General features: G+C 35.5%; 8 protein-coding genes across 8 annotated transcripts; 3 read left to right on the top strand and 5 right to left on the bottom strand.

Annotated features, from left to right (window-relative positions):
- The first annotated feature begins 16,446 nt into the window (after positions 1–16,446).
- Positions 16,447–17,052, top strand: LOC130625742 (uncharacterized). Its single transcript, XM_057440845.1, has one exon. It carries the CDS (start codon positions 16,537–16,539, stop codon positions 16,795–16,797), a length of 261 nt encoding a protein of 86 aa, XP_057296828.1. The 5' UTR covers positions 16,447–16,536; the 3' UTR covers positions 16,798–17,052.
- Positions 17,053–28,187: 11,135 nt separating this feature from the next.
- LOC130625237 (piggyBac transposable element-derived protein 3-like) lies at positions 28,188–29,839 on the bottom strand. Its single transcript, XM_057440293.1, has 3 exons — positions 29,809–29,839; positions 29,411–29,485; positions 28,188–29,299 (listed from the first exon to the last, which is right to left on the bottom strand). Exons 1-3 carry the CDS (start codon positions 29,837–29,839, stop codon positions 28,188–28,190), a joined length of 1,218 nt encoding a protein of 405 aa, XP_057296276.1.
- A 5,797-nt stretch (positions 29,840–35,636) lies between these two features.
- Positions 35,637–45,758, top strand: LOC130625830 (uncharacterized). Its single transcript, XM_057440945.1, has 5 exons — positions 35,637–37,855; positions 38,036–38,686; positions 38,746–38,924; positions 39,106–39,365; positions 45,438–45,758. The coding sequence occupies exons 2-5, from the start codon at positions 38,387–38,389 to the stop codon at positions 45,716–45,718; spliced, it is 1,020 nt and encodes a 339-aa protein (XP_057296928.1). The 5' UTR covers positions 35,637–37,855; positions 38,036–38,386; the 3' UTR covers positions 45,719–45,758.
- Positions 45,759–49,979: 4,221 nt separating this feature from the next.
- LOC130625235 (integrase/recombinase xerD homolog) lies at positions 49,980–51,041 on the bottom strand. The gene has a single exon (XM_057440292.1). It carries the CDS (start codon positions 51,039–51,041, stop codon positions 49,980–49,982), a length of 1,062 nt encoding a protein of 353 aa, XP_057296275.1.
- A 45-nt stretch (positions 51,042–51,086) lies between these two features.
- On the bottom strand, positions 51,087–52,448 carry LOC130625234 (uncharacterized). Its single transcript, XM_057440291.1, has one exon. It carries the CDS (start codon positions 52,446–52,448, stop codon positions 51,087–51,089), a length of 1,362 nt encoding a protein of 453 aa, XP_057296274.1.
- A 414-nt stretch (positions 52,449–52,862) lies between these two features.
- On the top strand, positions 52,863–54,927 carry LOC130625233 (ATP-dependent DNA helicase RecQ-like). Its single transcript, XM_057440290.1, has 4 exons — positions 52,863–53,329; positions 53,646–54,288; positions 54,352–54,673; positions 54,752–54,927. Exons 1-4 carry the CDS (start codon positions 52,863–52,865, stop codon positions 54,925–54,927), a joined length of 1,608 nt encoding a protein of 535 aa, XP_057296273.1.
- Positions 54,928–55,125: 198 nt separating this feature from the next.
- Positions 55,126–56,283, bottom strand: LOC130625231 (uncharacterized). Its single transcript, XM_057440289.1, has 4 exons — positions 56,258–56,283; positions 55,958–56,173; positions 55,470–55,891; positions 55,126–55,379 (listed from the first exon to the last, which is right to left on the bottom strand). The coding sequence occupies exons 1-4, from the start codon at positions 56,281–56,283 to the stop codon at positions 55,126–55,128; spliced, it is 918 nt and encodes a 305-aa protein (XP_057296272.1).
- Positions 56,284–67,458: 11,175 nt separating this feature from the next.
- Positions 67,459–69,470, bottom strand: LOC130625624 (heme-binding protein 2-like). The gene is made up of 4 exons (XM_057440721.1): positions 69,329–69,470; positions 68,559–68,784; positions 67,917–68,137; positions 67,459–67,736 (listed from the first exon to the last, which is right to left on the bottom strand). Exons 2-4 carry the CDS (start codon positions 68,767–68,769, stop codon positions 67,521–67,523), a joined length of 648 nt encoding a protein of 215 aa, XP_057296704.1. The 5' UTR covers positions 68,770–68,784; positions 69,329–69,470; the 3' UTR covers positions 67,459–67,520.
- Positions 69,471–71,244: the final 1,774 nt, after the last annotated feature.

The following is a 71,244-nucleotide window of genomic DNA, read 5'->3' as shown; positions in this document are numbered from 1 at the left end:
TTCCTTGTGAAAAGGGAGAATTGTGCTTTTAGAGGCATTTTCTCTAGAGGAGTACAACCTCTAGCTTATTTCCAAAGACATAACAGGTTGAGTTCATCATTGTGGTGGCTTGCCACCTCTTTGTAAATTATTTTCTTATTTTATGCCTTTTCTTTCAAAAAGCTCCCATGATAAATTATTTTAGGATGGATTCCGAAGTCTGGTGTTCCAACAGAAAATATGTTGATAATTGTATGCCGAAATTACGACCAACTTCAAGAGCTTAAATCAAAGCATTTCGAAAGGGTTGATTTTAAAGATTTTTCCTTTTCGGGGTACAGGCATCACGAGCTTACGAACGAAATAAACGAATGGAGAGAATGTATTCGAAAATCCGACTTTCTCCTTAAGAAAGATTTTATTTCAATTGATGGAAAGCAACTCGTCCAAGAGTTGATTATATTTACTAAACTGGGTAAAATAAAACGATTTTACACGGTTATGAAAAACTTTTTGAAGGAAGAGATTCTTAATAACGAACAGTTGATGCACCCAGATTATATTACACCAGAGGAAAGAAGCGAACTCAACGACGTGAGAAGGAAGACAAAGGAAACAATAAAAGTGTACGTCTTTAATTGTTAAATCACAAAAAATGTTGGAAACTGTATTGTAAATCTAAGTCTGCGGCAAACTTTTTAAAAAATATAGAAAACAAATTACTAATATATATATATATATATATATATATATATCTATTGTAGGGCATATTACTTATGTATACTTTTTACAAGCTATTACTTATGTATACTTTTTAACTCTTATCCACAAAATTTGCCGCACTTTTAGACCCACTTTCTGTGATAGCTACGTTAAGAAGTGATATAATATTATTTTTTTCTACAAATTTCACAATAAAATTTCAAGTTTTTCAATGTTCTCTTTGCTCATTTTTTTTCTTCTTTGCGCAACCATCGCACGTCCATTTCCTACAAATGCAACACTCTATCCAGCGTTCGTCGTGCGCACGCTCCGACCATTTTTTTTACACAATGTGAAGCAGCAATCATTTTTTGTGATTTTTTTGGGGGGTAGGAATGACATGGAGGGTGGCCTCTTTTCGCCAACTTTTTTGGTTTTTCGCACATAAGTTCTTTTCGTTTTGATTGAAGGTTTTTTCGCAGGCTGTGATACCGCTTCCGCCACAGGCGAGAGTGTTCTCACGTTACTTGACCCTTGTTTCACTACAAAATCGGCGATTGAATTTTTCACAGCTTGTGCAGCACCAGGAATACTATGTCGTAGTTGTTCCGGAAGTTTATCTACAATGTGCGATGACACCGATTTTACTTCTGGCAGCTCTTTCGGTAATGATGATTTTTATCCACCCACTTGTGCACTAATTGCTGGCCTACTTCAACGAGTGGGTTTCCGTCCAATAACAGCTTTTCGAAGTCTGGTGACCCGTCATAATAATTTTGCTAAGCTTATCCCGGACGATTGTAACCACCGAAAGACCGGTATAAGCATGAAGCTCCATGGGTTTTTTTCATTAATGTGTTGGTTCGCTGACAACGTTTTTCTGCAAGCCTTTTGTGTTTCCGCTTCTCTGTGTCAACTTCAACAAACGCTACCGGGTTTGTGCAACGCGGTCATTTATAATCTGCTCCACCATTTTATTGACGCTTTTGCTGGCAATATCTTCATCAGGGTCAATATAATCATCACTCTCTTGTAAATTCTTTTACACCTTCCCAAGAAAGAAAATAATTTACAAAGAGGTGGCAAGCCACCGCAATGATGAACTCAACCTGTTAGGTCTATTGTGTATCCAACAACTGCATTTGGCAACTTTTAGGGAAACGTCGTTTGCAAACGTTACAAACATGGGACTTATCTTCCAAACTTTCCAACACAATACTTTCGCTGCTTGTTCTGATATGACCATCGTCACTGTTGTCGCCATCGTCTTTGATGGTAGAATTTTACAGTGGAGAAAAGTGAACAATGAACAAATAGAGATTGAAATTTCGAAGCATAGGTCTCCTACGTTGGAAAACGATACATTCATAATGCTGCGTCAAAAATCTATGATGAAAGGACAAACTAATAACGCAATTGTTATTCATAGAACTTTCTTCAAAAGATGATTAATAACTTAGGGAAATGCAATGAAAAGAATAAAAGTTACAACGTGCACGCACAATGATAAACTCGACCAGTTAGGTCTCAAAATTTAAATTCTACAGGTTTTGCTCCTCTAAAGAATATGCTCATATAAAGGAACACAATTCTTCCTTTTTCTAAGGAGTTAATTGGCACAAAAATTGAACAAACAAACAGACAGAGAGAGTAGGACAGGACTTCTGTAAAGGGTACAAGGGTTTCGACTCATATTCCTGAACCAAGGTACCCAAAATGTCTAGCTCAGTCACCTCAAAAGAGGTCTGCAAACAGTCTTCAGCAGGAACTAGACTTTCTTTCATCCATACCCTTTCATCTGTCCTACTCTGTACAATCTTGTGTGACTGGGGTAAGAAGTGGAGTCGTCACTCTCAAAAGACAAGACTACAAAAAAAATAAAAAAATATGAATAGTCAAACCCCCTTGCTGACATAAACAGGAAGTTGTGGTGCTGACTGCAATTTACCTAAGCTCTTCAAGGAACAGGATGTAAGGTTGTACACCATTTAGCATGCTTTGTTTGCAAGGGACCACTGCTCTGTCCTTCAATGAAGCCACTTACCATGCACTTGGTTATAAGCAACAGTAGTGTAATGGCCATTGTTCAAATTTCCAGAGTGGTTAATTACAGCCCTTAAGTTGTAGTGCTTGCCATAAGAGACTTCACTTTCTACAGTGATAGGTATAGAAACGGTGCCCGGGTAAGATGTCACAGGAGAACAAACCTTAGACACAAGACCTTTGTTATAAGCAAAGCGCTTTAATTGCAGAATCAAAATTGACCTGCACTCTGCGACCTCTTTTTCAACTGGTGCAGTTTGGTAACTATTGCAGTAGTGACAGAAGTACGAGTTAACGCCTGACAATTCTTCGCTCTCCAAAAATTTGTCTACTGAAGATTATACAGTCGATGTCAAGGGCAGTTGAACAAATGGACTTACTTGCTCAGAGGTGCTTATATTATTGCATCCGTTGCAAGTAGTGCAGATTTTCACACAAGTGTTGAATAATCTACCAAAGAAAGGAAAGGCTCAAGAAAACTCTGGTATGAGATACTCAAGAATCTCTAGGGCATCTTGCTGAGAGAATGGATTAAAAGCAGCGCCCCTTGCATTAGAAACATGGCCTTTCAATGCATTTAGAAATGAAGGGTTCACCGGAACCTTGGAGGAGGATAGTTTGCGTAGAATACTTACAAAACTTCTACCTACGCGGGTAACACATAAAAACATTGCAAAATGGAATTGATGTAACATGTGTTGCCCAAATTTAGCAAACCGCTGTTGCTGCTTAGTGATTCTTGTGCAGGCAAGGTAGTGGAGCTCTTTGTTTTGCCCTGGGGATTCGTGTCCTTAAAGCTAGTGGTCGAAGTTGCTTGTGACTTGGATGATTTCTTTGAAACAGTTGGTGTCAATTGAGCGGAGTCAATTCTTTTCCAAAATAGAGTCAATTTTTGGGAGTTCATCATTGGGAGTTCTCCGACGGGACAGTCAGTCTCCTGCAATACCATGATCTATGTTAGTCGGGATGTGAACTCATTATACCTTTCCTATGATACAATGCTGAACCTCGCCATATTTAATAGAGAATTCCCACAAGTTGGTATGTTTTCAAACCCACCAAAGGATGACAGGCATTGCTCAGGAGATACCAACACGACCAGGAAGAATTACGCTGGCATGATATGCGGTGCCACCAAAGAAGATGGAGGCATTTGTGATTCCCTAAGCGGACACTTGTACCTGCCCGACCTGACATTTGGAGCGATTTGTTCCACATCTCAAATCTTGGCTTATCACAGAAAGTTTTGGATTCCTTTCCTTGCATGGTTAAAATTCCATAACCGATTTTGTATTGGTCAAAAATCAATTTTGCATGGTATGGCACAACATAACCCACGGTCCAAACTGTACTTTGACCAACTCTTCAAAAATCATTTAAAACAAATTAAAGTACATGGTACATTCTTTTTTAATATCGTGTACATATGTACCAATGTACCAGGACTCGGTGAATCTGGCTGTAGCTTTCAACATGTGTTACGGGTACCTAACACTCAGCCTTACACAAATAGTTGTGGTGGGCCAGCCACAGGAGAGTACAAGCCTTTCCTAACAGGGGTGGTGTCCCAAAATGGTAGATCAAAGGACGGAGAGAGGAGATCGCAACCCAATAATGCTACTTAATGATTGATGATGAGGTGACAAAACAGCTAGCTGTAATGATATTTCTTGTCTAATGACAGCTGGTTCTACTATAGTTAGAGGTTGCAACCCTCTAGAGATTTTTCAAAAAAGCAAAATCCCCCTTTTTGCAAGGATTTCCTAAAAACATTGACCGTAAAAGGCAGAAAAATACAACAGCGACAGAACACAACACTAAAAAATAAATATTAAAGCAATTCAAAATGAATTGAATAGGTACAAATGAGATAAATAAAACTTATCATAACGTGAATATCCTTAAACGGATAAATTTAAAATTATTCTTTAGAGAATGTGTTTAAGAAGCAAACAACTATCTGCGCGCCAGGACTTGTGACCCTGGCTGTAGCTTTCCACATGTGTTATGGAGCTCCAACACTCAGCCTTACACAGATAATTGTTGCTGTGGACCTGCCTAATGACAGTACCAGCCTGTCATAACTGGGGTAATATACGTGGGCGTAACACCACAAAGACCAGATAAGAAAATGTAACCCCCTTGCAAAGCTTCTTCTATCCTGTAGACAAAGCGAGCAAATTATGCCTCCCTACTGAACTGGGGTAATAAGTGGGATCGTCAGCCCGAAAGACACACCAAATTGTCAAGCCCCTTTGCTATGCTTCTTACAGGTTCCCAAGAACGAGAGAGAAGTGAGCAAACTCCAAGATTTTGGTAAAGCTGACCGAACAAGGTTCAACTGGGGTAAATAGAATCCGCTAGGGAAAGATTTACTCCCCCATTTAATTCGTGGAGAGAAACAAGCTACCTTCTAGCAAAAAAAGTATTAAAGCTAAGGAATTGTTACGGTGGGAAGAACACACCTCGGAAATAGAGCAGTCGTCCCACTTAAGCCAGGTGTTTTGCTGGTTTTTGATAAATGCCCAGTAATGCTTGGCTTTTAATATACCAGAATGGTTGATAGTTGCAACTAAGTAGTAGTTGTTATTGAACGATAAGTTGTCATTGGTTGGGTGGGATGGGAACCCTTAAAACTTAATGTTTCATGGGAAGGCAGTAACTACCCTGTTGTCTGTGAATGTTGACCGTATTGGCCACGAGAAATGACTTCCGAAAGTACATTTTTTACACTTAAATATCTTTTACTAACGGCGTTGTTACGATTATATCCTTTTGTTTCGTTTTTCTTATAAAGACCATTGATCAACATCAACCCCAGGCACTCTTTGTTTTTTTACATAATATGGAGTCAGAGGTACCACAGAGTCTATCGTGTTTCAAAGTATATTCTGCAAATTACCTTCTTTGTAGTGCGACCTGTTAGGCTGTGTTGTGAGCAGTTCTTATGTAGCTATTTTTTAACGCTGATTGTATATGTTCCAAAAAACTCCTTTTGGCTAAAAACTGTCATAATCATCAAACAAGAGAAGCTTTAAAAAAACACGGAATTTGGCAAAAAAGCCTTACCATTTAGAGCTGCAAAAGTGTGGAATAATCTTCCAGACCAAGTGACTACATGCAAGCCGCCTTAGCATGTGAAAGAAATTAAAGAAGTTATATATTTAAAAAGTCGCCAACTTGCTGATAAAGGCACTTTTACTGTTGTGTTCTTACCTGAACATGTTTGTGGTGTTATTACTCGTAGGAAACGAAATCAGTTTCATCAACAGAAAGATCTTGTGTAGGTGAAGATCTAAAAGTATTTACATCAGCAATATGAGAAAAAAGTGCAAAAATATGGGTTAATCTAAGAAAAAAACAAATTAGAAAACTCACTTGTACAAATTTCTGTAGCCATTCTTTGATTTTTGAATATTATATAATTGTTTTGAGATATAAGGTAGCTAATGAGAAATTTTTTGCTAGAAAATATATTTGCTGCAGATGGAGAAGAGAATTAGCCAAATTCATAGGCCGGAAGAATGGGCGATAATGTTTTGCTTGTGGGGAAAAAAAAATCCATAAAATTTATCCCATTGTCTGCTTATGCTACATTTTATGATAAAATGTGCTTTGATCACTTAATATAATTATTTATCAATTACCTAAAAAGACTTGCATGATTGAGTAAACCAAAGTTTAAAAATATAAAAAAAATTCTATCCCCGTTAAAAAGCATCTAATGTTCCATTTATTTAAACATGCCAGTCATGGAAATATATAAAATATTCCTCAAAGAAATAAAAATCTGAAAATCATGGCGGGAGAAGCTGTGCAGATTTTGTGGTCAAAGGGTTTTAAAAACGAATTATTACTTAAAACAGGAAATTGCATCAAAACTAAAAGAAAACCAAGATATTGTTTCAAAAAGACCACCGAAGTTTTATTGCAGAAAAAGCATAATGACGTGAAGGAAATGAGTTGAGATAATGAAGAAATTAATGCAAATTGTAGCACTGGTGAGAGGTCAGAAGGAGAAAGTGATCTGTTGTTCTACTAAGTTAATTCACTGTCAGCAAGACCTTTCCTTGACATGCTTCATAGCTAGTTAGCTAGGTAAATTGATTTGTACTAACAGGCCAAACAAAGTCGAATAACTTTCGTGACGTATTGCAAACTTTTTCCGCAAATGCCAGACCCTAACAACCTCCTCTTTCCAGAAAAATTAGTTAGCTAGTTGTTAAAAAATGCCTGGGGTGTAAATTTTAAAGACTTATAGCGTACTGCAATTGACGACGCAAATACCAACGTCTTACCAAAGATTCTTGGTTTCACATGACAAATTTTTAATGATGTGATTTTTCTTTAAATTGAACATGAACTTACGTAAGTTTTGCTCATGGCCGTTCGTGTATGGGTGCAAATGTGATGACAAAACAAAAAATAAATTGCCAAAATTTTAACACAAGTGTGCTGATGTAAATTAGGCACATGACATTTCACATTGGCAGTTTTTTGTTAAAATAAAAATATAATTGAAAAGGCTCTACTAACTTATCTAAAAAATCTGTGGTTGCCAATTAGGAAAAATACTTAATTTTTCTATTTATATTTTAGACACGGGTGAAGTTGAAGGTCTTGAATTTGATGCAGAAGATTAGATCATTTTGATGACAGTGATAACATTAATGATTATCAGGTACAAGAAATCAAATCTAGCTATCTATGTTGATAAATATCCATTTTAGATATATTATTCAAGCAGAAGTAACTTTGATTTGTAAAAACAACATAAAATAATATGCACTACTTCACAAGAAATAAACTAGCGGGGGAAAGAGCTTTACAAAATTAGACATAGCCAGTAGGATTCCAAAAAATCCTCTTTTTCCTTTTTTACTTTACTATACGTAAAATTTTGTGTCTCTGTGAAATTGTCTAGTCAGCGAACCTACTTGCACCTTGTTGTATTCTTGTCGTGTCTTATGTGTTACATTATCAGTTTAATTTATGATTTATGTTTCTGTAGGAAAATGAACCAGAAGTTTGGGGTGATCCAAATGATAATCCAATTAAAGATTTCCAAATTCCTGTTGAGGAGGAGGAGCAAACACAGGGTGGTGTTGCAATATTGGTTTTGGTTTTACGTGTTATTTTGCTATTGCAAACTGCACAGTTTTTATCTGACTCTGCAACAGAGTCGTCATTGGTTGTTGTGCACAAGATAGTGTCCATTCTAAATGGTTTTATTCAATCAGAACGTATCTTCCAATTTATCGAGAAATTCCCTGTTACATAGAACTCAAATTGTTGAAAGTTTATTCCTGCAAAATTTCTACAAAAAAGAAGTTTCCAGTGATTATCTTTATCTGGACATTAATTAAATTAAGAAGTTTAATTCACAGGGGGATAATTGGGTAAGAAAGTGTAGAGACTGGAGAATTCCTGGGGCAAAGCCCAGTTGCAGACCAAGAAAGACTTGGCAGGAGGTTATAAAGACAGACTTGATAGAGAGGAAGTTGAGTTTAGATCTAACACAGTCTAGATCAGATTGGAATAAGCTCATTAATATACCCCGTCCAACCCATGCTAGCATGGAAAACGGACGTTAAGCCGGGAATGATGAATGATGATGTTGATAATTATTTTTATTTTCAGGCAAAATGATATCCAAAAATTGTTCCTATGTTGAATTTTCAAGTCACACACGGATTCGTTATCGTAAACCATGTGGTACAACTCTCATGAAAAGTGTTATTGGATTCAATGGAAATAAAAGTAGGTCCTACCCAATATGTGAGAGACATTTGAGGAGGGTTTTTGCACAGAATGCAACTTTTCTCTTTCTCAATTCCCCATCTCACAAGATTGGTTGGAGAGGGAAGGGTGTCGTAGATTGCCCCTATACAAAAGGAAGTTAGACATTGTGGCAGTGAAAGAATTGTTCTCCAAGATAGATCATTTTTCAGGTTGTTTATTATCTAGCCAGATAATAAACAACCTGATAATTTCTTTTATGCAATAAAACTACGAGTTACTTATTTTTTGTACGTGATCGCGTGATGTTTTGACAAATCAACTAATGCATAAACACTTGAGGCCAAAAACTTGGAAACAAGGTTGTGACGTTATTCATGTTTCATCGCGTGGGTAACTAGGAACCACTTGGGACCAAACTTGGTAATTATCCCTAACCTGATTCCCCAAATTCGCTGTGGAATAAACAGGTTTATGACATCATCAAAAATTATTGAACCACAATATTTCTGTAACAATTCCTCACAAGTACACGAACTTATACATTTTTCGATCAGCGTTTCAAGATCAATGCAACGAAGACAACGAAAAAAAAAATTTAATTGTGGCAGGGACTTTGCAGATGTCAGCAAAATTTTTAAGACTTTATATATTCTTAACAGTTCGTCAATAGCACATGATACTATACATTTTTCTTATCCGCGTTTTAAGCTCTGCATGCAACAGGAAACAGATAAACGAATTTTGCCTTTTGTTCATGCAGTGCTGACGTCAGCAAAACACCTAACACAACCCATTTTCCCATTATTCTTCTACCTAATTGGATTTTTCCATGGGCCTTATCGACTAGTTTTAACAATATTACATTTTGCATAAAAGAAATTAATAACATATGGTAGGCCAAGGACTAAGAGTTGAGCTGGCTTGTCTCACTAAATTATCAGCTGGAAACAGGGTTATACCTAGGCCCTGTATAATGTAGTTGGCCACATTCTGTATCAATTTAAAAAGGTGTAGGCCAAAATTTACTTGTGAAACAGTGTAATTCCAGAAAATAAGGTCCATGTTAAAATTGATGGAGGACCTGGAGGAAATAGTTTCAAAATGACATATCAAGTAGGCAATGTTCTAAATCAAGACATGAAGAAAACACAATACTGTTTAGCATTTGTAAGGTAAAGAACGATTACTGCAAATTAAAAATATGAAAGAAAAACACAAAGAGACTTGAGAGTCTGCCTTGAAAGGTCTTGACCACAAATAAAAATGCTGCAACAAGTCAAATACAATGAGTCATATTTTGTGTAGTTACGTACAGCAACTACAAAATTCTGTGTGCAACGCATGGTATAACTGGTGCATATTATTTTAGGTCTGGGCAGTTGCTAAATGATAATTAAAATAAATTAATTTTTACAGAACATTTTTTTGCGATTTTAAGTTGCTGTAGTTCAAGCATGGGTTTTTAGTACGCAGATATACAAAAAGCATAGATAAAAACTATGTTTATTTTTAACAACTTTCTTAAAAATATGCATACTTTAAAATTTGTGTTTAGTGCGTCACAACTGTTTGTTTTGCAACATTTCATTAAAACTAATGCGCAACCGTATTTTATTAAAAGAGATTAACGAAAAAGTCACTGACGACACTTGAAAAAAAATTGGCAGATTTTCGTGGAAGTGGTGGCGACCCTGAAAATGCAAAAGAATTCTATAAAGTTATTACCAACATATTTTTGACATAGCACCTGACAATTCTTTGCTCTCCAAAAGTTATCTACTGAAGATTGTACAGACGATGTCAAGGGCAGTTGAAGAAATGGACTAACTTGAGGTGAAAATATTATTGCAAGCGTTGCAAGTAGTGCAGATTTTTACACGAGTGTTGAATAATCTACCAAAGAAAGGAAAGGCTAAGGGCAACTCTGGTATGAGATACTCAATCTCTAGAGCATCTTGCTAACGGAACGGATTAAAAGCAGTGTCCCTTACATTAGAAACATGGACTTTAATGCATTTGAAAATAAAGAAGGGTTCACTGGAAATTTGGAGGAGGATAATTTGCGTAGAATACTTACAAAACTTCTACCTATCGACATATTGGAATCATTTGCAGAGATGGCTGTGGTGACTACTGGTAACACATAAAAACATTGCAAAATGGAATTGATGTAACATGTGTTGCCTAAATTTAGCAAACTGCTGGTGCTGCCTAGTGATTCTTGTGCAGGCAAGGTAGTGGAGCTCTTTGTTACGCCCTGGAGATTCTTGTCCTTTAAGGTAGTGGTCAAAGTTGCTTGTGACGGGGACGAACAGTTGGTATCCCTACCAGGATGAATCCAAGACAAAGAATCTCGAGATAGCCAGATGTAAAACAACGATCACAGAGATGACTCAGTAAGAGATTTCAGAGTAGAACGCACAGACGTGTTAGAAAAGCTGAGGCGACGGAGGCAGATTCTAACTGTTTCGGAACATAATCCCATAGCACCTACTCAACAGCAAAGAAATGCACAGACCAATTGTTTAATCTCATGACGGAACAAAGCGACGATTATTTATCAAACTTAACTCCATGCCAAGTCTCTATGTTCTCTTCGCACAGGCAAGTTAATTCCAGGATAATTACAGTTTTGGTCATGGCACAAGTTAAAAGTATGTCCGGACGAAATTGAGTTACAGCAAGATAAGTTGGTACTATTAAGGTTAAATATAAGTCTGACAATAATCTCCAATCAGAGGCCAGGTGAAGGATTCCTTGAATTTTTGGACGCTTTTTTGCGGGAAGACGTTAACCAGTTAGAACAAAGGATATTTTGTGATATCTAGAGGGTTTTGCTGGCCCTCAATCGGATAAGAAGTTCTGAATGGCTGTCACTAACACACATAGAACAGTATCGTGGCTGTATGTGAATCTACCTTGTGAAAGGGCTAAGTTACAAGCGCCTAAAATGTGGGACACATTACAAGAGGCTTTTTACATAGGGTGCAACTTTTGTCCTTTTGAATTCCCCACTTGACAAGATTTGTAGGAGGAAGCGTGTCATAAGGTTGCGCTGATGGAAAACGAAGATAAACTTTGCGGCAGAGACAGTGGGTTCTTCCAAGAAAGATCGTATTTAATAAACGAGCACCACTTACTCCAGTTACTTTGAACATGAAGCTGAACGGCTCAAACATAATATATGTCTTCCTGATTTTTCTGCACAACATCTGATGCAAGTTTGCGGTAAGAATGGGTACCAATTGGTGGGACACTCTTATGGCTTGCCAGTCTCAGGCCTGCTCTACCAAACTGGTGGAAATTAAGTATTTTCTTAAACTCCAGTTGACTCTCTGCTGATTTTAATGTCTGACCTTCCAGTGTCAAGCCTTTATATGTGGAAGAGAATTTGAGACTAGAGGATCAGCCGAATCTCGCAAGAAAAGATGAACACTAATCTTAGATTTTAGTACAGCGGATAGACTTTTTAAAGGTAGAGGGCATGGCGATAAAGCGGAATACAAACTTATGTTAAAAATAGAGTAATGGAGTCTCAGCCACTTCCTTATTAAGAAAGAAAACTTTTGTTTTAGTCAAACAATACGAGATATCAGAACTTCATAAATTAAAAAAGGCCATCGTATTCGGGGAATTAGAAGATGATGCAAAAACCACACTGTGATTGCCTCTATGGGAAGAATAATCTATGAGTTGGACAACAGCTAAATCTGGCAATGTTGAATTTATCCTCTGGCCAAGAAACTTAACTGGGTTTGCGTGAATAGATGGTATTGGTTCTTGCAGGACTCAAAAAGGAGACTGATCTAAAACTTCTTCATTAGCTATAACAATCCTTCGTGATTTTGAAGGTCTAAAGCCCATTCCAGCCCAATGAAGGGCTGTTACACAACGATCCTACAAGTTCTGAGTTTGAGGGACACTTGAAGACATTAAAAAAATGTCATCCATAAAGGCCTTAACCAGAGGATGGTCCAAATCGCCAGGCGGAACACAACTTTTTAACTCTTCTTCGGCGCACACATATTAAATGATTACATTTATAGCTGCCAAAAATAGTATGATTGATAATGTACATCCAATAAAAATACCTGATCCAAGACATTGAAACACCATAGCGGCGAAGGGCCATGAAAATGAGTTTATGCGGTATAGTGGGATACGCATTAAGCCACATTAAGCCATATTGCAGATTGTGCATTTTTTCTAGACTTGGCGTTTCTCAGAGCAGCCCAGACAAGAGACATATGCTCCTAGCAACCAGGAACTTTTTCCATACATCCTTTTTGAATGGATTTGTTAATAAAGTGGTTTGAATGATGTGGTTTTCTAGGCGCTTTGACACAAGACTGAAAAAAAAAAGTTTTCCTTCCACATTGAGGAGAGCTATTGACCGAAAATCCTTAATGGATGATGCAGATGCAGGCTTGTTTTTAGGGATATAAACTTCTGAAGCAACCCTCCACTGAAGGAATTCTTTAAACAAGATTGGAACAGGTTGAAAAGAAAGGACACAATTTGAGGACAATTCTTGTAAACAGTGTAAGGTATTGGGTTCAATCTGGGTGACGATGCATTGCGATCAGTAAGAAGGATGATTTGAAAGTCCTTGAAATTAAACTTTGATAAATCAAATGCAGAAGTGATGTTGGAAGCATTAGGCAATCCATGAAGAGTCGAAGGCGGGGTCTCATATAGCATTAGGCAATCAATGAAGAGTCGAAGGCGGGGTCTCATATAAGGGATCAATTAACACAAAAGCTAGGTTTCGACCCATATTTCTTAACCTAAGTATCCTGGATGTCTAGCTGGTTCACCTTGAAGAGGTCCGCAGAGGTCATCAGCAGAAACTAGGCATCCCTATCTTCCTAAAGTAAACTTTATCCGTTCTCTACGCAACTATGCTATTCATTGTTTTTAACTGAGGAAACAAGTGGAGTACATCGTTAGATGATGGCATGTGGAAACAAGTGGAGTACATCGTTAGATGATGGCATGTCAAGGCGTCAAGAGTTTTTTGATATCCCCATCCTTTGAAATCAGGACAGCAAACTCTAACAGCAAATGAGGAAAAAAGGTTGGTGGTGTACATTAAACACATTTTGACTCGTGTACTCCACTGACCATTTCTATGACAAAGTCATAGAAATGGAACATTGTAAATAGGTCAGGAAGGGAAAGTAGATTCAATGTTTAGAATGGTCTTGGAGTTCATTAATCGGATCCAGAAACCCATTACTGTTAATTTCTGTGCTTGTCCAGGCAAACTGATGGTTCCACCTTTTATTTATTATTTTAAAGAAGTCTTTTCCATGTTGAAACTACTGTCAATGGCACCACCGATGCTCTATATGGCAAAACCGACAATAGATATATGGATGAAGATCTGTTCTTCAAGTGGTTTACTCGTTTAATGTTGATAATTGATGGCCACGAGTCTCACATCAAACTCAATGTGATATGTGCTGCTAGGGAGAACCACGTTATCTTGTATTGCCTTCCCCCTCATACAACTTGCCTTCCCCCTCATGTGCTTCAGCCCTTGGATGTTGGATTGTACGGTCCACTAAAGACATACTTCAGCAGAATCAGTTAAGGTTCAGATCTGAAGGTCAAGCATCACAAGAAATATTCCGATTTCCAAAACAGAATTTTCTGCTGTTTTCAAGCTGACGTATGGGGAAACCTTTAGCTAAGCGCGCATTCTTTCATTATTTCGGTCATGTGGCATATATCTGTCAATTCACTGTCCATAAATTTAATTGCATTGTCAACTCTACCGACACCTGTCCCGTCTATTGCTTTGTCAACTCTGCCGCCACCTATACCGTTAATTACATCGTCAACTATACTGCCAATTGTAATTGTCTAATGTACAGTCCACATCGTCGTCACCGCCAGCTGCATCTATCCCAGCAACTTTAAACTGTCTTCCTGGTAGATCAATATCTCCAATAAACATCGACAAATAACCGACTACCTGCTGCTTTTTATACCAAACTCTAAATCAACGCGCGCAATGAAGTCATCATGTATAAACACTTAATTAACCAGCAAAATGACGACACTTGGGCTGCCCTTTACAAACGATTGATATTAAATGAAGCAGAAATCAATTGTATGCTCACTGAAGAACTAGCAACTTTCATTTCCAACAACGCAAAAGCTAAAAGACCAATGCCGGATACGTTCTTGCGTCATTGCTTACTGCAATTAGGTTCATATTGGCTGCTCATAAACCACATTGCGTAATAATAGGATTCAAAATCAACTTAAATACATTATGGATACTTGTTGGTAAACCATCCACAGGTTTGTTTCACAATTTGAATATTAATAGAAAATTCTTTTATATCTTCGTATCTGCTTCTGCATTTCAGATTTTATATGACGCTATCAAAACTATCGTTCTTTACAACTGCGTCTCTGCTTTGCAGCCTTTATAACACCATCAAATTTACTGTTCTTTATAAGTGCGTGTCTACATCAGTTTTCGTTTTAACATTTAAATTAGCCTATAATTTAAAAAATGTTCACTAAAAATTTTAACAAAATTAAAATGGTACGCAGATACGCACTCAAGCAATCAGTCCACACGAAAAACTTCGTATCATTTCGTTGCAGCTTTTATATCATAATCACTATTTTTTTGTACTAATTCTAAAGGTGTCCCAATAATTTAAAATGAAAAAAGGAAAAAAATATATATATAAAACACACATTCTACTTCCGTATCATTGTATCTGGAACTGACAATTTTAGGAAAATCTCCGGCAATAAAATTAGCTGATTCAATTACTAATGAATATATCCGAAAATTAATTATCCCCTCTACAACCAGCAATGGATTGACTAAATTTTTAACACAAAATTTTGGCGCATTTATTGTAAACCAGGAAATCACAGAATAAGAAAATAATTTACAAAGAGGTGGCAAGCCACCGCAATGATGAACTGAACCTGTTAGGTCTTTGGAAATAAGCTAGAGGTTGTACTCCTCTAGAGAACATGCCTCTAAAAGCACAATTCTCCCTTTTTACAAGGAATTAATTAAAAATATATAAAAAATTAAAAAGGACACAACACATTTGAAAGATGAACAGAAATTTAACCAAGGGCAGGTAGGTTTCGACCCATATTTGTAAACCTAAGTACCCTGGATGTCTAGCTGGGTCACCTCGAAGAGGTCCGCGGACATTCATCAGCAGAAACTAGATATCCCTATCTTCCTACAGTAAACTTTGACCACTTTCTGTTCAACTGTGCTATTTTTTGTTTTTAACTCAGGTAATGGTGGAATTGACGGGGACATTAAGAATATAATTATAAGTATCCGTGTTTATAAGCATACAACATCCACAAGCTTCCAGCAAATAATGAATATCTGGAATTATTACATAATTTGCTAGAACAATCACTAGGCACTATCATCTTATACATAAACGCTGGTACAGAAAAAACCATCAAACTTTTTGTGACAGTCTCTCCAGATGATTTTCCTCCTACTTCACTATGTCCAAACACTGAATACGAATCAAAATACAACGTTCCTTAGCACAAATGCATTACACAAAATATGGTAGATTATATTAAACATTGATATGTTAACTTGTGTGATAATTTAATGGACATTAAAAAGGTTGATCCAAAAATGTCGCTTATTCTTATACCACTTTTCATATACGCCAATTAACTCCATATTAATAGTCAAAATCCATAATCTGCTGGAATAATCTCCAAAAAAAATACATTAACATATTTAGTTTTCTTAAATGGAAACAGTGTTGCGTAGTTAAAACTGTAAACTTTTTTTCTTTTTCTTTTTTAAAAAAATTTGGTTTTTAGCTTTAGAATGCTTAGGAGTTATTCCATTAAATGTAAAAATTTCCTGTTTAGACTTTCTATTATTTGACTTGATTTATTTTAACGGAGTGTATATTCTGCCGGTACCGGCGGAAATAGTAACACGCGTTAGTCGGACGGTACCGGCTGGTTAAGGAAGAAAATTATTCTGCCGGCAGTAAATTTCCCGCCAAATCGCGTACTTAACATCATTCAGACATAATCGTAATGGCGGATGATGTTGATGGTGCATTTACTGTTGGTGAAAAGTTTGCGAGCTATAAGGATTTATGTAATAAATTAGAACGTTTTAAAGCATCACACTTCGTAGATTTATGGATTAGAGATTCTCGGACAATAAAAGCTTCTCAAGGGAGAGTAAAGAAAACACTAAATCCTGAGTTAAAATATTATGAGCTAAAACTGTCTTGTGTTCATGGTGGTCGTAAATTTCACTCAGAAAGTTCAGGAAAACGCTCCTCGCAGTAAGTAGATATCAATAAGTTATTTATTTCTAGCTTTTTATTGAAAATAATTTCTGCATAGTATTAGTTTAGCAAGCTCTGTTCCTCTGTGTTCACCTAGCCTAGCTAGCTACTGTTCTTTTTTCTTTATTGCAGAACACTGAAGAATAACTGCCCATTTAGTATCAAGATTAGGGCATCTGCAGATGGCCAAACTTTAGAAGTAAAAGATATAGTTGATAAACATAATCATGAACTCAACCAGGTAACTGCTAGCTACACACAGTGGTACAATTTTTATGATAAACATCATTTACCTTTATGACGTTTCGCCACCCTGTTGTGGCGTATTTCAGAGATTAAACATTGCTGTACACTGACAATTACATATAAATGACTACTATATAATAAATACAATAAAATATTGAAACCTAATAATATAATAATAATAATATAATAGTAACAATAATAAAGTGTTCAGTCATATATAACTTAAGACGTAAAAATAATGTACAAAGTCAACTTAAAAATTGTTATGTTCGAAGGTATAGTTTAACGGAAAAACGGCATGGCTCTTGCCTTGCAGTTGCGGGTTCAATTCCTGCTGCCTTCATTTATTATCTGTATATACATAATAAAATTAAAAGTAATCTTTTTAATATAAATTTGATTTTTAATGTTAATGTTATAATGTAATACATTTAAATGGTATATTTTTCATAGAAGTTGTTCAACCACTTGCCAAAACAAAGGCGTCTCACAGACCAAAGCAAGGAAAAGGCTAAGTACCTGCTCTCGATGAATGTCAACAAAAAGTTATTGCAGCAGGAACTCTCGAGAGAATGTGGGAAAGTTGTAACACTCCGAGATATTTCCAACATCGCTGCAGAAAACAAAAGAGAAAAAACTCGTAACGACCTAAACTCAGTTGTAGATATTTTAACAAATAAATACGGTTGGTTTTACTTATTTATCAACTCTGTATTATGGGGCAGTTATTGTCTTCTTTGTTTCTCTTTTGGGTTTTTTTAGCCTTCATGCTTCTATTTTGAAAGAGAATTTCTAAAAATACAGAGGTTTAACTCTTGACTTACCAATTGATACTGTAAACATGATTGCAATAAAATTTTCACTTTGTAAACAATTTGTAAATCTACTGTAGGTTGCACTGTTAGCATTCATGCTGATGAAGAAAAAAATTTGATTGGGATTTTCTTTCAAGATGATTTCATGAAAATTGTAACGGCAGCATATGCTGAAATATTTTTCATTGATGCTACATATAAGTTGACAGAACTAAAAATTCCTGTTTATTTGTTGGTGGTTGAAGATTCCATGGGTGGAACCGAGGTTGCTGCTGTGGGGCTTCTTGTATCTGAAAATGAGGAGTCAATTACTTGGCTTTTAAACACTTTTAAAGAAAATAATAATGGGTTAATTCCTCGCATCGTAATGGCCGACAAAGATCTGACATTGAGAAAGGTGGTTAAAGAAATTTTCCCCACCTGTAAACTATTGATTTGTTTATTTCACACACTACGTAGTTTTAAGCGTGAAATTTCTAACCAATCATTTAATTTACGAGAATGCCAACAAGTGGTATTAAAAGAACTTTTTCAGAAAATGTGTTACAGCAAAACGGAAAGTGAATATCGTGAACAATACGATCTATTTATGAAGGCTGCTCCAGAAATGGTTCAAAGCTACTTTACAGAGAATTGGCACGATATAAAGAATGAGTGGGTTTTAGGTGATGTCCTTAATGTCAATAGCTTCCTAAATACGACGAACAATAGACTTGAGAGCTTAAATGGCAAACTCAAATCTGTCATTAAGTTGTACAGTCCGTTAGAAGACTTTATTGACGGTTTTTTCACGGTTTTGTACTCCTTAAGGAACGAACGAGATCACAAAGCTGCATCAACATTACTCAAGCGCAAAGTAATACCATTTAATATTTCAACCCCTCAATACCAATATTCAAATTTGTTAACAAGTTACGCCTTAAATTTTGTGCTGAACCAATTAAAAGAAATGAAAAATGTCGGAAATGTTCATAAAGAGGGGACAGTTTTCAAAGTTCGTGGTGAAATGCATTTAAATGTCAACACAAATTCGTGCACATGCAGTTTTACAACCTCGATGCTGTTACCCTGTCGGCACATATTTGTTGTACGAGAACTTGAAGGTTTACCTCTTTTTGACGAAAGTTTATGCGCTGACCGGTGGACTAATGATTTTCATAGAAAAACACATCGGATGTTTATATCAGAGCACCCATCTCCAGTCACACCAGTTCATGTATCCTTAAGAAAAGGCGAAAAGAAGGTATTGAATCTTAACGAGCGTTACCGCAATGTGCATCGGGTCTGCGAAGAAATAAAGACAATTGTGTCGAGTGAAGGTACGAAACGGTTTTTGGGAAAGATGGATGTTCTAAAGAAACTTGTATGGTATTGGGACAATGACGTTGATGTACAATTGCTGGGAACAAGAGGTTCTTATTATTTTTAATATTTATTTTTCTAAAATATGGCGCAAAAGGATAAACTGCATAGGCTGGAAAAATGCACGGATTAATAATTTCCTTTTATTCTTTAAGATGGCGTTGAAGTTGCATATCCCAATGACTATTCTAATCAAAATGAAACAGCGGCATCTACATGTGGTCAAGATTATGAACAAACGGAAAAACAAAAAGAAAGTGATGAACCTCCAAGTGAAGTTGAAACAGTGGAATTAGCGGAGGCGGATGACATGGCATCAAAAGACGTTGGTGTATTAGAAAGTATGTCAGATGTTCTTTCCTGATACCTCTCGGATTTTTATATTTATTTTTGTGTTAAATGAATTCATCTGCCTGTGGGACGTAGATTTTTTTTAAATAATTTAAATTTAGAGTCGAATCTTGATCTCAAACTACCGGTTAAAATTAAGAGAAGAGGTCGCCCAAAGGGAGTGGATTTTAACGTAATTGGTTTAACATACAAACGCAGGAAAAAGGCACTTGACAAACGTCCAACTCCTTTCAAATTACTACCTGTTCGGGAGCAGCAATGTCGCATGTCATGGATCTTCGGAGAACAAAAAGGTGAAGAAATTGTCAAAAACGGCACTACAGTTTGTGAAAATGATCTTCCGAAAGCATGTTCACTCTCTATGGCACTTCTAGATGAAAATGTGGATACGCAATTGATTTACAAGTACTTTACTTCAACCGCATTTGCCAAACTACAGAGACTTTTGATTGTCAAAGACAAAAAGGGAACCTGGACATGCCCACGATGCAAAAATGAAGCAGACGGTCACGTGATAGGGTGCGAAGTGTGTTTAAATTGGTACCACCTGACATGCATTGGTTTAAAACAAAAACCAAAAATGGTTAACTGGGTGTGCAAGACGTGTTTGACTAGGAAATGTGGGAATTCAGGTAATTTTTTTGTCAATTCTACAAATACGTTTTGACATTAAAAATATTTAACTATATATGAATTAGAATATGTTTATTCCAATCTTCTCGTATTTATATTTTCCTTAGTACCTGTTCGAAACAATATCAATGTACCAAAACCTCTTCCAATTTCTATTGAGGCGAATCGCAATGTTTGGTCCATGGCTTTTGAAACAGTTTGTAAACAACAAATGTCGTCAAAAACGGTTTTAACCCCGTCTAGCTCTCCATTTAAGTTGTACTTTGACGACTTACAGTCACTTAGTCCACGAACTATGGTGTTAGGGGAAGTTATTGATGGCTTATTTATCCTGATATCATCAACAGTATTTCAAGAGAAAAATATTTTCATTTTGCCTTCTTCCTTTTTCGAACGCGTTAAAAGAGATTCAACACTTGAGGCAGTTTTGCCTGGTGACTGTGAAGATATCGATTTAATCGTGTCTGCTTCTTTTTACTCCAACCACTGGTCCTTGGTTTTGATTGATTGTGTGCAAAAGAATATTCTTTATCTGGACCCTATGTATGGTTATGTTCCAGACACGAAATTCAAGCAAGATATCAATGTTATAAACCACATCATTTGGTATAATATTCTCAATAACAATTTGGAAACGCCAATACCGGAATCCATACCAGACTGGTGCATAATCACATCAGAGAGATTTGAGTTTTCTTTTTCGCGAAAGTTACCAAGGCAGAGAAACGGAGTGGATTGTGGCATATTTGCGGTAATGTACTTCTTATACATAGTCAAGGACGCCGAATTCGATTTTTATCCTGGTCACATGATACAAATACGCAAATGGTTTTATCACCTTTTGACTTGCAGTATGACGTACACACACAATTACATATCTTGGATTTTGTCGAAACTAAATAGCAATCGAATTGGTGGCATGCAGATTAAGAAAATCAATTATCTGACAACTATTCCTGTGAGTCATATGTCATAAATGTCACCTTGTCGTTTCTTTATTTTTAATTATTACCTTTCATGAATTTTGAAGCAACTAACTTCTTAATACCTACCAAAATCTTTTAGGATGCTGGCGTTTCAGAAAAATCTTGCGCTTCTTCGATAATAGATACAGGCACACTATCTGAGGAACACCATAATTCAAGTAAATATCTATATTATAATACCCGTGTGCGTCTGTCTGTCACGCAAAATGGTACCGTACCGTAAGTAGCGAGACGCGCTTAAGTGGTATAAAAAGGATGGGCGGACCCGTGGATTCTTCCACGGGCCATCGACTAGTCTAATCTATTGCGTTTATTAACAGTTTCTTTCTTTTTATACTTGAATGTCACAAAAAATTTCCATCTGCTTTATATTTTAGGTGATTTGCAAACTTATGACTTTAACAAGATGAACGAAGAAGGAAAGGCTAAAATGATTTTGTCTGTTTTGTTTTGCCCCGAATTTGCTATTGACTGTATAAATGAAAACGAAAGTGTAGACGAAGATGCGTTTCGAAGGATGGTCGAACAGGATCTTCCAAATTGCATAAGTGACGAATCATTCGATATAAAACTAATTAGGAGATTTTGCCTAAAAGAAACTTATGGTAAGCTGTGCAAATACATAAAAGATGCAGTTGAATCACGGAAAGAAAGTTTGTGTGGAAATTGTAAAGCAGAGTTGGTCGAACCACGCTCTTGTACAAGGTGCTTAGTCAGATACCACGACATTTGTTTTAATAGCACAGATGGAAATATTTGCTTTAGTTGTGAGAAATTTTTGAAAAAACGTAAGTTTTTTTACAAAAGTTTATAATACAGAAATCTATAATTATTTTGTCATTACATTCTCAAAATAATGTTACCATATTCCATTAGGAAAAGAGGAGATGGAAAAAGCAATTGAAGAAGGTATATAGCCGGCATCATATTTTTTTGCCACTTAACTCGCTTTAATTTTTTATTATTAGTCACTTCTGCTTCTTAGAACAACGTGAAAAAAAAGAACTAGAAAGGTGGTTTTGTCATTGGCGGCTGCTGTTAAGAAAAATGGCACATGACGGAAGTTTGATGGATATTGTGCAAGAGTCAAGTGATCCTGATAACAATAAATTACTTGCGATTTGTAAGTACGAAGGGAAAAAGTACGCCCACGCGCTGGAAGAATTATTCAACACATTTCCGAAATTCGAAAAGGAGTATAAGTTATATGCCAATGATGAAACTGAACCAAAGGAAAAAATTTTACATTTTGTCCATCACGGTTATAAGGAGAGCTTTGACATTGGTAAAACTACCTGTGCTAGATTAGAACATATTGTTATGCGACTCGTCAATGCGTATAAGTCATGAACCGGTAACACGACTGATGTATTTTTATTTTTGTTCTAATTAACTTACTTGTGTTGGTTCAAGAACTTTCATTTTGTAAAAATTCAGAAAGTTTGGTATATGGAGATCTTTATCTTTATATACTGCAATTTTAATAGTACAGTTTTTAATAGTGTTTGGTACACTTTACACGTTTTTTTTGTCTCGTCATGTCGTGGAATAAAACCGGAGTTTTGTTTGCTTTGAGTTTTTTTGTATTTTTGCCACGATTATGTACTATATTTACTTTTTGCAAAATAATACCTTTTTGGTGTATTTATCGTGATTTCCGTTATTACTGCCGGCAGACTAATATCTCTCTTTATTCTGCCGGTAGTTGATTACTGCCGGCAGAATTAATAGCCCCCTTTATTCTGCCGGTAGTTACTGCCGGCAGACTATCTCTCTTTATTCTGCCGGTAGTTGGTTACTGCCGGCAGAATAAACACCCCTACTTATTCTGCCGGTACCGGCAGAATATCCACGTCCTTATTTTAATAGCTTAAATTATAAAATGATGTCTTTTCTGTTTATTGAGGTTCAAAATATCATGTACGGGTATGAATAAATTGCCAAAATAAATGGGTGAAAAATGTTTGCAACTCCATTTCTACCATAAGTTATTGAGTTTTGCTATATAATATATATCAACATTTATGCTTTTTTCTTCGATTCAATTCTACTTTTCACATAGCAACTGCACATTATACTACCAAAACGAAGACCCCGTCTTTTATCAATACTTACAATTCTGTTAAAATGTTCCACTTTGTGTACATAATTTAAAACTGAATGTGTGTAATTCATTACATATGAATTACACACAAATAAAATTATTTTTGAAAAGAAAAAATTTTGATGGTATGTATATAAAATATAGCCTGAAGGCATTTGTTAATTTGTTACCGAATTAGTACTTGTTTGTATGTTCAATAAGTGAAGTGAAAGAACTATAACAGTTGCTCCTGCGTATGCGGTGTAGGCTGTTAAATATATCTCTGTCGTAAAAGGCTAGTTATATCTGCATTGCAATGTAGTTACTCCTATTCTCTTAATTGGATTTCTGTTTAGGCTGCGTAGGCTGCTAAATGTTTAATTGAATTTTTATGTCAGCTGCGTAGAATAAAACATCGAGTCTAGTCAAGTCAGACCTGTTGTCCGTTGGCTTTATTAATTCAACCCTAAATTTCGCCGGGTGGAATTCTATAGTTGCTACGATTAAATGATTGATTGATAAGCCCATAAAACTAATAACTGGGACGATTTAAATTTCACGGAAGTCTTGCACAGTAATGTTTTGCTACACGATTGTTTCTAAACTTTTGTTCGGCGGGTCTTAATTCTTGCCCCACCGTTACCGTAAGCGTTCAGCACATCTCCTTGTCCAGATGTTGCTGTTTACTTTTAATTATGCATTCTCATCTCACGGCTCTCGTTTCTCATCGTCATATATTCCTTCTAGACCTCTGTTACTTGTTTCACTTTTCTTTTCTCCGTCACTTAAATTCGTTATAAATGGGTTATGAGATAACAATACAGCAGGCTGTAATGATGTGACTAGGGCTGTGTGAAACATGCCTGACTTTAAGAAAACGGAATTTGGTAATATTACACGAATACGAGTGAATAACAAAAGTATGCGAAATACTTGCTATACGGAAATGTATTACACAGGATACGTGTATATTTCCGTATTCGCCAGAACTAAAATTGTTCAGTGAAATACGGAACCCATATTCTACTCAATTCGTATCTGGCACAGCGTATGGTTCCGTATGCACGAGATTGTGGACTGAAATTTCAGGGCGCTGGGTATCCTGGAAGTACACTCCAATTTTATTTTAAAAGCAGGCGCAGGGTTTACATTTTTGGTCTGTAAAAATTGACTCAATAACCAGTCCGTTTATGTTCTTACCTCTGTCTTGTGTCGTATTGTTTGTGATTGAAGGATTGTTTTTTGTCTTTAAGATTTTGTCAGAGAATAGTTAGAAGTCCAAGTTGGACAGTACTCATGCTTGTAATAAGCAACAAAGTGTATTCAGCACCTTCTTCTGGGAGCCTAGTCCTAATTTTATATACACTCACCGTCCCTTTATTACTGACAAAAAGTAAAAACTTCAGTTAAATTTCTAAATTACATATACATAGATATGTTACAAAACGAACTCAAACTGCGCCGTAGCAGACATCTGGTCGAGTTTATCATTGTGCGTGCACTTTGTAATTTTCATTCTTCTCAACAATGCTGTTTTCCACAACCTGTTAGGATCTCACCCTTTGTCAGAGAGAATGGAAATTCTGGAATCCACAATTTACCATCATGCTTCCCTTCTCTTTGGATTTAAGGCTCAACCCACACATGCCCCATCTGGTTTAAACAGACGTGTTTTACAGTCCATCTCGTTGGTAAAAGAAAAAAATTCACTTCTTCAACAACTAGAAAACGTGTCGGACTTAATGCAGAGGGAACATTTACAAACTTCGCTAGGCAATGTTAAATTAAAGTTAACAACATTACGCCAGGGAGAATGGAACACAAAAAAGCGTTGGAAGATCCGCAATGCAAACCGTGCATTTGGTAAGAATCCTTATCAGGCTGGTAAAGATCTGCTGGATCCCAAATGCTCTATTAGGCTTAATGTTCCTAAAAATCCCTAGATGCCCACAAATCTTCCATGTTAGTTGATCCCTTTTATGAGATACCGCTTTCGACTCTTCCTGGTTTGCCTAATGCTCCCAACGTCACGTCTGCATTTGATTCCTCCAAGTTTAATTTCAAGGACTTTCAACCATCCTTCATACTCGGCGGAATGCATCGTCACCCGGATTGAAACAAATACCTTACACTGTTTACAAGAATTGTCCTCAAATTGCGTCCTTTCTTTTCAACCTTTTCCAATCTTGTTTAAAGAATTCCTACATTCCTGTTCAGTGGAGGGTCGCTTAGAAGTTTATGTCCCTAAAAACAAGCCTCCATCTCTATCATCCATTAAGGACTTTCAGCCAATAGCTCTCCTCAATGTGGAAGGAAAACTTTTTTTCAGTCTTGTGTCAAAGCGCCTAGAAAACCACATCATGCCGAAAAACCACTTTATTAACAAATCCATTCAAAAAGGATGTATGGAAAAAGTTCCTGGTTGCTGGGAGCATATGTCTCTTGTCTGGGCTGCTCTGAGAAACGCCAAGTCTAGAAAAAATGCACAATCTGCAATATGGCTTAATGTGGCTTAATGCGTATCCCACTATACCGCATAAACTCATTTTCATGGCCCTTCGCCGCTATGGTGTTTCAATGGCAGCCTCTGGAGCAAGTCATTCTCTTTTAAGCCTCATCCAGCTAGTACCAACACTTTGGAGGTATTTTTACGATGCTGTGCTTGGCAGGCTCCTGTTAAATCTAGAGCGTTTTTTATCTGAAGTTGTCCCGGAAACGAAAAAGCACCTTAAAGTGTCATTTGTGAAAGCAGGTATCTGTTCCTCCGCTAAAAGATCCAAACCAACTAGTCTATTCCACCATGCTAGTGACTGGGTGATTTTTAGCAGATCTGAATGAAGGATTTGTGTTTCCTGCCCATATTGCAATCACATACCTCAAAACATATTCAATGGATCATTACATCTAACAGAAATTTTGGATCTGGTCAGTTTGGGGAGTTAAAGCTTCTCAGATTTCAAAATCTTGGTATAGTGGCAGCAGCTAAAGTGTGCAACTCACATAACTCTAAGCAATAGATGTTGAAACTGTTATTGGCATGATTGTTGGTCATCCTAATTTCCCGTACGTATTTGGATTGTTAAACGAAACAAACATAATGCAATTCCTTGGAATGTTTCATTTAGGTGCCTGGGTAGCTTCTCGAAATCTTGCAAAAGCTATTTGTTCCTTTGATCCCATAATGTTCCAAAGCATATCCAGGACTAATCTAGAATCATTTATTTGGCTTCACTCAAAAAATATCCTGCATAATGATATTAAGGCTGACAATATAGTTATTCATGGAAGTATTCCCAAGGTTATTGATTTTGGCAAAGCTAATATGGGTTGCAAGCTGTCTCACATACTCTATTCAACCTGGAACTACAGAGCATGAAAAATATGAAAGGTACCATAGACATTTGGCCTATGAGCTACGTAATATTCCCGGCTCATCTCAGTCATTTAAATCTGACACATATTCAATTGGTTATATGTTTAAACATCCTTCTACCAGAACATCACCTCCAAGTGAGCGCATTTTAATACTGGCAAAGATATTAAACTTCGTATATCACGGAATAATGCATTAGATAAACTTCAAGTATTTTAAAGTATAATCATTTTATATAGCTTAATGGTACTAATTTTTGCATGCAATAATTTTCGTGTTTTTCCTTTAATATTCGTTAATTAATGCCTGCACAAAAAATTAAGAATATCAATAATTCATAAAATTTTTACCTCACAAAGTAAAAAATAGAACAGCATTGCCAAATTCCTAACAAAAGTATTAAAGGTGTAATTAACTCTGTGAATATTTTATTCAGAAAATACTTTTTTCAAAAATATTTGATAACATATATATTTAACAATTCCGGAAAATAAATACCAAAATTAGTACCATTAAGGTTCTTTAGTATATTTTTATACATGGTTGTTGATCTTTTTTACTTCAAAATTTAAAGTTTTGGGTTTTTTAAAGCTTATTACCTTTCACCTTGAAAAATTTCTTAACCCCTTTTTGCATGATTTTTTTTTTTTTTTTTATGAAACCTATGTTATTTCATTTATTTTAACCAACTAAAAACATATTTAAATCATAATTTGCAAAAAAAAAGAAATTTGCTGACATAATCAATTTTTTAAGACTGTATCATATATGATACATTATGCACAAAAAGTTATTAAAACACCAAAAAAATTTTTGGGAAAAAAGTGTTTTAAAAGCTAAAAAAGGCCAAAAATTGCCTCAAACTCGTATATGAATTGAAAATTTTATCATTTCAATTTTTTTTCCTAAAAGGACCAAATGTCAGAATTGGTGAACACCACCTGCTGGTGGCCAGTTGGCAGCACAAGGTGGAAAATGGGTAAAAATAAATGGAAAAGTTATGTCAATCGAAGATCAAAACATATATTATACAGTATAAATATTATAATTAGTAAATGTTACTCCACTCAAGCACTCTGTTTAAATCATGTATGGAATTTCTTAAAACAATTCCTGTCCTTATTTAAACATAAAGCGACATTACATTTCTCACAACATACATAGGTTAATGTAGAGCATTTCTGGTATTTGCAGCGAGTGCAAGAATCATTGAATACAGGCCAGTGAGCAAATTTATCGGTACGAACCTCCTGATGGGGCATTGGTATTTTAGGTCCCAGACGGTCAACGCCATTATCAATTGATGGTCGACCACGCTTTCTATTTGGAGTTTTCTGGTAATGGCACAATAAATCAGCAACAGCTAGTTTGAACTTTACTAAAGGCACATTTGGATCTTGTTTTCTCCATAAAATCCAAGCATTGACTACCATCATATCAATTAAGTGGAAGAAAATTCTGTGATACCACTTTTTCGACCAGATTTTGTTGCGGTAATACCCTAAAAGCGAATCTAAAAAGTCTACGCCTCCCATATGTTTGTTATAAATCGTAACAAGGTTTGGGCACGGTGTCTCGATATGTTTGTTTTACCACCTTATTATCAAACCACGAGACAACGCAGACATCAACATCATCTATTGTTGCGACACGTTCTTCATGAGTTCCGCGACCTTTCTTTTTTATTTCTTTATCTGACGATACTGGACATTTTCCTATTCGGTTACGACGAACTGTCCCTACCATTTGTATACCTTTTGTATACATATACACGTTTAGTGGAATACTATTGAACCAATTATCAACATAAAGTTTGTAATTACAGTTTTCAGGAATAACTCGTGCTAATCGTACGACAACGTTACTGCTTGCACCAAGATCAGGCTCATTTTGGGCACATACATTATCTGCTCCACCAGTAAAAACTTCAAAATTATAACTAAAGCCTGAAACGCCACTCAAAACGAAAACTTTGAAGCCCCATTTATGTGGTTTTTTAGGGTTATATTGTTTGATGGAATGCCGCCCTTTGAAGGGGACAATCTGTTCGTCAACAGCTAAACTTTCTTCAATAGGTATTGTTCGAAGTTGCTCATTTAATTTGTTAACCAGTGGGCGAATTTTATTTATTTTGTCAGTTTTATCAGCAGTAGCATTATCACTAAAATGAATAAAACGTTTTATTTCTTCAAAGCGGTTGACTGTCATCACTTTTGCTACTTGGGGAATACCGATCGAGGACGACCAGTAATCTCGAGTACTCGGTAACTTGACGATTGACATATATAAAACACACGCAATAAATTTCTGAATGTCACCTTCTGTGATATCAACAGGTTTTTCTGGACGTGATTGAACTGAATATAAAACAGTTTGGCGTGCAATATCTTCGATCAAATCTTTAGGGAAAAGGTAGAAAAAATACGAAAGCTCTGATCCAAGACCCTCCAAATCATCATCTAGTTCATTTTGGTAGTCAACTTTAAACTCATAGTTCTCCTTTACTTCAAGATTCTTTTTCTTCCAATTAATCGGTATCTTTTTTTTTGCAGCAGCAGTTGTTTTTTTTGCATCCGTCGCTGTTCTTTTCGAGGTAGCCGCAATCGAACTCAGTGCCAAATTGTCATCGCTGTCACTTGATGAGTCATCATATTCTGATGACGTTGATTCAATTATTAAATCTTATTGGTTTGCAGCATTGTAATATTCATTTTCGCTGTCTGAATCAAGATCGTCATCAGAAGATTCGTTTGGTTCAGGAATACCCCTAACATTTACAAATGGTTGTACTCGGTTAACGCCGACAGGTTTTCGCCCATAAAATGATCTTACGCCAATTGCTAAAAATAAAAATAATTATCTAGAAATGAATTACTATGCTAAACACATCAAATATACTCACTATAAAGGCTATTTGTGTGTATGGGCATCAAATAAAGATAATAAAAGAAATCACGTTTTTAGGCAAATAGCTAGCTAATATTCTTTTTTTGCATAGTGTATCATATATGATACAGTCTAAAATCTGGAGTTTATGAAGAAATTATAGAGAAAAACTTGTAAAAAACTTGTTCCTAGACATAAACAACCTACAAATAAACTGTATGAATTTATTCAGCTTCGTAGCATCAAATTAAATATGATTTTAAACATGTTTACTTACATGGACCTTGAGATTTGCTGCCGGACGCCATCTTGTAAACATATGAAAGTATTCAGAAACGGGAATTATGAAATTTTATATAAATCTTGGTTTAACTTACTAAGAACTATCCAGAGAACCCGTATATCAAGTTTATTTAGCCTAAAATTAGATAGTGTGACCAGAGATAAACAAAACACAGACTGTATCATATATAATACGCTATGCGGAAAGGGGTTAAAAAGAGCTTGGAAAGTTGTCTTTTGTTTTTTTGATAAATGTTGATATGTTTGTAAATTTTGGAATTCGAGGTTTTGCTAATTATACCAAATACGTATGACGTTATGATTAAAGTGGGGTTTTTTTAGATTTTTTATATATGAGATGTATATAGATTTTGTTTGATATTTTGAATATACTTATATATGGTAAAATCTTTTATCATGATGGATTATCAATTATTTTGGATTTGTTTTAACCCTATTTTTAATTAAATTAAGTTTAATTTTTTTGCACCGCGCCTTAATGTACACGTAAAGTGCACTCAATTTCTCTATTAGACTTGAGTTAGTCAACAGTTTATCAGCAGCTAAATTCAAGAACTTGGGAACTATAATAAATCATCATTTTGGGCTTAACATCCATTAGTATTTTGGAAAAATTTGCGAAACCGCAATATTTTTATCCCACGAAAATTTAACATTGTTCTAACGTTGCCGTGACGTTAGATTCCCTGCAATGGTCCCAAGAATGCAATCTAACAACATCCACAACCTCAAACGCTCGTATGTTCCAAGTGCTTTCTTTCGCATCAAACGCTTTTTTCGATAACGGTTCGTATCCAGCCACATCATTGCCAAACCCCGCAGGTGACTTAAAGACCAAATCCAAGCAGAAAGCTAACAGCGCCCATGCCGGTTTGATAAACAAAGGTAACACATGCTATGCAAACTCTATCCTTCAAGTGTTAACTGTCCTGTTACATACTATTTTTTACCAGGATTTAACTTTTTCCATGCCATAAAAACAAATTGGGGGAGGTAATAAATTTCCCTAGCGGTTCTAATTCACCCCAGCTAATCCTTGCCCGGTTAGTTTACCGTGATATAGGAGTTTGCTCACTCCTTTCTCTCTCTTAAGGTCCTGTAAAAAGCATAGCAAGGAGGCTAGACTTGTTGTCTTGTCTTTGGGTTTGACGGTCCCACTTGTTACCCCAATCCAGTAGGTAGGCAGAGTTTGCTCACTTTGCCTTCAGGATTGATGATCCTGCTCCCCTGAGTCATTTTAGAAACTTTGCAAGGGGGTTTAATATTCTTATCTTGTCCTCGTGGTTTGACGCGCACGCACATCACCCCAGTCATGACAGGCTGGCATTGTCACTAGGTTGACCCACCGCAGCTACAGCCAGGCTCACAAGTCCTGGCGCATAGATCGTTGCCTGCTTTAGTTTACATTTGTTCCGTTAGGAATTATTCTAAGATTTATCCTTTTAAGGATAGTTTTGTCAAATCAGTTTTATTTATTTTATGTGTGCCTATTAACTCAGTTTGAATTGCCTAATTGTTTTGTTTGTTGTCTTTTTATGTTTTTTTATTAGTGTTTTGTGCTTTGCCACTGTTTTACGCGTCCTGTTTAATAGTCAATGTATTTTTTCTGAGATAATCCTTGTTAAAAGGGAGGGTTTTGCTATTTTCATTAGACAAGCTATATCACAACAGGCAGCTGTTTTGTAACTTTACCAATCATTATCGTTATTGTGGCAATGTTAGCTTAAAGGGGAATTAAGCCCAATTTTTTTTTCTTCGGAAATATCTTTTACAAACCCTACTTATTTTGATGGTATATAAAAAAAATTGAAATTCTTTGAATTTACATCCCTTTTTTAGCATAAAAGTTGACAACAGTAATCGCCATGTTTAAATCATAAAAAATCTGCGATGGAGATCTATGACGTATTTTACGCTCATTTCAATTTTTTGATCTCTTTATCTTTTTTAAAGTTGTTTACACAATGTGAACAAACGTAACAGCGTATTTGTTGATGTTATCTTTCTTCCAAAAACGATGCCTACTTGTAAAGCTTATGGCTGTAGAAATAGTACTGGGAAAGAACGGCAACATTTCGAGTTGAATGTGATGAACGCCCGAGTGAAGTTGGCTATCTTGGACCATAACAATAACGTTGGTCGAAAGCAGGCTGTTGTAAAATGCGCGTGTAAAGGGAGTCAGAAGGTCGGTGAAAAAAAGTGGAAGTTTGTCTCAAGCAAATTGAATAAAGAGTGGGTCGCGAAACCTGTGAAAGAACCCAAGTCTTTCAGTTTTGTTGATGCGATAATGAATGACATAATTGAAAGAAAGGAGATTCTTCCCTTATTTTCCGCACAACACAAGCTGGAATCACCACGCGACATCCTTTTCCAAGCCTTTCATAATAATGTACCCAGGCCGTGTACTGTCGGTAACTGGTGTACCTCATTTCCGTTACAACGGAATCAAAGTTTATGTTATAGTGTAAACCAGGATAAAATATTCGAAAGAAATTATTTATTCATCAAAACTTCTTTGAAACAAATTGTTATTTGAGGCACATGGGCTCTCCTCCTTTTTTATTAGATATTCAAGGAATGACATTGTTTTTAATTTAATTAAATAATCTGCGATGGTGTGTATTTTCATAGCGCATGGACCTGTAAGATTATAAAGCGAAAAGTGAGAAGATTAGAAGAACGTTTTATTTGTGTGTGACAATGAGAAATATGGTCTGTGAAAATATTTACGAGAAACATATTTTTTGAAGAAAGATTTACTTATTAGTATATGTGGAGAGTTCGTTATATTTTTTCTGATATCGTCGATGTCGTATGCTGGCTGTCTCTAACACTGTGCGGTTCAAACATAACATTTCAAAATCCTTGTGCATCGTGATGCACTTGTTATCATTCAACTTGTCGTTCAATAAATTGAAAAATTCTTGGCAACACTTGCATTCCACAAGAGTGAAGCAATTATAAATAACGCAACATGTACAAGTACACCAATGCAAATTTTCAAGTCTGCTTGAATTCAATTCGTCTTCTTCTTCGCTATCACTGGATTTATAAGTCACTTTTTCAAGTTCTGCTTTGGAGTATTCAGGCTCATTCATGTAACATCCTGTTACTGACGTTTCGCTAGAGTCACTTGAATATTCTACTTCTGAAATAGGAGAGTCAGAGCAGGAGCTTGAATTTGCCATATATCGCTGCTTTCGCTCAGCGCAAGCTTATGCTTCTTCAGCGTAATATACGTCACGATATAACAGTCTCCAGAATCAGCCGTGGCCTCAGAAAATTTAAATGGCGCTTACCGTTCGCTCATAGAAGGGGTAACTTTTATATTAAAATCAATCCAAATAATATTTATTTTTCAAAATTTTGACCAGAATTTGGGAAACGAACATAATGTTAACCGAAATAATGCTGTTTAAGTTTGAGGCTTAATTCCCCTTTAACGTTACACAAACGTTAAATATGTTTTTTTATGCAACATTGTCCTAACGTTGTCGTAACGTTGTAAAGTTAACGTTATTGTGGCAATGTTAGCTTAACGTTACAAAAAGGTTACAAAAAACGTTAAATATGTTTTTTTTATGCAACATTGTGCTAACGTTGTCATAGCGTTATAAAGTTAACGTTGTCAAGGTAATGTTAGCCCAACGTTGCTGTAACGTTGTCTAACGTAAAACCTAAATACAACGTTACTCTAACGTTAATATAACGTTGTGTGCCGGCTGGGCTATAGTGAAAGGCCTCAACAATACCAAGACTGCAATGATTGGAATAAAGCCTTCGAAGGCCATGAAGTTGGAGGACGTGCCACTTACAAAAAAACAAGATTATCCCGAAAAACCTTTGCCTGAAGATGGGTTGTACACCTCTATCTTGTTCAACCTGGAAAAGAACATGGTGATCAAAAAAGACGTGCCACGGATGCTTTTTGGGGCAATAAAACATATAGGCTCGATCGCATTGTAGCAGAATCAAAAAGCCGGGCCTGACCGTAGTTTTGTCGCAGAAGAATTAATGTTGATTCCAGAGGATGTTGAAGTACCTTCTTAATATGTGAGTTACGTTCGCTGTTGATCCGCTTTTTCTTTCTTTCTTATACATTTATCCTTACGTTTATAAAACCTGTACTTCCAGGGTCATGGGGGAGGAAAATGTAAATCCGAGCGGTTTTATATTACCCCAGCTAGTTCATTCGAACCAGTTTGCCGTCAATACCCAGAGGGTAAAGAGTTCAGCTCACTCTTCTCTGGTAACTTAAAAGAAGCTTAGCAAGGGGGTTTGCTTTCAGCTTGTCTTTGGGTGTAACGACCCCAACTTTTTACCCCAGTTCAGTAAGGTGCCCAAGTTTACTAACTTGGTCTTTAGGCTTGACAACCCTGCTGTCCTTAGTCAAAATATGTACAGGCTGGTCCTGTCATGACAACCTCCTGTGTAAGGCTGAGTGTTGGGGCCCTGTAACACATGTGGAAAGCTACAGCCAGAGTCACAAGTTCTGGCGCACAGGAGGGTTTTATATAATTCTTTTTTATATTATATATTTTTGACATATACATTTTTTCCATTTGTGTTTGTTCTGTAACCAGTCCGTTTATGTTGTTAGCTCTGTCTTGTGTCATATTGTTTGTGATTGAAGGATTGTTTTTTCTCTTTAAGATTTTTCAGTGAATAGTTATAGGTCCAAGTTGGACAGTACTCATGCTTGTAATAAGCAAGAAAGTGTATTCAGCACCTTCTTCTGGGAGCCTAATCCCAATTTTATTTACATCCACCGTCCCTGTAGACAAGATACTTCAGTGCAGCTTGCTGTATTGTAAACCTTTTTCATTCACAAGAATGGTAGATTTTTAATAATTTTATGACTTGTAAGAGTCACAAAATCATCGCCTGCTTTCTCCATATCGATATAAAACAACTCTTTGAAAAGCTCACGCGTATCGTCATCAGGCAATGGTCGAGGTAAAAATAGTTGGTACCAAGAATATCTTCTTTGAAGTAGCACCAGGCGTGAACGGTATTTAGATCGTCGCATACTGGTTCCCTTACTATCATATTAGGGTCCATCGCTTGTAAAATATTTATTCTCGCTGCTAGCTGTTGACGTTGACATTTGATCCTATAATAGTCTTGTCTGCCAGATATCCCACGTTCATGAGGATAGTTTTTATCGACTACGCATAGCACAGTGTCCATTGGAATTCGAGACATTTTTTATCTTTCTTAATTTTTTGGAATCCAAAATTTCTTATCTTGGTCAAATCCAAGAAAATGAAAAATTGCTATCGAAGACTGCGACCAATCTTCCAATGCCGGATCACTTAAATCATACAAATCATCCCGAGTAAGATGATTTGTATGAATAATAAGTCTGAAGTGAAATTGATATCGCTCAACATGCCCATCCTTTTCAAGTCTATTAAAGGCATGCATACCGTTGGGATTTTCTATAACAACAATTTCCTCAGATTTTGGAAAGTTTTCACGGAACCATCGTCGCTTTCTAATGTTGTTGTTTCTTACAACTATATAATCTATAATCAGTGTAATGAGGTTGGTAGATGAAAGGATTGACATTTTTAAGAATAGTGACGCTGGTTAGAAATGTTTTACCAGTTCTTAAGAACGCCGGCTCCGCCAAGGCACTTAAAGACATGCATAATAACTTACGAGGGTGCCGACTCGCGTGAAACGCCGTATACGTTAGCCCAGACGTGGGCGTTTTTTCGAGGTTTTCGTCTGTAACCGCCCGGAAAAGCCTGGGCCCTATCGAAACCGCCCGATTTGTGCCCGAAGTGCAACGTGAACGAGCTTATTGTTCTCATTTAAATTTTGTGGAGACGAAGGAAGATGTTATTATGTTGTTGTACTGTCAGTTTCTTATTTGTGGGTTTTATTGCAGCTATTTATCGAATAAAGGCTATAAAACAATTCTTTTCAGAACTAATGCACTACCACTATTAATAAAAGGTAATTTTTCTATTTTTTCCAGTTATTTCGTGTTATTTTCTAAGCTGCCAATCCTTGCAAACCAATTTGTGTTGTCGCTTATTTGTATGTAAGCTAAGTAGATAGGTAGCTAATACTACTAATATCCACGAAATTTTATACAATTTAAATGTAATAATCTTCGCTTGTGATTAAGGTAGAAAACTAGATATAAATGAACAAATAAATATTACAAACTTTACACTCATTGTTTATGCTAAAAAGATTATAGTTAGCTCTATATTTTTGTGTTCATGATTGTATTTTTGTCGAAGATGTCAAGTTTAAATCGTCCTAATGGTGGTAGACCTTCAATGAAAGATTATTAAAAGAGATCAGGATGATGCCATCATGAATAAACGACCTAAAATTGAAAATTACTTTTTTGTTACATCGAAACCACCACATGTGATATTCCAACAGCTTCATCTTCTAGTATATGTGACCAAGTTATGTTGGATGATGTGATATTGTTGTGGACCAGCCTGAAAGCATTGATGGAAAGTTAATAAAACGGTTTAATGAATTGGATGGTTATAACAATGTACTTTTGAAAAAGATAGAAAACTATGAACAGGAGTTGATCTAACAGTGCATTAAGGTAAAGGATTATGAAATTTCCCAATTGAAAAGTCGTCTGTCTGATATTGAAAAAACTGCATCTCAGTTTGAAAAAAATAGAAGCAGCACAACATTTATCACCAGCTGCCTCAATTATAACATCTTTAGTGGACAATGGAGACATCTCCCCATTACATATTGGTCTTATAAAAACCTTTGCTACCGATATAAGCAAAGGGTCGAAAAGATTTTCAATTGTTTGTCAGAAAACTTACATGGTCCCTGTGTTTTAATTGTCATGGGAATCTGTTGCTGCTGCAGTTGCTTTTTTGAATCCAAATACTCACATGTATACCGAGGGTAATAAATTTGTAATTTTTTCATAATTTTAACTATAATGCTTTTTGGTATCAGGTTTAGAATAAGTAGATGGATTATTTTTTTCATATTTTATTTTTCTGTGAAATTCTTGCATTTTTTAATTAGGTGTTACTGTGGATACATCATCACTTTTACGAGGAGATAAAAACTTGATTGATATAGGAAATATAAATCCTGTGAATTGTATGATTGGTGAGACAGCGACAAAAATAATAATTGAATTTAATCAATATGACATGAAGTTATATGGATTGCCAGCTATGCCCCGATATGTGCTAGTCCGAAATATCACTAGTGAAAATCTTGATATAGAGAATTTATTGCATGGTATACCAGTGCAGTATGGCAAAAAAAAACTCGAAAACATTTAATTGGTACACATGTTATCAATGCTCAATTTGAGACATACGAAGGCTGGCGAACAGCATTAAACAAAAATGGGCAATATGGTGTAACTGTCGAATCAATACCAACATTTCCATTGATATCACCTGATAATTCTAAATGTGATATTGTAGTATCGAAGTATTTGCAGAATCAATAGCACTAAATTGGCCGAGATCCACATACGTATACTCCCTGACTGTCGGCCAAACAGCTGTAGATGTTCCGTTGTATGAAGTAGCAGCAATCAGTACAAACAATCGCTATTTGCAAAACCAGGTAATTCTTTTAAATAGTATGCATCGTCCTTCACATTGTATTTGCATTTAAATTTCTATTAAAAATTTAAGGTTTGTTTCTCATGCGTATGGATTTTTGTTGAATTGTTTTGTATGATCATAAGCTTCAGAAATACAACTTCATGAAGATGTTAAACAGAAACCATGTGCCTGTGTTTCAATTTGTTGCTGATGGAGATTCTAGATTTAGAAGCCAGATGTTGCAAATATCAGCATATGAGTACAAAGATACAACAGTTATACACATGTCAAATTGGATGTACCGTTGTGACTGCAAGACATTTGTAACAGCAGCGGTTGGGTCATGCCTGTTATGCAGGTAGAAGAATTGTTCCACTACATTGTTCCATCCAACGAATTGAAGCGAGGAAGCTATGCTAAACATCTGTTAAGTGAACCTCAGATCCCATTCAGGTATATAGCTTTTTACCATTGTCCTTGTTTCTTATATGCGTATAGAAATTATACTTCAAATTACATATAGTAGATTGCATCTGGACTATGTTGTCTCTTTAAAGCATTATTCTTTTCTAATTTTATCCTCAGATTTATTGTATAAATATTGTAAGCGAAAATATATTTGATTTTTTTTAGTCCAGACAACGGAACCGTTGTGGAGTTTTAATTGGAATACGATGCTTGACAGATGTTTTTCCGTCATATGCTTCATTTCTTGGAGATCTTCCAAGAACTTGCACACAGGACCAATGCCACTGGCTGCGCAAGCTTGTTAAAAGTTCCACTTTATCTACAAAGCCACTTAGACTTGAAATTTTGTTGTAGCCTTCAGCCATTTATGTCGTGTTTATGAAATGGGACCAGACTTTGGTCTGACACGACGTGATGTTGACATCAACAACAAAACCGAATTAACTTGAATTTTCAAAACTGGGAATGAGTAATCTCCTTTAAAATGAAGAATTTCATCAAGTCATTTCACCACAGATGAGATTGAAAAAACTTAAAGGACAGTTTCCTCAAGATGGTGTTCCAGACTTTTTGAACATTGATGTTGTTAACGTAGAAATGGAAGTACCAGTAATTACTGGTAATTTGGAACGTGGAACAACAGTGCGATCCATTCGTCCACCAACTGTCCCCGTTCTCAATATGGATGTTAAGAGAACAACAGTAAGTAAGATGTCACCATTCACAAACAACGTGGCGATAAAAAAACAGTCTGATCAGCACAACGTCGTGCGCTTACGCTCGGAAGATGACCAACATATTGATTATCAAGATAAGGTAATGCTACATCAAGGTGATTACTTTCTTACCCAGTAAAAATATGTGTTTTTAAGTAGAATCTAACGCAAATGTTGAGGTTATTTGAGTTGTGTATCGAAAGGTTTCGGATGATATATTTTATGCTGAGCCAAAAATTTATCAGAAAAAATTATGTGGCACTTAGACGTACATTTTACAAGAAACTGGACATGATTAAAACATTCTATAATGATATAAAGAAGTTTACTCAGATCAGGTAGGTTGACATATTTGTTATTAGTTTTTGCTTTTTTTTTCTAGCAACATAAAATCCCTTTTTACTATATTTATTTGCATGTGTAAAAAAATTTTACGATGTATGGCAACATGTTTTTGATTTGTTTTACAAAACCGTATGTGCTTTGCGGGTATTTAATTTCGTCATATATCTGTACTAGGAGAGATGAAGATCGATGCATCGATGGAGAGGGTGAAGAGCTTAATGGTGACCAAAATGGCGACCAAAATGGCATTTATTGTTTCTGCCTATTTGATGATGCTGATGAACAAGAATCCATATTGTGCGGAAATTCCACTTGTCGGATTAAGTGGTACCATCTGACATGTGTGGGCTTAACCTCAAACACAGTTCCATTGGGTGTGTGGGAATGTGCGATATGCCGTGAAGAGGATCATTGGTGTACATGTGGTAATAAAGGTATGTGCATGTTTATACACCACGCCTTATCCTTATACCTTAATTTTGGTCATCTGCAAAAATAAATTCCGCAATATCTCTGTTGAGGTCGGTATCCGCAAAAACTTATTCCGCGAAATATGCTATTATTGGGTCACTCATCCTCAAAAATAATTTTTGCACAAATTTCTTCCGCAAATAATTTCTTCCCTTAAGGTATTATATGGCGCGCCTGAGGGGACAAAATTAAAAAAACCTAAAAAGTAAACAAAAAAACTTTTTTCCAAGAAAAAAACGTTTTCGATATTAAAATAAAAATAAATAATATAAAAAATACGAAAACATTTTTTTTTTCGCATTTTTTTTTCTTTTTAGTTGAAAAAAAATTATTATATTTTTTTAATAAATGTTTTTTTCTTTTTTTGTGGCACCTGTCAATCAATCAATCAATCCAAATTTCGACAAGTATAACTATTCAGCATTTTATTCAAAATTCCGCTCAAAAATGAAATATTAGAAAAACAATGATGGCGGAATATGTTCCACATGTTACAGCTGCAATTACGTTTCTAAATGGTTTAGAAAGAAACAGGTTTTTGCCCTTGAATGTAATCGGGCAGAAAATTTACAACATTCAGTTTGACGAAATTATATGGAATTTAGCATCAATATACTTAGAGTACTTACAAGTCCCTAATATAAGTGATCGTGTACCAGAAGTTATTAGATCACGACAAAATTCTTATGAAGAACTAGTGAAACATCGTTGTCCATGTGGTGATAAAAGCAATGCTTACATTAGTCCTAGAGCTGTGACTGGTGAAGCTGGCAGACCAAAGTATGAAGTGCCAAAGGAACAAGTCATTAGCCTGAGAAAGATCGGATACCAATGGAAGGACATTGCTCAGATGCTTGGTATTAGTATCAAAACACCCCGTCGTCGTCGTAAACAATTTGATTTACTTTTTTGAGAAGCAGAATATTCAGACATAACTGATCAACAACTCGATGAAATAGTTCGAGAATTGCTTTTGATACTCCCAAATTGCGGCGAAAGAATGGTAATAGGTGCAATTACCAGCAAACATATTAACCCTATTCGGTCCGGGGTTTTTCGAACATACTATGACCGGGGGGGGGGGCGGATTCCGCCCCCCCTGGGCGGATTCCGCCCCCCCTCAATAACTTTTCATAGGGTTGTTCAAATTGAATCAAACTTGGCACACTTATATTACGTCATAAAAGGAACAAAATGGCGCCAATAAACTTTTGCTTGCGTCAGCACATTTTCTGTGACGTCATCTGAAGCTTGAAAATTGTTAAAAATGCCACTATCTGCTTGAAATATAATTACTTTTGTTCTAGAGCAAATTTTTACATTCTGTTTGAAGTTTCTGAAAGCTAAATAAAAGTTATTTAACATATCTTCCGGTTTTTACATGGATCGGATAAAAAATTGCCAAAAATTGCCCGAAAATCCGTTTTTTTCCGATTTTCGGGTAAAATCCGACAAAATCGGGAAATCGGATTAGTCACGTGTTCAAATTATTCCAAATGATTCTTCTTGATAAAGCAAAGTTGTGTTGCAAGTTTCAAGTTCAAGGATAATCCTAACAGGAGTTATTATATTTTCCCCATTATAAGGATTTCATAGAGATTTTTAGGGGTAGTTACGAGTAATGGCCAATATCAAAGCCTCTGAAAGGTATGGGACCCAAAAAATTAGCATGCAGGTGTCTAATAGATAAATGTTGAAACTCAGTAAGTATCATAGCCATATAAGAAAGCAATCAGAAGTTATTAAAACAAAACCGTCAGGGGGGGGGCGGAATCCGCCCCCCCCCCCCCCCGGACCGAATAGGGTTAAGGCGAAAAGAGAAAGATTGCGACAATCAATCATGAGAGTAGACGCGTTGAGCAGGGTGATGAGGCGAAGGAATTGTATACAAAGAAGGAGGTACAATGTGAAATCTCCAATTTCGCTGTGGTAAGTAAGTTTCCCGAATTAACAAACAGTGTTTGCGTTATGACCATATCCATTTCTTAAAACATTCTTTTAGGCATATGGACGGCCATCATAACTTAATTAGATGGCGCATTGTGTTTCACGGATGTATAGATGGTTATTCAAGATTAGTAACATTTCTCAGATGTAATTCAAATAACAGAAGCACTACCGTATTAGATCTATTTCTGGAAGCCATCAATAAATACAATGTCCCTAGGAGAATTCGCACTGACCACGGTACAGAAAATATTGCAGTGGCACGATGGATGTGGCCAGTAAACCTGTCATAACTGGACTATCAGTGCATAATCAAAGAATGGAAAGGCTTTGGCGCGACTTAGTCATACAGGTTGTTGAATATTTTAAAGGCATTTTTTTCATGGAGCAGGAAGAAATGTTAGACCACGTAAATGATGTAGATTTGTACGCATTGCATAGCGTGTTTTGCCTAGAATTAATCGTGCTTGCGAGGATTTTGTGAAGCAGTGGAATAATCATCCTTTATCAACTGAAGGCAATAGAAAGCCGTATCAGCTGTGGACTCAAGGCATATATAGGAACTGGCATTCTTCTGATAACGGCTTGAAACAGATAATGGAGGAAAATGAAAACATTGGTACACATGGAGTCGAACTTGACGGTCCAGCTCCTTTAATAGATTTGGCCAATAACATAGATGTTCCTGAGATAGCTCTGGACCTACCATACAATTTCATGCAAAATATTGAACCACTTTCTGAAGACCACAATCACGGAACAAACTTTACATTCAAGCTCGTGAATTATTGGTACATGTGCTATGAAAAGCTGATGTACGGTTGAATACCAAAAAAAGGATTTTAAGCGCTCGCGATGGAACATCAGGGCCAAAAATTTATAATTCAGTTGATGGGCTGGCGTTTATTTGGCACTTGATAGTAGGAGTATGTAAAGTTAATAAGTTGTTAATTTTTAACAGGGACAAGAGTTTATTAAAAATGTATTTTAGTGTGTCAAAGAAATACTTTAATCAGAAGTTTACATTTACTCGTATTAAATAACAAAAACTTTAGTAATCACTAACAAAACATAGTAGCCTTCACATATTTTTTTTACTAACGTAAAAAACTTTTAAGCCTTTTATTGTTAACATTAAGAAAATTAAGTTAAGTCAATAAGTCCCCTTTTTATATAACGAAAAGTAAACAAAATGAAACATAATGTCAACATAAATATAACAATCTTTTTATATAATATATAATAATCTTATGTAATCTTATATAATAATCTTTTTTAACTTCACGCTTTGTATAACTTTGGACGTTTTAGGACAGCAAAAGGAAAAAAACGAGTTAAAAAACTCACAAACGTTCAAAACCCTGTCCTTGTAACCGTAAGGTAGCATCAATTGCCTTTTTGAAATCGTTATATGCATCATGACAAATTGGAATCGAAAGTATCGACAAAACGTATCTGCATCAGGAAATGGTTTACCTCTCCTGTTAAACTTTAGAGTAATGCCATTTTCCAAAGGAACTGACGAAGAGCAACAAAATACTAATAGGTCCTTTTTTTGTGATAGCTAAAATAAAAAGAAGCTGCAAATTTTACACCCATAAGAAATATATGAACTTGCAAAAAATTTTAAAAATACAAATTATAGTCCTATAAAAAATTGGTAAGTAATTTAAAAATATAAAAATAGAAATACCTTCATCAACTGTATCTTCATTGCTGTTTGATGAAAGACACAAAATATTACACAAAATGTTATAAAATTTGTAGATATAAAAACAACATTTTTACAAAGTGGATTGCCGTTCTAACTTTGAAAACAATGATTTTATACTGCACTTTTTTATCGCCTTTGGTAACTTAAATCAATTGTAAAGATCTTCAGGCTGAATCACATGTGGATTGAAATACTTCTTTCCAAATGCTTCGATTGTTTTTTAGCACACTGATAAGGGAGATGGTTTCAAAACCTTCTCGTAGTTGCTCTGTTTCTTCATGTCCCATTTTAAAGATGCAATATATAGTTAACAGATACAAAGCTGTGTCCTTGGTCTTTGTTGTAAACATGGAATGTCCATATCCAGCAGCTTTACGTTCACACTATAAGAAATCATTACTTTGATATGCAAACATTTCTTTGTCATCATCACATGATCGAATCTAAAAAAACACATAAATTTATAAATTTACCATTCTCATCTAAAGATTCAACATTATAAAAAGTCAAATAATAGTAAGTTAGAATCAATAGTACTAAATATATATACTATAACCACCTGCTGTATTATGTGTCGTAATTCAAAATCTGGAAAATCTTGATCTGTTACAACAGAATATGCTTCTGCAATATCATTAGTAATCAAAAAATGGACATATGCAGAATGCTATGTGCAATAACTTTTCCAGCATAGAGATATAACTCACTGTCCAAGTGGAATTCATTGTAAACAGGAACTTTATGATTTATATCTCCCTTAAACAATCGAATGCTTCCTTATCCACGTATCAAGGAAGCATACGTGAATTGAATGCTTCCTTCTCCACGTATTACTTGAAGTAATATATAAAAATATTCCCTTTTTGGACCATCTGCACCCATGCCTTCTTCTCCATTTTCAAAGGTTACTTCTGGGAAGTAAGATATTTCAATTTGGCCACGTTTATATTGAATTAAAGTGGTTTTTAACTATGTATCTGACCTGTTGATTAAAATTTTTTGTTTCTTCCCGGTTGCTACATGAATTGTACGAATATCAACCAAATCCTTCATCACAAAATCTGTACTGCAGCCAAGCTTTTTTCTGATTGTTCAAGTACAATATCCTTTGATGAACTTTGAGCTGATGACTCGACTTGGCCTGATGTCGAAGTATTGTTATTTATATCTTTAATTAATCCAAATGCTGGCTTTTCTAATAATCCATCATCACTAGCAGATTCAAACTTTTCTTCTTTTTCATAGCAATTGATGAATGCACTAAAATAACTTTTAGTTGTGTCAATTAAAGACCTGATATAAATGCAGCCGTTTATACCAGGAGAAGACAAATGCTTTAAAACTTTTCCATTTATGTTATTTATGCCTGAAGGATTCATTAATTTTTTATGTACCGGTTTCATAAATGAAGATTGATTTTTGCTTGGAAGTTTATCTTGGAACTTTTCAAAAATCATTTCTCTGATTTCATCCTCCTGAGCTTCAAGTAAAACCTCGAAGGCATTAACAATAAATCCTGATGATTGTAAATGTTCCTTCAATTCACCTTTCGGTATAACTTTAATTTTTGGTGAAGGAATTAACACAAGATCTTTCATGAATTTTGCAGATTTTCTTTGCTTAGAAGTATTACTATTGGTATTGGTAAAAGGTCTTTTGGTGGAAGATGGCAATCGTGTGAAAGTGTTCCGATTTTTCTGTTTTAAAATAATTCAAAAATGACGGTAAAAAGGGCACAAAAATAGTTGTTACCCATACCTACCTCTGGGGAAAAATATGTATTGTAGTCATTGTAACTTGGTTTTAGCTAGCTAGATTGCTAGCTATAAGTCACAAAACCAAAAAAGTGAAATTGGTTTGTAAAACAAAATAACGTAGCTTTTTACCATTTTTCTCTTGTCTTTTTGGACGGAAGAGTAAATGTACAGCTTCTTCAACATTGTTTTATTCGCTGTTCTGCTCGGACTTCTTTTTTTGCTGTTCCAAAGCACGAACAAGGTTGCTGAGGTCTTCAAGTGCAGAGCTCATGTTGTTTTCTTTCTGCGCCATTTTAGAAGTGCCGCAAGAGGGGAAACAAAGTAATAAATTGCAAAACAGATTACCCTGTCAAACAAAAATGAGCAATAAATTAAATCAAATTGTTTTTTTATCTTTTTGTTTATTCGTTGTTGTTTTTTCATTATTATTTTTTAAAAATTTCAAAAAATAAGTATTTTGTTCAAAAAACTGATTTTTTACAAAAAAATTATTTTTTTAAATAACAAAATGTTTTTTTAATTTTGTCCCCTCAGGCGCGCCATAGTATTATGATGTTGAAAATTAATAGACTTCCATAACTTTCATATGTCTAACGTTTTTTTACTTCCTCTTACAGAGAGTTATGGTGAAATGACTGGTTGTTCAAGGTACGAAGCGTGCAAAATCGAATGGTTTCACCTGAAGTGCGTAAAATTATATTGTTTGCTTCAGGGCACTTGGTACTGTGATTGTATTCGTAATGGTGAATTCAAAGAAGATCATGGTCCGCAATATTGTATTTGCTATCGTTCAGCAAATGTTCATGAAATTGTAAAGTGTGCAAATAGAAGTTGCGATTGTTGTGTGAGAAATTCCACTCAAAATTGGGAGGACTGGCTTTGTGAAAATTGTATATAGAAATTTTTATTGTCTTTCTGAAAAATATTATATTTTAATATATACGTGTTATGTCAATTATCATCTCCGTTACTTAGGAAATTGAGACAAAAAAAAGCAAAAAACTCTTTTTAAAAAATAATAAGGTTGCAAAAACTTATTCACTTAGTTCTATTCACGTAGCCAAAAACTATCTTGCTGAGCGACAACCGCGGTCCTAGGACATTTTTACATTTCCGGTTTCGCAAGCGTGATTTTAAATTGCATTCCGAGAAAAGACAAAGATTTAGTTTCCAGCAATTTTTCTTACTCCTCGTTTATTTTCTCTAAATAAATATTTATATGAGTGACATAATTTTCAGTTTTTTCTACAGCTTCTTTAATATCTGCCTGCAACTGACTTTTTGTCTTCACCTTCGGTATGAGATCTTCTGCACTTCTCTTCGCACAGATTTAGCCGGAAATTTTATCGATTATTGGGCGACGACAGGTGGAACTTCTCCCTTTAAAATCGGCGAGTAACCCATGTATTTCGAACCTTTTTTCTCTATAAAAAAATAATAATTTGTATAATCTTTCGCGGCGGCTGCTAAACAGTTAAAAACCAACATAGGAAACTTACTGGAGAGTAAACCCTGTTTCACATGTTTCAGCAAAGCAACAGTTTCATCGCGGAGCATACCTTTTGCCCTCAATTCTGCAGTGTCTGGGAAATTTATGTCCCAGAAACCATCTGGTGTTGAAGAATTCTTTAAATTTTTTTTTAACTTTGGCGTTAAATGCAGAAAATTAAAAAAAAATACTATTTTTAGGTTTACTAGTTCTCAATTAAGTCAGACGGGTTATCAATAAGAGTAGACTCGGGAAAATAAAAAACACAGTCAAATTTTCCTCAGGAAGTTAACTATTTACAAGAAACATGTACAACTATTCTTTGTTGCATTTTGCTTGGTGCTTTTTTAAATCCCCGGGCGGTGGAATTTTCTGCCACACTCGCAAACGTGATCCCACTCCTGGAGATGAGTGTATATGACATGCTCATCTCTTCTGTATTTTGCCACAAATCCTTTTTTGCAAATTCTGCAAATGAATTTGTGGCTCGACTTTGTTAGCGAAGGATGAACAGGTGAAACTTCAACTTGTTCATATCTGCAAAAGGTCTTTTACAAATTTTACAGGTACAGTACTGAATTTTTTTTATTAATCCGATGTTTATAATTTCTTTGGGCTTTCTCCATCATTTCTTTCAACCTTTACTTTCTTACTGTTCTCATTCTCTTTAGTTTTTTCTTCATCTTCTTCTTCATCATCCTCTATTAACACTGCCTCCTACAAAAAAGAATAAACTCTTAAATCTTCAACAACCTCGTTCTCATATCTTTTTAAAATATCAATTAACTAATTAATTAGGGAGTATCAACACTTACACTCACTATCGGAATCAGTTCTTCATCGCTTTCACTCCGGCTTTCATCACCACCTCCGTCTCCACCCGCTTCTCCAAAACTCGGTAACGTTAAAAGTACAGCAGCCATAATTCTATGAAGGGTAGAAAGAAGGAAAAATTTAAGTGAATATAATATGTTCCATGTAAAAAGAGCAAAAGTCACTTACGTCGTAAAATAGTTATCTTTTGCTACCTTGTTCCACAAACACCAATCGTTAACTACTTTGTCTCGCACGTGGCTATCACTTTCACAGGAAAGGTGTTAGAACCACGGTGTTAACGAGCGCAACTTTGGCCTTTTCTAATTAAAAAGTTTCTCATAGAGAAAGTTCATCATTAAGTTTCTTGATTCGGAACTCTTCCTCTAAAAATATATATATTATAAACAATATGAATTTAATCTTCGAAGAAATAAAAAAAAGTAACAAATAATGCATATATAAAAATATTTTTCTATTGACGCCTGGGTGTTTAAATTGCAAAAAAAAACTTTCGACAATTTTTTTTAAAATTGCTAAAAATTTAAAGATTCTTTCGCAAACACTTTTTTTAACTTATATAAAATTTGTAGAATTATTTATATTTTAGAATTAAACACATCGTCTTCATCTTCATTCTTATCTCATTCACTTTCATTGTTTTCAACTTCGTTCACTACTTAAATATCTTCCTGATCTTCTTCATCTTTTTCACCTTTATCTTCTTCCTCTCGAACGATACGTCGGCGCTTGGGCGGTGGTCTAATTTGTCTCCCAACTGCTCCAACGCGATCGGGTACATACTTTAAAAAAGTTTTAATTATAGTAGTCCGAACAGTGCTGTAAGTACTGTATTGAAAAGCTTCTTTGTAGCTTCTAAAAGAAAAGATGTGTAATGATATTTAGCTTCAAATTTTGACAAAAAGGATTACAGAATTCGTATTTAAATACTTACTGAGAATCGCTTTGTAAAAACCGTCAACAGGGACTGGCTTACTTGATCCAAAAAAAGGACAATCATGAATGGATCACCATTATTTACCGTAGAAAGTATAAACCATTAACGTTTATCACCAAAGAAACCTTTCATCGCAGATTTCTTTAATTTGTTTAACAGTTGAAGATTCAATACCAAAGTACAGATATTCACCACCAAATTTTTAGTTTTAGTTTCAGATTTGACTATGTTTGGATATTTTTAAAACAGTTCCAGCATTAGCTAAAAGATCTTTATTGACATGTTTTCCTAATATTTGCATAAATTCATTACCGTAATGATTCGAACAAGCGCCCTGGGCGCGTATTAAATTTTTGGATATTTTATATGGGCGCTTAATCGAGGGGGCGGCGCTTGAAAGGTGCTGGGCGCTTATACATATTTCCTAATTTTGTTCAAATTAAAGACAACGGTAATTCTCAATTTTGTTTTTTTTCCTGAAAAATAAAACGGAACAAAAGGTGTAAAAAAAGAAGTTAGTTTTGATAGGGTTTTTTAGAAAAGATTGTATATAGGAAGTTCCCTATTTATGTATTATAGAAAAGATAGTCAAAATATAAAATATGTTTTTTTATTCTCAATATAAGAAAGTGAAATTTTCAAATAAGCGCCCATTTCCTTAAGGTAGCTTTCGATTAAGCGCCCCCTTTTATATAATTTTGGGTTAGGGTTAGGGTTAGGGTTATATATAACTAGTTCCCTGGACTCTTAGCACTCACTGCCGAATTTTAATGCAAATCACGAAAACAATGGTGCATGATTGCTGCGGGGGAAACAACGAGCATATAATATTTTTTGTTCTTGTAGTTCTTTCGAGTCAATATGTGAAAATTTGTGGTCAAAAAATAGGGTCGGTCGTTTGACTCCAACACCAAATATTTATGACGTTTGTCCTTTCTTTAAATCTAAGTTCATTCAGAAGATGTGCATAAAATCCATTTTTCTCTCTCACAACAAGACCTTAAGTGTGTTCGAAAAGTTTGGTATAATTAATCATGTAGTGTATTTTAGTCCTAAATCAAGCAGCTAAAAAGCCTTGCTAGTTAGCTGGCTAAACTAAACACACCCATCTTCCAGTGAGAGAAAAAGATAAAGTGAGAAAAAGATGAATAAAAAATTTAGGACAGAAATAAAATATGAATGTAATACGAATACATATGAATTTTACAACACGAAAGAATTTGTAACTTTTATTGAACTATTAATATTGAACATTATTTTCTAATTCGCTGCGCTCAACCGAAAATAACCTTATTTATTTTCTTATTTTTGCGACAGGGAAGACGCAAAGAACTTCGAGTAGTAGTAGTAGTTATAGTTTGTCATCTTGGTTAGGAACCGTGTGCTATCGGTAGTCATATCACAATATAATACATCTATATCTCCTACGAACTAAATTACAACCACTAATTTACAATCGAAATGTTTGGGAAATCGTGGCTAAGCCGGATGCGAAAAACCCCATTCTATGGGGAAACATATTCTTAGACCCCAGTGCTACAGCCACTAACCCTCCAAGGTTAAGGGTATCATAAAAAAATTACACTGTTATTAACAACAACATTATAAACTATTCAAAATAAAACTGCTTATCTTATAGGTAATCAAACAGTTTTAACGTGTACGGTTCAAGAACTAATTGACATGTGAGCGCTTCCATGCCTTGTACGCCCTTTAAACACTTAAAAAACCACGTGACCGGCCTTGGCCATACATACGAAATTAAATTCAATTATTTTCTAATTCGCTGCGCTCAACCGAAAATAACCTTATTTATTTTCTTATTTTTGCGACAGGGAAGACTCAAAGAACTTCAACTAGTAGTAGTTATGTACGAAAAAGTTAGGGTTAGTAGGTGTTTCAAAGGCCTAGATTCCTTGTAACATATAGTAAATGCTCTGCGTCGTCCTCCACATAACCATCTTTGGCTGTCTCCGAACGCCATCTACCATGTCGTTTAAAAAGACGGTCTGGGACGTCTGCATTTGCCGCTGCTGTTGCTGCTCCAGCACGTAGGCTGTGGAGTCCGAATCTTGTCCTATCCAATCCGATTGATGCCAGTGCATCGAGTGCATTTTCTCTTGTTGTTGTGTAGCTGATTGGGCGATTCATCTTTTTAAAACTTCCGAATTTGTTGTTTGATGTAACTGTGACCGCTCTAAACAGATAGGAATCAGGCTTAGCAGGTACATACTTCATATACTCAGTTAAATTATATACTGGGCAGATCCCATTTCCGCAAGCGCCGATGTAAACCCAGTGTCCTTCTCTGTAGATATCTGTTTTGCTTTTCGCTATGAACAGTTTCATGAAGCTATTTTTGTAATTGACGTCACATCTTTTCAGATTACTAATTTCCGAAAACCTAAGAAAGCCACAGAATCCCAAGAGAAAGATATTAAAAGTTCTAAGTTTGTAAAGGTTAACAGCTTCGCTTTTAACAAGTTGTTTATGTAATGCGTGCAAATGTTCAACCGTGATTATGGCTTTCTTGCGAGTTTGATGTTGTAGTAGGCGTTTAGCGGCTTCGAGCATATTTTTTGGTAAAGTGTGGTCGCATGGGTTATTGTAGCCTGTCAAATTGTGAAAATACTGGATAGCGTACAATGCGATTTCGATTTTAGGATAAGAATTGTTCATTTGGGTTAGGTTAAGTATGTACAACGCAACTGTTAGCGGTGGAGCTGGTAATTTTGATACAGAATATTTTTGACACCATGTATTCCATGAATTAAAAGAATAATAGTACGTTTTTATCGTGTTATTCGCCCTGGAATTTAAGATATATTCTGGTAGATCTTCTGCTAAATGCCTCAAAGTTTCGTTTTCCAAATGTTGCGTAAAATGACTTGCAAAGAGTTCTAAAATGTGAAAAACATTGCCTATTGATTTTAAGAGTTTTTGTTTGTCCAGTGACTGCATGTCTTAGTCCAGTGACGACACCGTCGCTGTCCCTGTGGATTCGGTTTATGTAAATTGCAGTTTGAAAGCTATTATTTTGCTTTTAAAATGCTTTGAACCTATGGCGGATTTTTTGCACTCTCCTTGAGTAACGCATAAATTGGGATTGTCAAAGATCCTGAAGTTTTTAATAAATTTTTGGAAGTCCCCTGTTGAATCAGTTAAAAATGGCCAAAACGCTGCCGAAGGCCAGTATGGGGCCACCAGTGTGCCCGAAGCTTTACAGGTCTGCATGTGTTTTAAAACCTTTGATATAAATTGAATCGGGGGCACGAGTAAATTATTTTCGTTTTCCCACGAGGTATTAAAGGCGTTTACGCATTCAGTTTCCGGACAATAATATTTTGAGTTGAACCTGCCCACCTTTTTGTTTTCGTCATTAGCAAACCTATCTACGGTGAATGGACCCCAGAGCCTGTTTAGGTATTCGAAAAAGCTTTTGGTGATTTCCCAATTGTCCGTGTCCGTATAACGACTTAATTTATCAGCGTATTGAATTTGGTTTCTTGGGACCCATTCGGCATTTAAATCTATTTTTTGTTTCTTACAAATATCAAAAATATTTTCTGCCAATATCTGTAAGTTTTCCTTTGAGCTGCCTCTTTTTATTATACAATGGCTCGCGTAATTATCTGTCTTCCAAAGTACTGTTTTGTTGCATAAAACTGATTTTAATGATTGTAGCGAATATTGTATAGCGTATAGCTCTCTCCACGTGGAGTGCATTAGGCTTTCCGTTAGTGTGAAATTCTTAATAGAAATATGCATTCTATTCTTGTGCCACGTGTGTGCACCCAGCCCTGTATCGCTCGCATCAGAACAAACGATTAACCAAGGAGTATTTACCCGTGTCATTGGTCTCTCAGTGTGTTTTAGCAGATTGTTCTTCCAAAAGAACAGTTCTTTCACAGCTTCTGAAGCGTGTGACATGTTCATTCGGGAGTCCCATGATATTCGCGATTCAATAAGATAATAAACTCGTCTAATTTTCAGTTGGGCCAAATTGCCTATAACAACTTTCATGGATATGATTTTTCCGCAAAATTTTGCTAATTTTCGTGCTGACGTGTACGATAGGGAATCAAGAATGAATTGTAAACTCGAAAGAGTAGAAATTAATCGCTGGGAAGGTATAGAAAAAAGTTTTTTCTTCAGATCTAGATTAATGCCGAGCCATGTCATGTTTTGAGTGGGACTCCACAGAGATTTGTCGTTGTTTGCGACAAACCCAGATTTCTTAAGCGAGTCTCGGACGAAGTTTGACGCCCTCAGAGTCGATACATAGGTATTGCTTGTGCCAGCGCCGTCATCAATAAAACATGCAACTTCTATAGCATGTTCTCGCCAGTGTTTTACGAGGACTCGCATTGTTTTTGTGAAAATAAAGGGGGCAAAAGAGAGACCAAACGGTAGGACTGTAAAAACAAAATACCTTCTTTCGCCATTTGTTACCCAAGAAAATCCTAAATATTTTTGATGCTCTGGAGCAATTTCTATGTGATGATAGACAGGATACCTGTCTCTCTTTTCTGCTCTCGCGCTGTCCTGCTTTTTTAACCCTGCTTTTTTTAGCGCGCTATCGCTGAAAAGAGAGACAGGACTAACCTACCGTAGGAATGCAACTGCTACTTTCTGATTGGCTAATTTTTGCAGGGCAGTTGCGCAACAATTTTGTTGATCCGTGGCCGTATCAACTAAACTAATAAAGAAAGCTACACCCTTTTAATTATATTATAGTGAGGCTGATGATTAAAATTATGGATTTAATTTATTTCATTGAACATGGCGACTGTTTTGGATGTTTCAAAAGTCATCTCAAACATTTTAGTTCCACTTTCTTTTTCAATTAAACCCAAACAATTAGAAGCTGTGGTAAATATTTTAAATGGAGTCGATACCTTGTGTATTTTTCCAACGTGTTATGGTAAAAGTTTAATTTACCAACTTTTACCAAGTGTGTGTTTGGAGTTAAATATAGCACCTTCACCACTTGTTTTAGTCGTTTCTCCTCTTATTTCTTTAATCCAAGATCAAGTTTCATCTGCAAATTCGTTAAGTGCTTTAGGATTAAAGGCTTCCAAACTAGATTGCGATGATTATGGGGATATTATATCTGGCAATTTCAATATTTTGATTGGCACACCTGAATCTTGGCTTAATAATGCCAGGTGGAGACAGTTTCTCTCATCTAAATTTGTACTGGACAATGCTGTTTGCCTTGTTGTGGATGAAGTACACAAAGTGTCATGGTATGGTATTTTTATTATTGGTGCCCCAAAGCTGCAAAGAAAGCATTTTCAGAATGTATGTTTTGTATAATAACATCCTCCATCATAATATGATGCTAGATATAACTAAATCTGACCCCATGATATTCCTCTATGCATCTTTAGTTTTTAGCGACAGAAAAGAGAGTGTAGTTTAATGCAAAACAGCATGAACTTTACTGTACATGCAGATACAGGCTCATTTTCTGCCACTCTCTGTAAAAGATAAAAACGTTTTCCATTTTTTGAACCAAGTTTTATTTTATAGCTTTATAATGTTTATATATCCTTATCTTAGGGGTGCCTCACCAATGAGCAATGAGTACAAGCCATTCAGAGAAGCATTTGGTAGAATCAGTGAAATGCGGTCTATCTGTCGTCAAGATTTACCTATTCTTGCCCTCAGTGCCACTGTGGATGTTGATTTGACCCAGCTTGTTATCGGAAGTTGCGGATTGTCAAAAAAACTGAGAGTAATATCAGTATGTAGTGACAGACAAAATATACGATTGTGTGTTTTGAATATTTCCAGTAGGGAAAATGTCCAATGTCTGAAGTGGATTGTTGACACTTTTTTATCAGAGGTTTCTGATACACATAAAGTAATAATTTACTGTCGATCAGTGACTTTGTGTGGTTTTGTTTACTACCACGTTCGTAAGATGATTGAACGAGAAACTTTGGGAAATGGTATGAAATCTACCGACTTAATTGCCTTATTTCACTCTGGAACATTGGAAGCCCAAAAATCGAATGTTTTATCAGCCCTGACATCAGACACAGGTACTATTCGGTTGGTAGTTGCAACAAGTTCACTTGGTTGTGGTGTTAACATGAAGAACGTTAAATTTGTTGTTCATTATGGTCCAGCATATGACACCGCTGATTATTGCCAACAGGTTGGCCGAGCAGGACGGAACATTGAAGGACTTTGCCATGCAGTACTATATGTCTTTCCACAGGGCTGAGGAAATGTAAATAATTCTATGGTATCCTACATTCAGAGCCATGAAAAGAGTTGCTTGAGGACATCACTGTACACTCCATTCAATGAAGACGGAAACAGTGTAATGCCTTTGTCACCTGGCCATAACTGTTGTTCATTTTGTGCAAGGAAATGTGAGTGTGATGAATGTCCGTTGTTTCCCTTTGAAATTGTAACAGAAGAAAAAGAATCCAAATTATTTGGTAAAAAGATTATACGTGAAGTTTCAGAAGATGATAAACAACTTGTCAAAGATATGCTAGTTGAGTACCATGAAACTATATGTTCCAAACCAATGTTACTAGTGCCTGGAGAAGTGATGACTGGGTTATCAAAGAGTTGTATAAATGAAATTGTTTTGCATTAACCTTACATAAATTCAATGGAATATATACAAAATAATCTCAATCTGGGTACAGATACTTCCAAGGAACTTATGCTAATACTCAATGATGTGTTTCACGATATTGAAGTTCCAGATGTTCACAAAGAATGTAACGATAGCATGGAAATCGTTGATAAAACGAATCTAGAGTGTCCTGAATTTTCAGATTTCTCTGAACATGAGTCAAATGACAGTGAACTTGACTATTGATTTTTTTTAATGACAAACTGAATTTAGAACCTATTCTCAAACTTAAACTCTACTAAAAATTGCTTTAATAACAAATCACAAAAGATAGGTCCTATTTCAATCTCCAAAATGTCCTACTTTATTAAGTTAGTATGTACAATATACAAAGTTATAAAATATAATGCAAAAAACGAAATGTGAAAAAGTAAATAAATAGGTTCAGGTATAAAGTTCGTTGAATTCGTGTTCTTTCTGTGATAACCACTTATGTAGATGATCTGCATCTATTGAGCATAATATTGTTTCTTTAAAATTTGGAAACGATTCATATTCTCTTCCTGGTGTTTCTCTAAATACTTTAGCCTGATGATATGCAAGTGCCAACTTCTTTACGTCTTCAATAGTAGATGGCATCTTTCTATGACCCTTGACCTCAGACAATTCCAGTGACCTTTCCAAGTTGTCAACAATTCCTTTTGAATAAAATATATGTTTTTTCTTAACAGATAGTATCTTACATTGTATTATAGTAGTATTTCACATATAGCTGTAATATTTTTTACCTTTCATATTTTGTAATGTATACGACACCCTTTCAGCATTTTTTTCATTGATGTTGCTACGTAATGAACGCAGTAATTCCTTTAAAAAATGATTTAAATGTTCCAGGTGAAGATCATTTGATATATTTCTTCCTTTGTATCCCTGTGTAATAATGAACCTTCCCCAGGTCAACTTGAATGCATTTTCCGGTTCCAATCTGATTCGGTATAACAACTTCAGGATGGTGTATGCGTATTTGTGATGCCGAGTTGCCTTGAAGTAAAGCAGAACCAACTTATAACTTTCGATTAATCGTTCACCATCTCCCTGTCTTATTGCATCATTCAAGTTCTTCAGTAGCAGATTGATAGTGAACAAGGCTTTCTGATAACATAGGACGTGGTCCTTTATAATAGGCTGCTGTATTACATCAGGTTCGCGGCTATGAAAATATAAAAGTTTTAACATTTTTATTTTTATTTTAACTGTAAAGGTACGATATATATACTGAACATGGATTACATTTAAATATACATTATCTGACATGTCCATGTTATGCTTCAGTTCCTCATGAAGATCCCTCGTACGTGCGGATTTGAAGGGGCAATGGTTACATTCTCCAGTAGCATTTTTGGAGCAGATGAATATTTTCAGCTTTCTTATGCCTTCTTGTTTAAGTTTTTCTCTTACATTGCCTATGTTGTCAGCATATGCTACTGTGTATCTAGACATTTGTTATTTAGTATACGATGAAATGTAATTTTATTAGTGACGACATTACTGAACATATATTATCACATAAATCTACCTTTTTATTATATCTTCAACATGCATAGAAATCCATTTTCGTTTTCCTCACATCCTGTTTTGATATTTGTCGGTACTGGGTCATCTTAATGAAGAAATAAGTTTCAAATTTAGTAAAAAATTTATATAAATTTGCATGAATAATTTGTAACATAAAGAGCTTCAAATGTTGCCATGTTGAAGTGCTCCATTGTAATAGCGACTATTTGTGCATCTAGTTCTTTATCCGAAAATTCAACGTAGGCATTCATTGCAGCATGTGGACCTTTTTTAGCATTGCTTATACGTAACACGTTCATCGCCCACTGTGTCGTTCCAAACTCTGCCCCTGATGTCTCTTTACGAAAACGCAAATCTTTGACCTGTTATAACGAAACACTTTATTATTTAAACTGTCTGATACATCGGGAAAGTAGGTGAAAGTGATATCACTTCCATCAAAATTTCGGGATTTTTCAATTGATACCTCGTAAAGAGTCATTTTCAAGTTCCAGTCCTCAAATTTGGGTTGTAGACCTTCAATACGATCGTAGCTGGTATCGCCATCCAGAAAAGCGCGAATGATGTTGATAGAACGTTCCTCAGTCAATTGGTCCCCACCAAAAGGAATCGGTTGAAGTATCTGAAAAAAGAGAGAACATTTTTTATGTCAAAACGGCGAGGCAAACATATAATTTTGTTATGAATTTACTGACCTCCAATTTTCCGTTTCCGTTTATCGTTTGTGGCACATATTCTTTCTGTATATGACATAAGATCTTAGTAATTCCAGATGCCGTGTTTTCCGACTCAAACAACAGTCCAAGACTAACCACCTCTGATTTTTTCGACATTTCATCGACGAATGGATGTGCTATATGTTTCTGCGTATGTTTCTTGAAAGATTCAAACGCTGGTATGAAGGATACGATAGTTCTTGTTACCAAGTGCTTGAAATTATCTGCCAACATCACGAGCGTGTGGTTATCTGGTAGAACACTTGCACGCCTGTAATCTTCAAAACTTTTAGGATCTAAATCAATCAATCATGATATACCCAAACATATTTATAAAATTTAAGCCAATTCCATTTATTGCATTTGACATAAAAATAAATAATTTGAAAATGACCTTGAAAGGGGTGCACGCGATCTTTAACAGCTATGTAATGAAACCAGTGATGACTCCTATTGGGATTGTTGATTCCTTGGTGTCTGACGTTAACTTCGTAGTCTAGATTATCGCCAATAATCTGCCAACATACAATATATATGCAGCTTATATTTGAAATGCAACGTTTCTGAATTACTAGAGAAAAAAGTATTACCTGGTACCCAACACTCTCCGGATCATTGGATTCTATCATATTTTTCCAACCTTTAACGTCTCGGTCATGATTACAGGCTAATTTCTTGTTTTTGTTCAATGCAGTTTGATAACTATTGGTTACACCAAGGGCATTGAACCATTTAAACGCCCGCTTCTTAGCACCAGCGGCAATGAACAGCTGGTCATTGCGATGCGAGACTATACAGGCTCTGCTTTTATGATATCTTGCTTTGAACAGGATTCCGAAACACGCCACTTGTTGTCCAATATATACCCTGTAAAATATTAAGCGTATAGAACATATTCGTAACATTTTGTTGCTCTCCGTATCTCTTGGACAGTCATCGATCTTACCCTTTCTCTCCAGCTACTGCACCTCTTATGGCAGCCGACAGTATTGGGCAAAGTTCTTCCATCCTCTCTAAGCATTTCGCGTCGTTAAAATTGACTAAAGCATCGACAGAGACGTCTGTCATTAAATTGTCACGCTCAACTCTTGCCATTTCCTGTTTGCACTCGTTTTCAACTACGATATTTAAGGAATCTAGTTCTGAAGCATTCTATGAAAGAAACTAGTGTATATAGTATCAACGATACAAAGAAAAGAATAACACAAAAAAATCGCTCATGAATTACCTGATCGTCAGCAATTTTACATTTTCGTTTAAATCTACAGTTTTTCCCACCTCAATCTGAGTTCTTCTGCTTTCTCCAGTACTCCTATTCCTCTATAGCACTTGTCACACACCGATCCATTTACACACTTTTTTTTCCTGTTGTCATTATTAACACTATCAATATCACGATTAAGGAGTTGGAAGCCAATTTTGTGCAGCCTCTGCAACTCCATAGGCCACAAGAGATGTCTACTTTCCTTACAGTTTTTATATTCTTTCAAACAAAGACGACATGAAGTCATACTTCTTTCAACTCCAGACACAAGGGTTTTTTCATATCGTAGTGTTGTTTTTTGTACATGTGCGCTCCATGTGTTTTCTTAAATTTCCCGCTTGAACTTTAAAGACATTAGTCCACTCACTCGCGGTGGTTAAAACCTTATTACAGTATACAGTTGTATATTTTTTTCAAACTTTTAATCACAGAAGGAGAGTGCTGTGAGGGAAAATAATCTATCAAGATTTCGAGATGTGGATGCTTTTTCCATGCTTAACACGAATAAGATACTATTCCTTCTTGTTTAGAAAAGACAACCAAGCAACTGTAAACAACGTTCTATCTAAATGTCATCGCTTAAAAGGTGTTTTAAATGGAGATTGATCAAGCAGGCAGCTGCATGTGCGTTGACTGATATTTTTCAATAAATGTGAGTTTGGTGGGATATTTTTAAATGTTCAAACATATTAAAAATTATTATGCGGTAACTCCATTATTCTTTTTTAGTATTTAAGCCATTTCCAGCGATTTTATTTGACTAAAGCTAGAATTTTTTGTCTTTTAGTCGCAGCTATAGCTAGCTAGCTACCTTAAGCTAATTAATGTTTGTTTTTAATCCGCCATGTTTTAAAGTGACTTCCAAAATAATTATGCGAATATTTAAAAACAATACTGTGAAATTTAAGTGGCTAATGTAACACATGTGGAAAGCTACAGCCAGAGTCACAAGTTCTGGCGCACAGGAGGGTTTTATATAATTCTTTTTTTATATTATATATTTTTGACATATACATTTTTTCCATTTGTGTTTGTTCTGTAACCAGTCCGTTTATGTTGTTAGATCTGTCTTGTGTCGTATTGTTTGTGATTGAAGGATTGTTTTTTCTCTTTAAGATTTTCTCAGTGAATAGTTATAGGTCCAAGTTGGACAGTACTCATGCTTGTAATAAGCAAGAAAGTGTATTCAGCACCTTCTTCTGGGAGCCTAATCCCAATTTTATTTACATCCACCGTCCCTGTAGACAAGATACTTCAGTGCAGCTTGCTGTATTGTAAACCTTTTTCATTTTGATTTTGAAATCAGTTGTCAGTTTGAATGTTAACTGTCAAGGTAGGTTATTCTAAACTCTCTTTTTTCTCTTCTCTATCAAAAATATCAAAAAGGGAAAAATGATGAGTTTAGTTTACTAGACTAATGTGATGATAGCCTTGTTTTATGTCAAATTTAAACATGAAACCATTTTCCTCAACAAATTCTCCGAAAATCTTCCAATCATCGAATATGGTTTTTTGTTTGTACACGTGTTTGTTTACATGTCTCAGGTCAGAATAAGTCTCTCCTTATTTTTGGACGAACTAACGCTCAGTGGATTAACCACATGTGGCTCAGTAGCCATCTCTTTTATTCTTCCGGTTTTAAGTAACTCGTGTAATTCCTTATTTACAAAATCTTCATTGTCAAGAGCCGAACAGTTGTTTTTGAAAGAAGCCTTTTTTGGGGTGGTGAAAAAGGGAATTTTGTATCCGTATTTTATAAGTTCTAAAATAGTTTTATTAGTGCCTATGTTCTCCCAGTAAGGTAGACGCCGCCTGAGATTGCCCTTTACGGTATGTGGAGGATTAGCTTGGTGCGAATAAGACCTATTGCATTCAGAAAAATTATATACAGTGGAAACAGTATCACACTTAACTTTTGCCTTTTCTTTAGGGTTGTTTGAGGTCAGGGCAGTCCTTTCGCCAATGTCCTTGTTTTCCGCATCCGAAACACAGAGATCGCTGTTGTGGCTGTTGGTAACTTCGCTGGTATTGTTTCGCGAATCTTGGTTGCTGTTGAGATAGCCCGAAGATAGGCCTCCCCGGAGGTGCAGATTGTGAGCCGAAGGGGATAAAATTTTGATGCTGCGAAAGGTGTGTGAATGAGGAAGACTGGTATGGGGCCGACGTGGAACATGCTCGAAGGTTGACTTTCTCTTGGTCGCCTTTTTCTTGTTCAGAACCCGGTTTTCCGCAGCCTTCATCTTTTTGTCATCCTCTGAATTGCTGGCAAGATCGTCGGATAAGTATTTGTCGACAGCAGCCCATCCAGCCGGAGATTTATATGCGAAACGGATACATTTGTTTCGCTTGTGGAGATCATCTATGACATTATCAATCTTTTTGGAAGATCTTGTAATTGAACCATCTTTTACTAGTTGTTTTATTATTTCTAGACTTTGAATTAAATCGCTATTGAATTGATGTTGTATTTTATTACCTCTGAATTTAAATTCGGTTTTACTGATCTTGTGCTGCTCCAGAAGACGTTTTTCCAAGTTTTTCGATCCAGTGGTAAGCCTCTGTTCTAGATTTTCGTTCTGTTCTTGGAATTTACGGTCAAAGTAGTTTCTTAGATGTTGTAGTATGTCGGGTTCAGCGTTATTTGTGTCCATTGACGCTTCTTGTTGCTCAGTCATTTTGAGTGAATTGTGGACAAACAGTTTTAACGTGTACGGTTCAAGAACTAATTGACATGTGAGCGCTTCCATGCCTTGTACGCCCTTTAAACACTTAAAAAAACCACGTGACCGGCCTTGGCCATACATACGAAATTAAATTCAAATATTTTTGCGGAGCAAAGCGAAGTGCGCGCCAGCGCACGGAGCGTGGCAGAGCCTATGTCCTCATTAAATAAACAAAATATAAGGGACGGAGGAGAGTGTATAGGATTTCCGCACGTATACATCAAAATTTTCAATTTTCGTCAATTTAAAAAACTTGGTTACCCAGTAGTTTCATCTGGGTTTTTTTCGTAAATTTCTGATTCAGCAAGTCAACGCGGCGATGGATTGCTGTTGGAATTTCAGATATCAAGTTAGCTCTAACCTCGTGACAAATAGCTCACTATTACCAATATCACGTGACTTTCTCTCTGATAACATACCGCCTCAAACTCAAACTTTCATGAATCTAAGCTATATTGCAACTGACGGGAGGGCTTTTTCAAGAAAACGAAGAAAGGGTATGTTTAGCTAGCTAGTATATTATTATTTTTTAGATGCAATGAACCCATTCTTATTCTCACTCACACCTAAGGCTAGCTAGCTTAAAACTGCAGATTTAGATAGAATAATAATAGAACTTAGATAGCATATAGCTAGCTAGCTACTGTTAGAGTTTGGTAGCATAAAAACAAACAAACAATGCAATATAGCTAGCATCAAACTAGGTACAAGGCTAGCAAAAAATTAACTACTTAGCTGGGTTAAAACTACCCATGTAGCTAGCAATAAATTGCTATTTTTGCTGGCATAAAATCAGCAACATTGCTAGCTAGCATAGAAAGGTTCTTTGGGACAGATTTTTCTCTAGCTAGCTAACTATTTTTATTACTTAATTTTTCAACATCTGCATTTGTTATTACCCAGGCGTTTTAAATTCTAACTTTAACATCAACGTCTACGTTTTCTGTTAAGAGGCTTTTTAAATTCTGACAAGCTGTTCTCGTGCAATCGTCAACATGTATTGAAACATGTATTTCTTATTTAATTTCTCAATAGTCTAATTAATTGCTATTATTTTGAAGTTTCTGCTCAGTTGGAAATAAGAATTTTTTATCCTATTGTCATGCAGGGTAATAACGGCTGTTTCCGCTGTTTTTATTTAAACCGAAGTTGCAGTAAATTTTTTTGGACAAATGTATTACGCCTATCCGATTTCACGATTAATGTTTAATCTTTTTGCTTTAGGAGTGTAATAACAGGTTTTAAACTGTGTTTTTATTTTTAAATGTTACAAAAACTTTCCGCAAAATAAAATTGCTGAATGATTGTTTTAGCTGTGTAGGATAAGAACAGGGTGTTTACTGTCTGTTTATTTGAACCGAAGTTACCATAGTTTTTCGGAAAAGGGTATTATGTCGAAACGTATATGTGCGCCACAGTATATCTGTACTAATCACTCAGCCTAGTGTTAATGACAAGCGATTACCTGTGTTTCTATTTAACAGAACTTGTGCTATAGTTTTTTTGAAAGAGGTTGTTTACCTATACTAATGGCGCACCACAGATTAAAGTACATATATATTTTAAGTTTCACCGGGAACATTTTGTGAAAATTAAAAAAGGTTTGCTGACTGTTTTCGCTATGACATGGCACAATATGTAAATTGTGTTTTTATTCCAGCTAAAGGTGGAGGAAATATATTTTCTGAATCTGAAAATAATTACACCTGAAACACTTAAATGTTGTGTGTTTCACTCGATTTACGATATACTGCACACCTGTACTAAGGCGCTCCACCTGAATGTGTGGTACAGTTTACAATTTGTATTAACTGTTCCACCAAGCATTTTACGCCAGGTAACACAGTTACTTTTGGCTTAGCCAGCATTTCTCAAAAGGTTTATTAACTAGGCTGTGTGCTGTAAATTCCTAAGTGTATATAATATTCACCTGTACAGTTTTGTATATATATTTATGTCCTGATGGTCTAATGGCTATGGCACTCATGCAAAGGAAAGATTTAGGTTCAAATCCTGGACAGGGCTAGGAAAAACATAATTATCTTGCACCTACAACAACCAGGTCTTCATAAGCATATGATATTAGCTATAATGAGTATAATAGGTATTTTTTGAGTCGTAGAGGGGGGAGTTGCATACATTTATCACTTTCATTTATGGAGCTCAAAAATGCTTTGTTTTTTGTAATAGATCTATTACTTTTTGTTAAAACGTTTTGTGTTGATGAACCTGGTAGGCACAAGAAGCCAAAAAAGGCGTCTTTTACTAAACCTTTTAGCCTTTCTCGTGGACTTCTCTCATTATTTCTAATTCTTGACTTTTTAATGTTGTTGTCATTGGAACCAAGTTAATTTTTAATCTCAGATTTATCAAAAAATGATAGTTTTTTCGGCGTTATGACCGATTGTTTAAATACTTGTATTGGCACATAATTCTACTATCATGATTCACTGTATATTGACTTGATATAAATTTGAGACCTTTTTTATGAACTATTGAATTTGAAATATTTGCACCTCAATATGTTCTATACTCCTGGCCTAATATGATACATATGCTAGAGATATTGAGTATACATAATCTTTAAATTGTGGGTATTTTCTATTAAGATACCTGCCCCTGCCTTGCCGTTCCCTGGCCTTGCCATTGCTGACCCTTCCTTTGCCTACTCTTCCTATGCCTTTTCTGGTGCCTGTGTGCCTCCCATGCCTGTGCCTCCGATGTCTTGCCTACCCCTGCCTTGCTGATTCCTCTTCCTGTTTCTTTGCCTGCCTTTTCCGTGCCCTTTTCTTGCCGTGCTTAATGCCTTCTCCTTGGCAACCTCTCCGCAACACTTTCTATATTGATTAGCACTTCTCCAGCATTCCAGTTTCTTGCCAGTTTCCTCTGCTTGAGGGGAAATTGCGCCATGAACTTTGCACTTCAAGTTCAAAGCTCTTTCCCAGCTTTTTACGCTTGCAACAAGGAGATCTGGGCGTCGAGCGTAATATGTATTTTGCACGGCGGGAAACTATATTTGATAAAATATTATGGCCGACGTCGGCTAAAAAATATTAACTAAAGAAAAAATGGCAATATTTTCTTTCAACTAATTTAAAATTATTTTTTTCCCGCAAAATAATTTGATGTACGTCTTGCGTACCTTTCAAGGTCCATTCTCTTATCTGTTTTTAACAACGTTGACACGACGTCGATGCGATGTTGCTCTTTACAAGCAATTATTTCAGGCGTTAGCAAATGAGCTTGTTAAAATTGCTTTAAAAAATTGCTCATGCACATTCACTTTATTACGACGTCGAATTGTGGTCAGAAATGCTCCTGATCACTTACGTTCGCATTTTTGTTGCAACCATCCTACGTCAATAATCTAACGGTCATCGGACGTCGGGTGCTAACTGGGTAATAATAATGCTAGTTTTTGTTTGTTATGTGAAACTCCTGATGCTAGTGCATGCAGCTGGAATTCTTCTTTATAACTTTTCCACTTGTTGCTTAATATCAACGAATTTGAGTCATCTATATTAGAGGTTGCAGCGATGGCAAATTTAGCACAGCCGTTGCCCTTTTTTCGTCTTGTCATAAATATATAATAAGATAATTATTTCATCCACGTCACCAGTTGTTGAGTCGTTATGTTTATTAATAAGAGAACACGACCATCTTGTTTTATACTTTATTAGTAACTAAAACTAGTCGTTAGCCCGTGGAAAAATCCACGGGGTCGCCTGTCACTTAAATTAACCCGTTGCAACAAAGTGGACAGAAATATATCGCACTTTGTATTGATGCGCATTTTAAAAATTTCTTGTTTCCGTTACGGGAAACGGCTTTCGCGGACACACAGACAGACAGACGAAGGCTATTATTAAAGAGATTTACAATACTCAATGTCATTGTTTAAAACCACATTAATAACTGTATCAATGAAGTTCCAGCAAACAAACGCAACACGCTCCGGTAAATTTCCAGAGGGTTTGAGAAAAAGCAGCGCTAAAAAAGTATATTCTGACGGCCTGAACAACGTGATCCATATTGCCCAATCATAGCGAAAATTGTTTGCTTTTTAAAAAAGTTCACGTGGTCTATTTTGTCCGATCAAAGCAAAAAATGTTTGGTTTTGAAAAAGTTAGTTCCCAGATTCATTGTATTAACAAATGCACTGTTTATTCCGGACGAAATATTTCACGGGCCAATGACATTACGTTTTGTTTATAATCTGACGAATGAGAAACTGCTATTTTAATGTATATGTCGAAATCGCATAGAAATACTATATACACTCCACCGCTCTTACCTTCACTTATATTTGGCAATATAATAGGAAATTATCTTCATTACTCTCCCTAAAAAACAATGCACATTTCAGAGTTGGCTTCGTGTACGAAATGCACAAATCGTTCAACTATTTGTCCACTTACGAAATCGGTCTTTTCCAAACACACATTTCTACCGAATGTGTAAATAAATATTTGAAAAGAGAACAATTTTTGCGAGACAAAAGTAAAAATACAGATGAAAGAAAATTAGTTCTTTTTCACACGAAATTATATCTGTCATTTTAAGCTATATCAAATTCACTTACGTTAAAAATTTTAAGAGTTACAGCGAAATGGTCTTTGCATCTTTGGTTATGTTGGTTAATCATATTGAACGTTTGTATTAAAACGCAAATGTGTCCTACAAGAATGGAAGTTTTTGCCTCTCTGAGCACCGACCGGAAGTCGTCGTGTGTTCGAATCTCATCTTGGTAACTATTTTTATTTTTTTATTTTATTTTTTTTTTTAAAAAGATAAGACAAGTGTTCAAAACACTTGTTTATCTAACTAATAAATAAAGGTGCTTCCACCAAACTTTTTAAAAGTGAATGTAGGCAGAATTAACTGAATTAATGAATTTCGCAAATTTGGGGGTTTGTGGGTTTGTGGTCTTTCTTCTTCCTGTCAGTCGGTTCACCCAAGACGGACCCATCGAAAATTAAAAGTTCGAGGAATTTTCCGTTCAGGAAGGTCTCACAAATCAATTTTGAAAAATAAGTGTGTAACAAATATTATTGAGTATCTGAATAGTAAAATATGTCGTGTCTAACTTCGAAACAAAAATCCCAATTTGATAGACAGCTTTTTGTAAACTTTATTCGCGAGGTTGTTTGCGTATATCATACGTCTTGTTATATTTAATGTAAAAAAAATGCTTATTTTATATTATAAGATTGACAGATGAATGGAAAAAAAGAAAGATATATTTATAATATTTATTAAAGAACAATTTTTACAACAAAAACATTTGTCATACTTTGTCAAGTCGGTTTTTTAATGCAGAGCAAATAGCTGTAGATCCCTTTGTATGGCCAAGCATTTCGCAATTTCCACTTCCTCAAAACCGTCTGGGAAGCCCATTTAATTTTCAATTTGAAATTCAATATGCAAGTTGCACTTAATTTGTTTACATCTGCCAACAACTGTTGTAATATTTTTAATTAGTCAATTATGCTAGCTTTCCAAGGATAGCACTGCACCTATTAAGCTAGCGTTTTCATTCATTATTTGTGAACCGTTAAAACACAAGAATGCTGTGTTTTGTTTATTACAACTCTTCATTTGCATTTTTTGTAACAAAAGTAATTTTTCTTTAAAGTTAGAAAACTGTTGTCGGCCACGTAAGAGCGTGATCGGAAGAATACAGTATTTTAAAAATTTAAGAGAATTATTCCTTCCTAAAGTATAATCTCTTTAATAATAGCCGTATTTTGTCTGTCTGTCCGCGAGAGCCGCGTCCCGTAACGGAATCACGAAATTTTTATAATGCGCACTAATACCAAACGCGATATATTTTTGTCCACTTTGTTGCGACAGGTAAATTTAAAGGACGGGCGAACCCGTGGATTTTTCCACGGGCTAACGACTAGTCTCTTTAATAATAGCCGTCGTCTGTCTGTGTGTCCGCGAAAGCGGCGTCCCGTAACGGAAACACGAAATTTTTAAAATGCGCACGAATATCAAATGCCATATATTTTTATCCACTTTGTTGCGACGAGCGAACGCGACGGCGACCCCGTGGATTTTTTCACAGGTTAACGACTAGTATTATAATAATATGCGAAATAAGGTATCGTGTCCAGTGCAATGCTTGCAGCAATATCTTGAATTGAATTTTTTTTAAAAATTCAATTTTTTAGCAAGATATGATTTGCGTCAGGCTAACATAAATGAAGGGGTGCATTATTTATAAAAGTCGATCAGCAACCCATTAGTGTAATAACAGTATATTAAAACGGCCTTGACCTTTGAATTCTTTTAACCTAACATTTGAAGCTTTGTCAGATTAAGTTTTATAACCTTTTTTCCGATTACTACGGAATTTCCGGTATTGTTAAATGGCAAAAATCCCGTCTTTTTGTGGAAACCCAAAAAGCTTTACAAAGCCGTAAATCATGCGTAAATTGCATGTTTTAAACTCTGTCCATTATTGCATTATAACAAAACCAAGGACAAAAAGGGGTAAATCACTAAAACCACGTGTTTGATATCATAATACATTTTTCCTTTACAAAGCTTAAATTTTTATTTTCCATACAACATAACTTCATTGTGTCTGAACAATAACTTAAACGGACTGTCGTAACCCGCGAATAAAAGATGTTTTTCATCGAAAGTGATTCCATTTTTTTTCAAATCTTTAGCCAGTTTTTCTGCGTTTTCTTGAATATCATCAATTTCAGCGTATCCACTGAATGAACGAACATACACTTTCATTTCTGGCATTTCAACTATATGCACCTGAAACGTAATTATATTAGTTGATTTGAATTATCTAAATAGAGATACTGGTTTTTTAAATTATACGTTTGTTGAATACTATTCTGGCATATTTCTCAATGCAGCATAAAAAGGGGAAGATATTTTTTATTAAGACAGCTTCTGTAAGGAAGATTTGTTTTAGGAATTAAGAAATTCTACCTTATCGTCAGGGTTGTTAGGAGCTGGTGGCGCTTGTTGACTTTCATACGGCACGAAAAAGTTCATCGTGAAGTTCGCAGCGCAGAATGGTCCTTGCGTTATTGTGATTTGATTGATAACTGGAGCTGTCATCGGTATCTTTACTCCTTTGTCATTTGCACCAGATATGTAACGAAATAACTTCTTGAAATTTAATCGCCCAGCATCATCATAATCCAGACCTTAAAGTAATAACATCTCAGTTGAGGGAAAATGAAGTAGCTAAGTTTATTTTAGAGTAAAGAGAAAAAAACGACAGCAAACTTAGCAATTTTGGTTATATAAAAATACTTGACATTGTAATTTGTAGATAAAATTAGATTGCATTTTTAGATAAGTAAGCAATCATTTTGAGATTTTTAGCTGCAAATTGAGAGAGGCTGAAAGGCATGTTCATTATCACAATATTATACTCTTGGAGAGAACTAATAAAAACAAGAAGGAAAATCGAATTGTGTCCAGCTGCTTCAAATTAAAGCCGTTTACTAATACACGTGAGTATTAGGTGTGCTTGCAACAGTCTATAGTAAAAGGGAAGAGAAGAACAAATTTAAAACGTTCATAAATTAATTTTGATGAATGTTGTAGCAAATAAATAACTACCTTCCTGAACTGCAGCTGCCCATTTATAAGAAGGATAATGTCGCAACTCAAAGCTACCCCATGTTTGTTTGACTGTATATTTCGGACATTCCAAGTCATTGCAATGATCCTCATTCTTTTTTAATCCAAGCAAGGAAAATATAGAAAAAGAACTAACGATGGTGTTGATGCACAACGTTATTCCAAGAAGCAGTTTCCATGTTGAATTCATGTTTTATCTCCGGTACTGAAGCAACAATAAAGAATAAAAAAAACATGTTCCATGCTTTGTCTGTTATTTCTGATTGTCTGACAGCGCATAGAACTTACAGTAGCGAAGTGCTTATATTTAAGATCAGAGAGTTTAAATAAAACGCTGTTAATTAGCTTCCCTTACTTCATACTTAAGGGAAATAATCTTCGCGAGAATTAATTTTCGGATTTTCGCAAAAAACGCGAAAATAAGTTTCGCAAAAAGTCTAAATACCCCTGGTCTGCGCAAATAAATATCACTTATTTTTTATTTTATTTTACTTTATATTTATCAAATTTGCCTTGTCAGAGAAAACAAGTTCCCGCGAAATTACTTTTAACTCTAAATCTGCAAAAGTAATTTTTTTTCCGCGAAGTCCGAGAGTAAAAAAATCCGCTAAATGTAATTTGGGATAGTTTTTGTAAAGCTATTTACGTATCCAAGTATATTCACAAAGAAAACTCACAAAGATAAAATTAATAGTTAATAAGCGTATTTTCACACTCTCTGAGTTGCACATGCAGTAATCCCAACTTACTTTTTGAAACCTGTTACTCTTGCTTGTAATGATATTCGCACAGCTTTTTATATTCCATCCACTATAATCTTTCATTTATATATGTTTTTGTTTATATTGCATCACTTTACATCTCGAGCTGTAAGGTGATATAATATAACCAGAGTAAGTTTGTCTTTACTCTAGTGTAAAATTATGTAACTTAAAATTTGTTTTTCTCGAGAATAAATAAATGCTACGTTTACAATGTCAACAAAATGCAAGACTGAGTAAACAAAGCCAACATAGTAGCTACGCCTTGTTGTTTGTCATACAACACGATCTTAAGTTATATAACGTATGTCGATAGATAACACGAAATAAATTTGATAATATATAGTACTAGTCGTTGCCCGTGGAAAAATCCACGGGTTGCCCGTCCTTTATATTTACCCGTCGCAACAAAGTGGATAAAAATATATCGCATTTGATATTCGTGTTTCCGTAACACCATTCTCTAACTCAGCGGGGGTTCGCGCAGGGACAGACAGACAACGGCTATTATTATAGAGATAATTTAAACGTTGGCTAAAACATTCATAAGTTCTAACCCACCTTTTGTGTCCTTACGTTTTCCTTTGATATACAATATACCCCTAATTTCTTCTCTTCACCCCTATTTGACTATCCGGGTGTATTTAAGATGCAAGAGTATATACCTCCCACTTCAAAGAAACAACACACATAGAGCTGTTGTACGAAAACTTGTTTAGATTAATAATAAAGTATCTTATAAAAAGAAACAAGAGGTGTACAGATAATGATCTTATTGTGGGAAAAAGTATAAAAACAAAGCTAGCTACAAAAAAGATGTTTGTAGTCACTTAGCTAGGAAACCAGTCTCTGAGGAGAATATGATTTTAAATTTAAATACACAGATTTGAAGCAAATATGTACAAGAACTGATCAAGTTACAAAAAGTCTTTATCAGACATTTATAAGTCACCTGGCCAGACAAAAAAATAAACAGAAGACCAATAATTAATTAAAAGTGATTTCCTGAAGCGACTGTGCGACTCAGAGAGTGTGAAAATACGCTATGTATCTATTAACTTGTTACTTGTAAATCATTTTTAAAAGGCTTAAGAACATTTTTAAATCCTTTGAGGAGAAGCAAACCAAAAAATTTTTTGTGGCAGTCACAAAATAAATTTTAGGCGAGGTAGCAAAACTTAAGTAACGTCTAAGTCCCGAAATCTAATAAAATAACTACTATAACGACAAAAAATAATTATGTTTCATAAATAAATATCCATATTCATTCGTAGCAACATTTTTACCAAGTTTTTATGGCTGTAAGGGGAAAAAAGAAGCAAGTTTGAGATGTCCTTACTATCAGTTACCCAGCCGGCAAAAAAACGTCTTTAAGACGTCTTTAAGACGCATTTCCGTGCGTCTTTTTGGCGTCTTATTTTGGTCTTAAATGTCCGCTTTCCTGACGTCTTTTTTCGTGCGTCTTCACGACGTCTTTTCCATGCGTCGTAAAGACGTCTTTTTTAAGTTTTTAAGACGTCTTCCAAATGCGTTTTAAAGACATCTTTCAAATGCGTCTTAAATGCGTCTTTTCTAGGTCTTAAATGTCCGCTTTTCCGACGTCTTTATGGCGTCTTTTTGTGCGTCTTAAAGAAGTCTTTTTCGCAGTATTAAAGACGTCTTTGTAATGCTTTTTAAAGACGTTTTTTTAAATGCGTCTTAAGTGCGTCTTTTATAGGTCTTAAATGTTTGCGTCTTTTTGTGCGTCTTTTTTAGTGGCAAATAAGACGTAAACTCTAAATAAAGTCATTCTAGAAAGCTGTTCAAACAACCTTTGTCCTTACAGGGGTTATAAATGCAGTAAAACTGTATAACTTTATCTTTTTGTAATATTTTCTTTAAAATCATAAATATCATAAATAATT

Source organism: Hydractinia symbiolongicarpus, chromosome 14 (assembly GCF_029227915.1).
Source record: "Hydractinia symbiolongicarpus strain clone_291-10 chromosome 14, HSymV2.1, whole genome shotgun sequence".
Classification (NCBI taxonomy): domain Eukaryota; kingdom Metazoa; phylum Cnidaria; class Hydrozoa; order Anthoathecata; family Hydractiniidae; genus Hydractinia; species Hydractinia symbiolongicarpus.
The sequence above is the reverse complement of the archived record's forward strand: the minus strand, read 5'-3'. Positions and strand labels throughout refer to the sequence as shown.

Bases quoted from the DNA above. Each gene is read 5' to 3' on its own strand.
- LOC130625742 (XM_057440845.1), top strand. From the start codon at position 16,537: ATGGCGGATGATGTTGATGGTGCATTTACTGTTGGTGAAAAGTTTGCG.
- LOC130625237 (XM_057440293.1), bottom strand. From the start codon at position 29,839: ATGGCGTCCGGCAGCAAATCTCAAGGTCCAT. The intron at 29,486-29,808 runs GTAAGTAAACAT...TTTTATTTTTAG, and splicing joins CAGCAAATCTCAAGGTCCAT to CAATTGGCGTAAGATCATTT. The intron at 29,300-29,410 runs GTATTCCTGAAC...CAACGTCATCAG, and splicing joins ACCATTTGTAAATGTTAGGG to AATATGATGACTCATCAAGT.
- LOC130625830 (XM_057440945.1), top strand. From the start codon at position 38,387: ATGAGATTGAAAAAACTTAAAGGACAGTTTCCTCAAGATGGTGTTCCA. The intron at 38,687-38,745 runs GTAATGCTACAT...GTTTTTAAGTAG, and splicing joins ATATTGATTATCAAGATAAG to AATCTAACGCAAATGTTGAG. The intron at 38,925-39,105 runs GTAGGTTGACAT...TATCTGTACTAG, and splicing joins AAGAAGTTTACTCAGATCAG to GAGAGATGAAGATCGATGCA.
- LOC130625235 (XM_057440292.1), bottom strand. From the start codon at position 51,041: ATGCAGTCACTGGACAAACAAAAACTCTTAAAATCAATAGGCAATGTT.
- LOC130625234 (XM_057440291.1), bottom strand. From the start codon at position 52,448: ATGCGAGTCCTCGTAAAACACTGGCGAGAACATGCTATAGAAGTTGCA.
- LOC130625233 (XM_057440290.1), top strand. From the start codon at position 52,863: ATGGCGACTGTTTTGGATGTTTCAAAAGTCATCTCAAACATTTTAGTT. The intron at 53,330-53,645 runs GTATGGTATTTT...TCCTTATCTTAG, and splicing joins GAAGTACACAAAGTGTCATG to GGGTGCCTCACCAATGAGCA. The intron at 54,674-54,751 runs GTATAAATGAAA...ATCTGGGTACAG, and splicing joins GACTGGGTTATCAAAGAGTT to ATACTTCCAAGGAACTTATG.
- LOC130625231 (XM_057440289.1), bottom strand. From the start codon at position 56,283: ATGCATGTTGAAGATATAATAAAAAG. The intron at 56,174-56,257 runs GTAGATTTATGT...ACAAATGTCTAG, and splicing joins GTTGAAGATATAATAAAAAG to ATACACAGTAGCATATGCTG. The intron at 55,892-55,957 runs GTATATATATCG...ATATTTTCATAG, and splicing joins TTAAATGTAATCCATGTTCA to CCGCGAACCTGATGTAATAC.
- LOC130625624 (XM_057440721.1), bottom strand. From the start codon at position 68,769: ATGAATTCAACATGGAAACTGCTTCTTGGAATAACGTTGTGCATCAAC. The intron at 68,138-68,558 runs GTAGTTATTTAT...TATTACTTTAAG, and splicing joins GGCAGCTGCAGTTCAGGAAG to GTCTGGATTATGATGATGCT. The intron at 67,737-67,916 runs GTAGAATTTCTT...ATTACGTTTCAG, and splicing joins CTAACAACCCTGACGATAAG to GTGCATATAGTTGAAATGCC.